A 72,089-nucleotide genomic window follows, 5' to 3' on the forward strand; every position below is an offset into this window, starting at 1 on the left:
CAAGGACACTACGACAGCAAACTGGGACAGAGCGGGATTCGCCAACCTTCCGATCATTGGACGACCCGCTCTACCACCTGAGCTACTGCCGCCCCATAATTAATTTCTTTTTTAATCTCACCTAAAAATTGCTGAGAAATTCCTTTAAATTCTTACATTCTTTAAATTACATTATTGTGGCGGATCAAAAGACTGATGTATAAGAAAAAAAGTGGCTTTATAAAGTAATTGATTTATTTTTTTAACAGACTTGAACAGATACAGTCCTAGCCATTTACATCCACTTGGCAAGAACATTCGCCAGCCTCTCTATCGCTGCTCTCCTCGAGTCTAGTTTGGGGGGGAGCGTTGCTGTGGCAACATCGTTGCTGCTAACGTTAGCTGTGGAGAGAGGAGCTGGAAATGTGGACATTTTTAAACGTAGACTAAAAACTCATCTCTTTGTCTGGCTTTTATGTAGCATCACATTTTATATTTTTATTCTGTTTAACATTTTTTAGAGGTATTTGTTTTATTTATTTGTCTATTTCTTGTAATGTTTTTATTATCGTTATATTTTATTGTTGTGGACTGATTATTTTTAGCCTTAACTCTTAAACTTTTATCATTATTTCATTTTAATTAACTATATTGTATGTCAGTGTGCATTGGTCTCCAAATTTTTTATTTTATTTTTATTTTTATTATGCTTATTTTTCAGTCAAAATGTTAAGCACTTTGTATTTCATGTACTTGGATGAAAGGTGCTATACAAATAAAATTTGATTGATTGATTGATTCTGGCTGCGCTCACGACCGGGTGCTTTGCGTTTATGTGGCTAAACTTGAGCTGCTTTGGTGGTGAGCAAAGTCCTTTCCACAAAGAAAACATATGACTCTACCTTTATCAATGGTGACGTCAGACCGTTTTAGAAATGTAAATCCTCCATTCACTGGACCGAAAACTTTCACATGCTCCTCCATTTTCACTTCTCCACTACTCCCCCCACCTGTCCAGCTACACCGGGAGCCTAGCAACGTAGCTAAACACGCCCGCACACAGTTACAGCCAATCAATGTCCACTTCACGGTTGGACTGACCATTGTTTTCCTCCCAAAACTCAAGCACAAGAAGCCCACCGCACAAACACAGATTTCATAATAAAAGGCAACTGGCAAACAGAAAAAGTAAAGTTAGAGATGAAAAATAGATTAAGCGATTAAAAAAACATAACGCACTAAATATGCCTGTAATTAATGAATCGCAATTAACGCACTAATTTGACACCCCCTAGGCTTACCTTTAATAAATTGTTTCAAATAGTGGTAAAATGTATCTAATTTAGTTGATAAATCCATAATAGGCGTCTGTCTGTATATGTGGCCCTGAGATAGACTGGCGACCCGTCCAGGTGAACCCCTGCCTCTCGCATGTAATGAGCTGGGATAGGCTCCAGCAGACATAGCGTGACCCTGGATAGAACGGGTATAGAAAATGGATGGATGGACCCATAATAGTGAATTCATAAGTATTAATATTGCATGCATGTCTTTGCACCTCTTGATTGAGCCAATGTACTCCACTCCATGCCTCTCGTTTTTGGAGTGTGACACTTTTGGAGGTAAATAAGTGGTTGTGGAAGTTGAAGCTCTGACCTGGGTCTATGTCATTGCCATTGCATATCTGAATAGCTTGCTGAATTAAATATTTTCACATGTGGACAGCTCTGAAAATAGAGACACGGCTATGGTAAGATGGACGTTTTACGTTGACTGTCACTGTAGATGCACTAATACATGCTTTCAATCATTCATATTCCCCCTCAAATGTCCCTTTTAATGTTTGTCAGACAGAAAAAAATATATCTTTAAATTGCCATAAAGCAATAGTTTGTCATAATATGTGTCATTTCATATTTAATCGATATTTTTTTAAAGTGAGGGCTCTGAAACAAGGATGAGTCAATGTGATACACGTCTGTAACGGTGACTCCTCTCTCCTTGTGTCTGTCCTGACTCCTCAGCTCTCTTCTCTGGTGGCAGGGATTAAGAGGCAAGGAATAGACTCAAGGAGAGGAGTCAAGGATGTGCACATCTGGGGAATAGATGAGATGTTTCACTCTTCTTTTTTTGTCTTGTTGAACAGTTTTACATCTTGCATCATGGATATTCCCCATATTGATATGTTTGAGCCAGCTTTTAGTTAGTAAAGCTTAACTTTAGTTTAGTTGAGCATTTGGACCTACCATGGAACAATTTTTAACACAAATAAGGCAATCAAAAGGATCTTAAGTGGGGTTTTCTTTAATGTATTACCTGTGTGGTGGTTATGTTTTCTGTTGCTGCTGGCTGTTGTGCTTTCTGTTTCAGTCTGGGTGGGTCTGAGGAAGTCTGTCAGCATCACACCTGCTTCTCGTTGGTAATCAGGCACGGTTAAAAGCGTGCACCATCCTGGAGGCTGATGCCAGGTTATTACCTCTCTTCGATGGAACACAAAACCTTCTTGGTTGCTCCTGCATGCTCAGCTTTCACCTAACCCAGCTCAGCAGCCCACCTTCGAGCCCTGCCCATCCTGGAACCCCCGGACTCTCCTCTCTGCCCTTCGACCTGGACCCCGAATACACCTTGGTTTCCTGCTGCCTCCCCTCCCCCTCCCCCTCTACCTCAATAAATCCCTTTACGTCCTTCATCTGACAGTCTTGTTTGCTCTTGTGTCCAGCCATCACCAAAGCCTTAACCATCTATCCTAATAACTTAGGGTTGGTAGCACTCCCATACTGTTTCTAAACAGGAAGTTAGAAAACAGCCTAACTGAACACCACACACAGTAAGGGTCTGTGGGGGGGTCCCGGGTGGCCTGGGTGCTGCCGGGGACCGGTGTGGGGTAGCTCTGGACTCTGCCCTAGGGGTCAGATTCCTCCTTTCTGCTTTGTGCCTCCTGGGCAGGGGGGGCTCATGCCATGCACCCCATGAGGTGACAGGCAGGGTTGGGGCTGGTGGCCCCTCCCTCCCAGGCCACGTGCTGTCTGAGTGCTACAAGTGCGCGTGGTGGCCCTGCTGGCCGGCTTGTCAATAGGGGGCGCTAGGGCGCCGCCCCCATTAAAATTACAGGGGAAAAAAATGTAAAATATAGACACAGTACACATAAATTACGTAATAAAAAGTAATTATCACATCTGTGCACTCATAAAATGTGTCTGACTTAATTTTTCAAGCCTTCCCATACTGAGTTTATTCAGAGTTGTTTTTTGTGCAGACTGAAATACATAGGTTTCAATGGCGAGGGGCGCCGGCCAAATGAGTGTGTATTGCATGTTCTTAAACTTTTCTTCCATGTGACTTCATGCTGGTCTCTAATTGGCTACTCAAAGACTCTCCTCCGGGGGCAGCTCTCTGCGCCCGTGGCCAATCAGCGTGTCTTCTGTCATTCTTCATCCAATCTGATTGATTCATGAGCTGTCAATCAAAGTCACACCCCTGACAGTGTAGACGCGGAACTGCATCTGTCACTCGCATACAAACGGAGTCACAGCCATAGACATGTATCCTTATCCGCCCCATGGAGCTGCTGCGATACGTGATACATGACGCCACCATATTGGATGTGGCAAGACTGCGCTGTAAACTAATACAAGTAAATGGACTTATTTTTATAAAGCGCCTTTCTACAAAGAAATGTACGTTTTACGTCTCATTTATTCATTCACACATGCACTAATATACTTGCGAAACAGTTGGGCACCAAATATAATATATTTAATTTTCTGAGATAGCAAAAATATGAACTTTATTGATCCCACATAGGAGTAATTCATGTTATATCAGCTATAGAGAACAATGTAGTGCCAAAAAACTATATATATATCCCCCCTCACAAAAATAAGAAAAAAAGAGAAACATATTTTCTCATCAACAAAACAAATTTTACATTTTTCAAATAACAAAATAACATATTTGAACAATTTTTCAGACAATATCTGTCAATATCTCTATATAATAACTGAAAAAAATCTGAAAATTGGTTCAAATATGTTATTTTGTTACTTGAAAAATTTTAAATATGTTTATGTAAAATATGCTACATGTATATGTAGATGTAGTATATGTAGTGATATGTAATAAAAAATAACAAAAACATTTATGTTCAAGTAGAGTTTATAGTTGTGTAATCCCCACTCGCCAGTGCGCCCCCCCAAAATTTTTTATCACCAGCCGCCACTGAGTACTAACTGTGATTTAGCCTTAAGTTCTGGTTGTGAGTTGTTGGTGAACTCGTCACTGTTTTACGCGTCTCTTTAGCTCTGACTGTTTCAGCTCTTGTACAAATCAGGACGTTACATCCAACATAACCACAAAACATCATGCTCTCATTTGCACACGTCACACCACACTACACATACACCAATGCTTTATCAATAACAAACACATCTATCAAAATCTTCTGTTTATGTCTTGTCTTTCTGTACTTCACAGTCTGTGATTTTAGTCCTCTTTTACCAAATCTGTCTCAGGTCTTAATAGAGTTTGTTCAATAAGACTATCAAGAAGTAGGGCACTTCCACCTTCACTCTCAGATATGCACAAGAAAACTTACATCTGCTGCAAGATCAAATAACACATATATATATATATATATATATATATATATATATATACATATATATATACATATATATATACATATATATATATATATATATATATATATATATATATATATATATATATATATATATATATATATATATAAAGGGTTTCCTTTGCCGACCTTGTTACTACCCACCATATATATGTCGACATTTGCTAGAAAAAGAAAAGAGGTGTTTGTTGTTACTATACTGTTTTTGCATTCTATCAGTCAGTATGTAAAAAGGGAAAGACAAAACTTCAGATGTGCAACTGTCTAACAAACAATTATGTGTGTGGTTCTACCACATCTCTCATGGTGCATAAGCAGATTAAGAAAATGGGTTTTCAGCACCTTTAAGCTCAGCTCCACCTGGAAAAGCTGCAAAATTAACCTTGTGTTTACACATTAGGGCATCAATTATTTAATACTCTGAAGGGATGCATTCTTTACAAGGACTGCTTAAACTACAATACTAAAGCAATTACTTCTGCACAGATAATTAAGAGTAAAAAAAACAAATGCTCTGCCTTGCAGTGTGGTATATTTGTATTTTACACAATTTATGGAACTACATGCAGGAATGCAAATTGAAGAGCCTCCAGCTGCAGCAGCAAAACACCCCAGACCCACACTTCCGAGGGAATGCAATGTTCACTTCTCGGGTATACAAACACAGGTATTTCCACCTCGCTGCCTTCCATCTATCGTATGTGACACAGAGTTATGATGACAATGTTGTCGGGTGTGAACAGCTGACAGACCACAACGCCCAATCAAATGTTCATCTGTACCTCTTGCATACACACAAATCCATGTGCGCTCGTCCCCTTCGTTTCCCTCGTCACCGAGTTGTCTAAACTACAGCAAACTCTGATACACCCTCACCCTCCCCTAATGGTGCCTTCTGTCCTCATCCTCTTTATTTTCATACCTATCCAGGCTTCCAGTTGGTTCCCGGAGATCCTGATGCTGCTTTATGGTGCATAAATCTGTTGAAGTATTAAAATTAAACATATAGATTCTGCTAAGTAATTTCACAGGAGAGTGATTTATCATTGAGCTGTGGACCGAGGAAGATCTTTTAAATTTTCAGTCAAGGTTATTTTGGTGTTTCTCATATACAGTAGATAGTAGCAATTATTCTTCAATGTGTATTATAATTTAAAGGAATATTATAATACTAACCCAATGGTCTTCAAAGTAGCAACATGGGAGTGCAATGCCTTCGATCAATGGTCTTCAACTCCGGTCCTCGTGGGATGTTTCTCTGCTTCAGCACACTGTGATACAAATGACTTTGTCATTATCAGACTTATGCAGACCTTGATGACGTGCAGATGAGGACCATTAATTAGAAATAGGTGTGTTGAAGCTGGGAAACATCTGAAACGTGCAGGACACCGGCCCACGGGGACCGGAATTGAAGACCACTGGCTTAGATCGATATTATAGATGTTTATTTGTTACATGCCCAGGAAGTGGTTGTTGTAAAAGGGATGGCAGATTGTTCAAAATACTATGGTAACAATTAGCCAAAGCAGCTGTTGCTATGGTGAATATATTTCCTGAATCAGAGATGCAGCATACCTAGACCATTCTACTGCTGATCTGGAGAGAAAACACCACGGCACTTTGCTAAACTGATCCAACACTGAGACGCACTACGGTTTAAATATCCGTTGGGAGCGTGACAATAGTAGTTGGCTTTTATTTCATTAAAGGGGAGGGTTTCTTTTTTAATCAATATGTAACAGTTATCTTTTCCTAAACCTATGTTTGCTTGTTTTTTGGACCTATGAATAGTAAGTCTTTATGCAAACGGAATTTATTCTTTCAGCCTGTACAAATGTCTTTTTTTCTTTTTTTGTGTAGATTTGGTGAGGGTTTGTGAGCGTGTGTGTGTGTGTGTGTGTGATAGATGAATACTTTTAATTTTGTTTTATCCTGGTCAGGGTTGTGGCACCCATCCAAGGATAACATTAAAATCAACAGCCATGGTCCATCATACAGTTAGTTTGATATTTTCAAAATTACATGTGTAAAAACTAAAAAAGGAAAATTGGTGTTAGGTAGATTATTTCTTTGTTGTAACAATACTTCTTGGTCATAAATATTATACCGTTGGAAAGCATGTTTATTTACATTTCAAATGGTTACACATTTGTACAAAACGCGCATTTGTGGTATGAGCAGCAGAGCTGTGTACTGTATGTGGGTTGTCCCCATGCAAAATTTGCCAAATCTCCTCTGCCAGTTTTGTCATTGACTCCTGTTTGGCATTTCATGGAAAGGATGATTGAAGTTTGAAGAAACAACACATATTGGCAATTTAACCGTTTATCCATTTAACAAATATGAGCCTCAGTAGCATGTGGAAGAACCATACACAGCCACAACAACCTGGCACCTCCTCCTCATGCTGGTCACCAGCCTGGTCACAAACTGCGGTGGGATGGCATCCCAAATCTGTAGAAGACAGCCTACGCCTAACTTGATTTTTCAGAACACCAGATTGAAATTGTCCTATGGCAGAGGCCCTTTCCAGATCAAATGTGGCATGCTGATTCTTGGAGCAGACATCTACTGACCAGTGCCTATGCTCACAAGTGCTGCCAATCAAGTTCCTGCCAGTAGGGAGGTGGCACCTGTCTGGCATCAACTGGTGGTACCAGAAGCTCAAAACAAGAGTCAATAGCAACATCAAAATAAGCCGTTTGGCATTGGCAGAGAAGATTTGGCAACTTTTCCATGGGCCCACCCCACATACTCAGCTCTGCTGCTCATCCCACAAATGCATGTTCCATCACAAAGGTGGTACCACTTAAAAGAGAAATAAACGGCTTTCCAATGTTATAAGATTCATGGCCAAGAAGCATTGTTAACACGTGTTTACTTTAATTATTTCATGTTTTGAAAGGTGCTATATACACTCTGCAGCCAATTTATTAGGTACACCTGTCCAACTCGTTAATGTAAATTTCAGCAGCAACTCAATGCATTTAGGCATGTAGACAAGTCAAGACGATCTGCTGCAGTTCAAACCAGCATCAGAAATGGGAAGAAACGTGATTTAAGTGACTTTGAACGTGGCATGGTTGTTGATGCCAGACAGGCTGGTCTGAGTATTTCAGAAACTGCTGATCTAATGGGATTTTCACGCACAACCATCTCTAGGGTTTACAGAGAACGGTCCGAAAAAGAGAAAATATCCGGTGAGCGACAGTTCTGGACAACAGAAAATTAGAAAAACGTTGCCTGGTCTGATGGGTCTTGATTTCTGCTGCGACATTCGGATGGTAGGGTCAGAATTTGGCATCAAAAACATGAAAGCATGGATCCATCCAGCCTAGTATCAACGGTTGAGGCTGGGGGTGGTGTCATGGTGTGGGGGATATTTTCCTGGCACACTTTGGGCCCATTAGTACCAACTGAGCATCGTGTCAACGCCACAGCCTTCCTGAGTATTGTTGCTGACCATGTCCTTCCATTTATGACCACAGTGAACCATCTTCTGATGGCTACATCCAGCAGGATAACGTGCCATGTCATAAAGAATCATCTCAGACTGGTTTCTTGAACATGACAATGAGTTCACTACTCAAATGGCCTCCACAGTCACCAGATCTCAACCCATTAGAGCACTTTTGAGAGGTGGTGGAACTACAGTAGAGATTCAGATCATGGATGTGCAGCCGACAAATCTGCAGCAACTGCGTGATGCATTATGTCAATATGGACCAAACTCTCTGAGGAATGTTTCCAGTAACTATTTGAATCTATGCCATGTGGGATTAAGGCTGTTTTGAAGGCAAAAGGGGGTCCAACCCGGTATTAGCAGAGTGTACCTAATAAAGTGACCGGTGTTGTAAATGTAAATAAAATTGAATTGAATTTTTATAAATAAATTGTAATTCTGCTATATGATCATCATCATATGAGGGTTAGCGTCAGACATTGAATCAATAGCAGACGTATATTCGTCTCCAATATTATTATCATTGTTGAGATGATTAGCAATGACTGAGGTTACAGAGATGATAATGATAAAGTCATTGATGATGGAAATAATCCAGGTCAGATGAAGTCCCATTCAGGTCATGTGAGTTTTTTTTTCAAAATTATGTGCCCATTCATGAATAATGATATACATGAGCTTTATGAAATAAATTGTTACTCTTATGATGTTATGGTTTACTTGTGAAGACAGCTTGGTTCCAAAATTCACACATAAGCAGTTTTAGTGGCAGGTTTTTATAGTCAGCCGCAGATGTGGAAAATTTCAATAATATTTCATCAATTAACTTAAGCTGTATACCTTCTCATAATGCTGGTGGCACCGCAAGATAAGTCATGATGCGCTACAACTTCTCCTAAAATGATGGATCCACTGGACTTCAGACACATCATAAAACGCTCCTGAAGGACACATGAAAGAGATTTTGTGAACAGCATATCCTTCTGCAGCATGTTAATAGGCATTTTAAGGCATATTAGTCTTTTTTCATGTTTTAAGTTTTTTATTTAGGATGCCAATATTTATAGGATGAAATTCTTGTGTAGCCAAAGAAAATCGTCTGTGGTTTGATTGATGTTTCCCAGGAGGAAGAAGTTATTTTTTTAAATGAGGTCTCTAAGTGTAGCCTATATACTGGACCATTAAGCATTTTGTATGCCAGGCAGACCCTGCTATATTTCCTTTTTTATGCATTAGGCCTTCTCATAAATTTCCATTGTGAGTTGTGGCTTGCGTGGTTAAAAGATAGGCAAAAGACATCCTTTCCATTTCTGAATCAGTAAAACTGTGCCTGATCTCACGCTCTGCAGAAGAAACCACGCCTACTAGGATTAGGTGAACCTGCCTCCTCATCCTTGTTTGCCCAACAAACTAAGCTACGAAACTCATGAGGAGCCCCACTTTTCAGATGTGCTGAATTTCTTAATTCTACTTTCATGCATCAGACCTCAGATGGACATGGATATTTATGAACAAATCATAAATGGTAAACAATTCAGTTTTCTATAACCGCTGAAATCCACTAAACATTGTGCAGGAAATGAATGAGACTTCCTTTCAAGACACTTAAAGTACTTTCTTCTTTATTTAATAGTTTTACTTTTTTCATTAAATAATAACAATCTGTAAACAAAAGAGTGACTTTTGTCACTTTTGTCATCAGATTAAATAAGAATATGGACTCAGTTACGAAAAAAATATGGACTCACCTTTCTTTTCTTTTCTTTTTTTTCTGGTCCTGCTGGAGGCTCTCCCATTTGCATACCTGCACATAAATCCATAAAAAATAAATGAAAAGATATGGACACCTTGTGAAATGTATTTCTAAAGATAACACCTTCACAAGTCCAAATATGCAAATTAGTCAGCAGTTAAAAGAAAATGTTTGCAGACCTAAATGAGACGTTACACATGTCGGACTGACAGGAAGCACGTCCATAACAAGAGAGCCGTCACTTGAAACAAGAAAAAGAATCACAAACACTCCTTGGAACAGGTAATTCAGTACAAAGTGAGCAAAACATGTTAACTGTTCCCGGTCACCGTGTCAAACGTTTGGTTCAGGCACAAACAAAGTGGTGAAGAATGCAAGGAAATCGATAAAGATGTTGAAGTGTCAGGACACAACAAAACAAATGCAAAACAAATAGGCAGAAACAGGAATCAGTGTTTGTTACAAAAACAGAATAAATCAGCTGAAGGAAATGTGATTTACATAAAGAAGAAGCTATTATAAACCATTAGCCCCTTGTGACAACCCAAGTGTGTGGGGGGTTGTTTGTGTCAGTGTATGGTGTCTTGCTCGCTCTCTTCCCTTTCTGTGCAGGTTAGATTGCCTCATTGGGCTCTGTGCTCAGTGGGCGGGCCTGCGTCCATTAAATACACAAGGTTTCCACCTGTGCGGGCCCTCCCTCTCTGCTTCCCATTCCCTGCTTGACAGCTCACCTGTTGTTGTTTGTTGTAGCTGGCATCCAACACCCACACACACAACCATGCACCTGCACACACTACTGATCTCCCACCTTACAGATATAGGCCGTTGTCTCTATAAACCTTAGGGCCAATCCCAATACACCCCTTACTTTCTACCACTAACCCTCCCTAACTACCACTACCCCTAAAAATTAAGCCACAAATTTTAGGGCCCTTGTAATCTTCCCAGGGCCCTGTCCCAATACACCCACTACCCCTACTTTTCAGCACCACCCCTAAATTTTGCTTGCTACGTCACTGCGTGGTTTACGTTCGGGTACGTAAGCGACTGCGTAGTTACGTTTGCACATACATCACACCATATCAGGAAGCCGAGAGCTAAAAGCTGTTTTAATTTCAGCTGTAGTGCTGTTAATATGCCACTTTATTAAGTTTTAATATTTTTTCAGGCGTAAAAGTAACCGTTAAGATCCCCAACCTGCGCTCAGTTTATCCAAATAACGCCTGTTAAGAAATTTGATCCGATGATTTCGGAGATGATAAGAGCGGCCGGCCCAGGGCGCAGCAGCAGCTCACGGCCGGGTCAACCTGCGCCGTCGTCCCGGGGAGAAACCTGCAGCTCTGTGGAGAATTACCGCTGGCTGAAATAAATCATTTAGGAAAATAAATGTTGGTTTAATAGATGAAATCTAACAGTTGTAGCTACGCCTGTTAAGAAATTTGCTCCGAAAATGTCGGGATCAAAACTGCCTGCCGGCTCGGGAGCGTAACCTACACCTTAGGCTCTGCGTTGGTGTAACGCGGAACCATAAATCAGCCTTTATTCTGGCGAGGTTTGAAAAAGACTTAAAAGAGAAATAAACGGCTTTCCGAAAAGCATTCTGGGAAATTTTTCTGGCCCTCGGTCAGCTAGTGTGCATCTGAAAACCCTCGCTGTGAAGGGCTAGATTCATACTCACTACCCCTAAATAAGCACACTACCACTAGGTGATAAGAGGAATTGGGACACCACTACCCTCACGGGAACACGCAAAATTTAGGGGTAGGGCTGAAAAGTAGGGGTAGTGGGAGTATTGGGACAGGGCCTTAACTGCTTTACAGGTCTAATGTAAACAGAACTAACCCGGGGTGGCGGGTTGTGGGAGGGTTTGTAAATCACATAGCTTGAGTACAAAAGAATCAAAACCCGGCCAAAAACACTCATCACAATGTCCATCCATCATTTTGAAAATGACACCTGTCTGATGGCGTATGAATCTTGCTGATGTAGGGACAATACGTCATTCTACACCCACACACAGCTTATGTTTTGTTTCAAGGATAACGCCTTCCATCTCCCCAACTTGCTTTCAGACATGAGGTGACAAATAACACGCCTTGCGTTTACATTACCAATGCGCATTAAACACGCATTTATCATCCAATCTAAAAACGCTTATTAAGACCTAAACAGGAGAAAATAAGGTTAGAGTCGGCTACAGCGAAAGTCAGGCTACGTCTTTCAGAAGAGTAGGGAAAGGTCTGGTAGTCAGGGAAAAATAAACAAATGGGAATAACCAAACACTCACACAATTTCAAATCCATCCATCCATCCATCCATCCACCCATCCATCTTCTATTCTTTGCAGGGTCACGGCGGTCTGCTGGAGCCTATCCCAGCTTATTACAGGCTAGATGCAGGGGTTCACCCTGGACAGGTCACGTGTCCATTGCAGGGACACATATTATGAGGTTAAATCAACCTTTGGACTTGTTCTGTCATTATGAAACCATCACATGCTTGGCTAACAGAAGACACATCAGCCACTTCCTGATCTATTCAGGTCTTGAACTGTCCTGGTGACAGCTGACCATCATCCTGTGACAGTTGACCACTGTAATGTCAGGACTCAATCATACGTTATCACTTCCACCCATTGTCCACTACCCAATGTCTACTGTCTACTGTTTACTATGCATTGTCCTTATATGACCATTTCCTGTCAAAGTTTCTTAATAAAAGCATCTTCTAGAGGGAGGATCTTGGGGGAAGCTCAGGAGTTCTCAATGAGGGCCACGTGCCCTGCACTCCTCTGCTCTCCCCCCTCCTGCAGGAGTGCGTTAAAAACCCATTCCAAGGTAGTCTTTGTGTCTTTCCTCGTTATGAATTCATGTAATGCAGTTTTAAACCTAACACATATACAGACAGACAACCAGGCACACTCACACTCACACCAGAACTGAACATTTCTTTACAAAAATCAACACGACATAGCACCACCCTGTCACTTTGTGCGTGGTACTGAGGTCTGAAAGTACCGGTATGTTATTCACTGAGCTGTTCAAAACTGAAGGGTTCTGGGACAGTGCAAACCCAAACTTTACCCAGCTGTACATTATGCTGCGTTAACTTGAGCTCAGAAGTGTATGAAGTGGTTGAAATATGTGCTTTTGTAATTTGTCCCTGTGGTATTTCAGAGAAAGCATGTCACCTCAATTTCATTAATACCTCAGGAGACGTTATTAACTTTTTTTTAAAAGGAAAAGATGGGCCTTTTTTAATATGGAGCAAGATGGAATGGTAAATTGTTCTGACATTTGACAAATAAAAAGCTTCATCTTGGAGATCATGTCAGCCTTCAAGCTAAAGAACAAAAGAACCATCTGGCTAATCAGCACAAAGTTCAGGCCATCATTAATGCTCCAATCATTTGCAGATATTTTCATCACATGCTGCCATCCAGCTTATTGCTGCTATTTTTCAGGGTGAGGATTGTTTTTTTCAGCAAGGCAATGCAAAGTTGCCTTTCCAAAAAATTTGGATTGTTAGTAAAAAATAAAAAATCTGGGTCCAAATTAGCAACAAGGAACATCTCAACTCAACTCAACTCGATCTTTAAAACAACCGAGGTTTACCAGAGTGCTGTACAGTTAAAAACAGCTGAAATATAAGGCATATATTACAAAGATAAAATAAATATAATAAGATGAGTACAAAATACAAGCATACAATGAAATAAAAAATAAGAGTAAAATAATAAAAAAATAGAATATATTTGAATTTTTTTTTTGCCAAAATCTACTAAAACTAATCAAAAGCCAGGGAGAAAAGGTATGTTTTTAAAGCTGTTTTAAAAACCTTGAGTGATCGTGCAGATCGGATATGAAACTGCAGGTTATTGCAAAGTTAGGAGCCGCCGCTGCAAAGGCTCTGTCACCTTTGGTCTACAGTCGTGTTTTGGGGGCGACCAGTAGCAGCTGATTGGAGGATCTCAATGACCAGGCAGGGTTGTGGGTATTGAGGAAAAATGTTGCTTAGAAGACTTTGAACTACTACTTTCCGGTAGTATTTTACCGGAAAGTCTTTTGCTTCCTCATCTACAGCCACTGATGTCTGTATTTCCTAAACACTTTTGGGAGACACTGTACATCTTTGCTTTGCCACCGCTCGTGTACTAACAAGAACTGGGAAAAGAGACCATATCACCCCAATATTAGCCTCCTTACACTAGCTCCCTTTAAAAGCCAGAATAGAGTTTAAAGTCCTCCTCCTCCCCTATAAAGTCCTGAATGATCAGGCTCTACCGTACCTCAAATAACTCATAGTTCCCTACTATCCTGCTAAATCTCTTCACAGAATGCAGGACTGCTTGTGATTCCTACAGTCTCCAAGAGCAGAATTGGAGGCAGAGCCTTCAAATTTCAGGCCCCTTACCTCTAGAATAATCTTCCAGTCTTAGTCCGAAAGGCAGACACACTCTCTGCCTTTAAGAGTAGGCTTAAAACCTTCCTTTATGAAAAATCCTATGCTTAGAGTCAGCTAGTTACTGTGTTTTTTTTTAATGTTTTGCTGTTCTTCTGTTTTCTCCGATACTGATGTTTTCTAATGCTTGTGTTTTATTTTATGATGTGTGATATCTGATCACTTTTATCACTGATGCTGATCTTTTTCTGATGCGTAAGGTGCATAACTTAGCAAAGAAAGGCAGCAGTGCAGGTTACTACCAGCCTGTTACCTGCACTGCAGTTGAGAAGCACAGACAAGCACTAGTGTGTCCAACAAACAAAACACACCATCGTTGTGGCCGTGCCGTGTGCGACTGGTTGCAGCAGCCAGAAGTACTGAATTAAACATTGTTAGGATTTCATGAAAATTGTTAAAAGCTCAAAGCATTTCCAACACTGTTGGGCTTTCTCTTTATATTCAAAGTAGCCCAAGTAGCAAGACACAGAGCCACCTCCTGGTGTTACGGGTAGACTAGAAATTAAATACAATATACATACCATTGTTGAGAGGAGACATTGGGGGGGGGGAAATAGTTGGTTTAGCATTCGGGGTCTTATCTGCGTCCTGGGGTGGCACCCCAGGTGAGAGAAATAACAAAGGAGATAGAAGTGACACCTTTTGGGGGTCTTTTCCCGTTCTCTCCACCAATGAAATTCACTTGCAAAGAACACCCCCCTTTAGAGTATAAATTCAACTGGACTCATGAAAACGTTGTGCATTTCTCTCTGACCCACGCGGTCTGAAGAAGTGTACCCCGGCCGGAGACAAATGTATCTCCGGCCGGAAAAACCTTGTGCTTGACATGATTAAAAGTTGTATTAACCTGTGATTCTTTCCACTAGTCTTTCTTGATTCACCAGACAAAAGAACACATATCTTTCAATGGTGACCCCGACGTGATCTGGTTGTTTCCTGACTGTGGAATTCTGGAGAGGAGACCTGGAGGAAGTTTTCATGCAGACAACCAAAACCTGACTAGTCAAAATAAGGTAAGCAGAAACCACTGATGAGTAGGAATTCTGCACATTGGATTTATCAAATTAATATTGGTTGTCTGATTGAATTCTTCCCAAGCTCATAAAGATTAAAAATAGGTTTTGTTTTTTGATATGTCATGCACAACGTTAATTTTTCTGTTTTAGTTAAGTTGTGGGTTGGAGTCCTTCAGGTCAGAGTCCTGTAAACGCTGTATTTTTCTGTTTTAGTCTGTTTTAGTTAAGTTGTGGGTTGGAGTCCGTCAGGTCAGAGTCCTGTAAACGCTGTATTTTTCTGTTTTAGTCTGTTTTAGTTAAGTTGTGGGTTGGAGTCCGTCAGGTCAGAGTCCTGTAAACGCTGTATTTTTCTGTTTTAGTCTGTTTTAGTTAAGTTGTGGGTTGGAGTCCGTCAGGTCAGAGTCCTGTAAACGCTGTATTTTTATTTAAATTTGGGGAAGTCAGAGAAGCACTTAAAAATCCGGGTTTAATTTGGTCAGCTGTTAGTAGTTAGTAAGATAAATAAATAATTGTTTGTTTTTGTGGGTGGTTGTTTATCCGATTTGATTTGATGGTTCAGTGTATGAACTCATTTTATATGAGAACAGAATTCCTGCTCCTGAACAGATCGGATACACTGTTGGAGAGTCGGGTTACCCTCAATGATTAAGCACACGGAGTGACTTCGTGCTGAAACTTCTTATCAGACAGCTCCATCCAGGGAAATGAATCCATTTGCAGCTGGACATACCACGTGTACTAAAATGATCGATGTGTGGTCGAAGTGTGAATCCGGCTCTTTTGAATCGATTCTGTATTCGACTCTGACCAGGTGGTTAGAAAAGGTTCCCAAATCTGATCGTAACAATGCCCGACGAAAAATCTGAGAAACAAATGTTACAAACTAGAGACCCCCACCCTGGCCCTCCCTCCTCCTTTCTCCCGACACCTCAGTTGCCCCCCCCCTAGACCCTCCCTCTCAAGCCCCCCCCCACTATGACCCTTTGTTTTCTCCTCAACAGCCAGAATTCTATACACACCCCCACCACTCTGGGGTGAGACCACATTCGTTTATGCGTGGTGTACCTTTCCGGGGACGGGGAAGACAGACAAACAATACACGATCTGGTCAGAACTTGTGTTTCTGTTGTAGACAGCCGGGGCACTGGCAGAGACAATGTGGAGCTTGCTTTGCTGGTCAACCTCATGGTAGTAGGGTTCCACTGTAGGTTTCTTAGTAGGAGTAGACTATAGTGGAATCAGAATATAAATACACATGTGTGTACACGTGATACCATAGGGAATAATAATATTAATGTCTTAACGTATTGATGAATATAGTGTGTCAAGTCCGTGCACGGCTGGGTAACTTTGTTTATGATTCTGAAGTTCAGATAATTTTGGGACCTCTGGAATGACGTTTGCAGTGGTTAACCACACCGATGAGCAGACAGGAGGTTTTGTTTCTGGAAGTCTAAGCAATTCTGGGCCCATATACAGAGATTAGCAGTTTTCTGCCTTAGTTATTGGATTGCCTTAAACTACCCGTAACAAGCGACTCTCATGTCTTAAAACATTCTACTTGTGTTAAAAGTATTTAAAGTAGTCAGAGATTCGATTACTTCAGATCATAAGTAAAGTTTGAACACATAAGGACACACTTAAATGAAAAGAAATGTCAAATAACAGAATTTTGTTGTCTATTATTGTTTTGCTTGTCATGTATAATGTATACTATCTGTTATTAATTTGCGCTCTCTCCCCCTGCGAGCCCCCCCCCCCCCCCCCCTTTTTTTTTTTTCTTCAGGACTGACAATCAGTCCTCTTTTGTTTTGTTTTGGGAAACGTCACAGTGGGTGGGAGGCGCCCCCACCAACATTGAGAAAGCCAGAGAGGTGACAAACAATGACCCCCAAGCCCCCCCCCCCCCCCTAATTTAAGGGGCCAGAAAGTTCCTCCAGTCAGGGAGGAGAAGCCTCCTTACAGTGTGTCTGGTTATTAAGTTTTGTGATCATAGAACATGATTTAGTATATGTTTTTTTTTTATTTTAGTAAAAAAAAAAAATAAAAAAAAAAAGAGGGTGGAGGATTGATGACCCAGTGAGAAATGCGCTGTGTGCAGTGTGCCAGGTGCTCCCCTTAAAAAACTGCACTGGTTTCTGTGGGACCTTGACTGGAAAGTTACCCCTGGTACAGAAATCAACTTCAGATCCATCTCCTACGCTGCTTCAATGTGCAGCACTGTCCGTCTTCAGGTCAGAGACGACAAAGCTGTGTCGGCCGACGATATGAACTTCATCTGAATGCGAGGTGGGCTCTCGCACAAGACGCTGACGAAGAAAAGACTGATGAATATAACGACCGGGTCTTCTTCTAAAAAAGGTGCAACTGTATCTGCCGAAACTATGCTTGGACACTGGCGAAGGTCTATCTGCTTACAGCTCTGGGAACAGCCTGTGGTGCTGAAAGGCCGAGGTTTTCTGCGGATGCCTGGTGTTGCAATATTGGGGTGATTATGGGTATACTGCACACACTCATTTCCTACTGTTTTGTTTCAATGGGTCATCGGTTTTACACATTTTTTCATAGAGCTGGTTGAATATTATTTTACGATTTTTTATTTTATTTTATGTTTTGGTGGGATTAGTTTGAAAAGATGGTTATCTGTCCAAAGTGTGCCCATGCCTGTTGAAATCGTTGAAAGAAAAAAAAACAAACAAAAAAAAAAAAAATTGGGGGGGATAGTAGACAATGTTAATTTCAGACTGATTAGTGGACTTAGTGCTAGTTTATGGTTTATATATGATCAACCTTGAGTAAATGCTTTAACACACGGAGTGCATGAACCTACACTAAATTCTTTGAATCTATTATTTTCATAAAAAGCAGGTGCATTAATGATATTAGATGTATTACGTCAGAGGAATACAAACTACTTGCATGCCATTTTTTCTAATAACTAACATCTGTTGTTTAAATTTGTTACAAAGGGGCAAGGCTCAACTGAGATTATAGATAGACAGTTATTACTGTACAACCTGTCCGTTCTGTTTTTTGAGACATACAGGGATCATGAAGTGGGTGTGCTCTCGTCTCCAGAAGAACAATGGATTATTTTTTTTTGTTGCCGTAAACCTGGACACCTGGATTTCCCCATTTTTAACTGTGATGTATAACGGATTTGACACATGGTTATACTGATTTATTTGGTTTATTTGTGAAATGCTCATCCATTATGAGATGTACAATTGTTTACAATATGAATATTCAGACTTCCACAGCTTTAAATTTATGATTGTTGTTCAATGTATTTGTATATTAATCTGTATGTATGGTTCTTGATATTTGTGGGTTTTCTCTTTTGTTGCTCTGCTTGTATCTTCACATCTGGTGGTCATGTGTAATATTGCAGGATTAGGACTCTGTTTTGTCTATACAGCTAAGCAGGTTGATCTATTTTATATGAAAAGGGGGGTACAAAAACAACACATATGTTTTTATATCCCAGTGGACATTTTTACATGGTTGATTTGAAAAACATGAATTAATCATGTTTTGAGTGGAAATTGTTAGGATTTCATGAAAATTGTTAAAAGCTCAAAGCATTTCCAACACTGTTGGGCTTTCTCTTTATATTCAAAGTAGCCCAAGTAGCAAGACACAGAGCCACCTCCTGGTGTTACGGGTAGACTAGAAATTAAATACAATATACATACCATTGTTGAGAGGAGACATTGGGGGGGGGAAATAGTTGGTTTAGCATTCGGGGTCTTATCTGCGTCCTGGGGTGGCACCCCAGGTGAGAGAAATAACAAAGGAGATAGAAGTGACACCTTTTGGGGGTCTTTTCCCGTTCTCTCCACCAATGAAATTCACTTGCAAAGAACACCCCCCTTTAGAGTATAAATTCAACTGGACTCATGAAAACGTTGTGCATTTCTCTCTGACCCACGCGGTCTGAAGAAGTGTACCCCGGCCGGAGACAAATGTATCTCCGGCCGGAATAACCTTGTGCTTGACATGATTAAAAGTTGTATTAACCTGTGATTCTTTCCACTAGTCTTTCTTGATTCACCAGACAAAAGAACACATATCTTTCAACATGCTGGATTTGCAGTTGGAGCCTGTTACCTGTTGTATTTGCAAAGCACTGTAGTATGAGATTTAGTGGGGGCACAGTGGCGCAGCTGGTAGTGCAGCCGTCTCACAGCTAGAAGGTCCTGGGTTCAATTGTTGGGGACGTTAAGTTCCCCCATGACTTCAGCGCCCACACCCTGGGTGGGGTTGGCGAAAGGGCCTTTCTGTGTGGAGTTTGCATGTTCTCCCTGTGTTCCCTTGGGTAACTAATGTGAGCTACCCTCACAAAAACATGCAACAGTCCTGGGCTATACGCCCCATCTGGCCAGCCGGGGGCACCAGATGGGGTGGGGAGGATCTGGCCGGAATAACGTGATCCTTCCACGCGTGACGTCCGGCCAGAGAAACCCCACCCCGTCTGAAAAGAAGCGGCCTGCTCACTCCTCAATTTAACCTCATGTTGGGAGGGGCCCGCACTCGGGCCATCTGACCTAATTTACATAACTAGGTCATTTACACAGTTCAATTTGTTAAGTGAGTTATTCATGCCACATATCTTTGGAAAGCTAAGATTCTTGTGATTACAGCCATATAAACCATTTCAGGATATAATCAAAGCAGCTGGTACATATCGACACCACAAACAAACAAACAAAGATTTGTGCAAATGATGCAACTCACCTATTTATCTTCATAGAAATCATATGTTGAAAAATATTCCCACAAAAACGGTCTTGTTACATTCAGGAAGGTTCAGTATATCCAATCCAGTAAAGTATTTAGTCCAAAATACATCATTATAACAGTAAATATCCACAAACAGCCGCTGCATCATTAGAAATAAGCCGCTTGATGTGACACATTTTCAACTTTCATTCATTGTAATTCTGATTCGCAAGTCTTTCCAATACAATTCATATTCTCAAAATGGAGTCTGTGTCGTGTCCTATTGATTGACACCTATTTGGACCAATCAGACCATTCCTCTGGCCGTCCACAGCCATCAACAGCCAATGACCGTCTGTGTTGGAAATAGGCTCATGCCCCCCTTTTTTCATGAAAAAAATGAGCCAATTGCAGCCAATCATGCTGATGACAGGCACATTCTATAGCCAATGAGATCCTGAACACAACGACGTATAACATCACGGGGTCTCTATAAAAACCTGCAGCATGAGCGCTGAGCGCAATCTGAAAACTTTCAGTGAGCAAAACTGAGTGTCTCCAAATGGCCATTTTTGGAAACGCCTAGACATAGTCTGACAAAAACAAGTGTAAAATACTCATTTTCTGTGCTATTTTTATCAATTTTGATGTTGCACTAGATAAGGGTTCAGGCTGTGGTCCCATTGTGCTTTCCAGCTAATAAGCCAAGTATTCACTCATCTGCAGACATGTAATTACAAACAAATTTCAGGCGGAAAGAAAAAACCTTCTATTTCAGTGTGTTCAAAGTTAGATTACTCAATTCTAGTAGCAGTTACAGTGATTCTGACAGTTGGAGAAAAAACTTCAGAGTGTTACCTTTCAAAAGAGACCAGAACCATCCATGTACGTCAAACGGTTCAAGAATAGCTTTCAATTTACTTTGGGTACGCCTTGGATGGGCGTTTTTGGCAACTTTTACAAGTGTGGGAAGAGGTTTTTAAGGAGGAGACTTGAGCTCAGTGCAGGGCCCTCCCGGTGTTGGTAGAGGATGGCAATGCCCAGGACTGACTTAGGTAGGAGCACTGGGTGAAAAAAGTTTTGGCACGCTCACTTTCAGGAATTGGAGCAACTGAATTCCTTTCTGAGAGACCAGATAAGACAGAAGAGGCCTGAAAAAACGTATACTGTATACAGCACGTCCCCAAACTTGGCCAGCTTCAGCAGCTCACACACACAGTTTAACACCCAGAAACATGTACACGTATTGAAAGAGCCGCTTGGCAATAAATGTTAACAGCCTTTCAAAGAGGTGCGTGGCCGCTTTTGACATACACCAAAACATTTAAAGAACCATGTGTACTCACATTTTTGAGCCATGTCCATATATTGCTGCTGGGAAAGGGCCTGGGCTGGGGATTACCGGCTTTCTATCCCGTTGCTTCTGACAAACACTTTCCTGTTTAAATGGCATGGCTACTTGCTTAAGTCTGTTCAACTGCTCATGAATCAGTTTTTTCTATGTTTAACCTCGCTGCCGGTCACCAAACAGATACTCAAGACAGGGCAACACACACACACACACACACACACACACACACACACACACACACACAGACACAGACACAGACACAGACACAGACACACACACACACACACACACACACACACACACACACACACACACACACATTACCCAACAGCCCTAACCACATTATGCAGCCTCGATGATTACCTGTTGAACTGTTTGATTGATGTGTAGCTTAAAATATTGAAATTGGGGCATTTTCCTCTAAAATGTGAGCAAGGTTAACCTCAACCTGGTACTGTGGGGACTGGGGAAGGCCTGGGTGCACCGCTCTGTCTGTATGTTACGACCCTGCACACGTCTACGTGTACTAAACCCATCACCCAAGGTTACCACTAGGGGGCGCAGCAACAACAACTCAAAGAAAACTGAAATTTCAGAAGTCCAGCATGTAAAAGACTGCACAGAAAATAAAGAACGTTTCTGGTTGATGTTGAGATTAAAACAGAAAGGTAACAGCTGCAGTACTCTAGATGGTATTCAAGCCTCTTTAAACAAGCACATCTGATTTTTGCCCAAAACGCTGACTCTAATCATCTCTATTTTTGCAAATTAACACTGCAGCGTTAGTTTGAGAGGACATGCACAACCCACAGGAGTCATAAGATGGCTCTCTGCAATAATAATAATTTATTACCTCAGAACAAGTTCTGGATGAAGTTCTAACCGAGGCGTACGTCAAAAAAAGGTACAGGAAGATTAAGACAAACAGGACTTTGATCTCTTCATATGATTCCTTTTAACACTTTCCTAGCAGGTACTGAATACACAAACCTGTGTTATAAATTATAATTTATATTCCAGGCGCAGATCTGTTAGATGCTGGCATGAGGAACATTGTTAGTTGTCAAATCTTGCAAAGTTATAACTAAGGGAAATAATAATAATAATAACTAGAAAATTTCTGGAAATTTTGATATGGGCATGCCCTACCGCCCATTCGTCCCCTCTTGCTGCTTTGGTTTGGGGCTGTAGTGGTTGTGTTTAGGGTGGTTCTATGTCAGTTTGAGGTGTTTTACGCTTGTATTTCATTCATTCCTGTGCTCCCAATAGTTATTAATGGGGCGCGCTTTTTGGCATCTAGCGTTGCCACGGTAATGCTTTTGACTGAGAATAGTAATGCCCATCGAAGCAAGATGGAGACGCATCTAACGATGTATGCCGTGCATGGGTGCATGTTCCGGTTCAGGCTACGTTAACGGATAGGTTTTTTTTTTCACCATGGTAAAAAACCCCATCCGAATGAATGGGGCCATTTGGCCTGGATTTTGACATAAAATTTCCTTAAATCCCAGCTTCATGAAATTTGAGTATGTTGAAGTCCACAGCGTGCCGAGTCAGGGGACATTTGTACGATGTCTCTACGATAACCTTTTGCCTAGCAACAAGCGTCCAAATTCAAACAGAAATTTTAAAAAAAATGAAAGGTCAATATCGCGAAAACTGTAGTAATTAGCATAATGAGGTTGTAGGGTCCGTTAGTGCCAATCGGGCCGAGTGTTTGAAAGTTTCAATAATCTCTCTACGATAAAGTTCGGCCGAGCAATAAGTGTCCGAATTTTCGCCTTTTTTTTTTTGCTTTTTGGCGTCTAGCGTTGCCACGGTAACACTTTTTACTTAGAAAAGTAATGTCCATCGAGGAACAATGGAGACGCATCCAACAATGTATGCCATGTATGGGTGCATGTTCCGGTTCAGGCTATGTTAACGGATAGGTTATTTTTTCACCATGGTAAAAAACTCCATCCGAATGAATGGGGCCATGTGGCCTGGATTTTGACATAAAATTTCCTTAAATCCCAGCTTCATGAAATTTGAGTATGTTGAAGTCCACAGCGTGCCGAGTCGGGAAACATTTGTACGATGTCTCTACGATAACCTGTTGCCTAGCAACAAGCCTCCAAAGTCAAACGGGAAAAAAAAGAAAATGAAAGGTCAATATCACAAAAACTGTAATACTTGGCATAATAAGGTTGTACGGTCGGTTAGGGACAATCGGGCTGAGTGTTTGAAAGTTTGAACGATGTCTCTACGATAAAGTTCGGCCGAGCAATAAGCGTCTGAATTTTCGCCTTTTTTTTTGCTTTTTGGCAACTAGCGTTGCCACGGTAACCCCTATTACGGAGAAAAGTAATGCCCATCGAGGCACGATGGAGACGCATCCAACGATGTATGGCATGCATGGGTGCACATTCCGGTTCGGGCCGCATTAACGGACGAAAAAAAGTGCGGAATAAGAATAAGAAAAGGGAAACCTTTTCTAGATACTTCGCCTTCATTTTCATGTTTTTCCTCGTTTTTCCGGCCGTGTTTTAGTTTTTGGCGATTTTTTTTCCCCACATCCGAGCGGGGTCATGCTGTACACCCGCTGGTGCGCAGTGGGACTTTTGCGACTTTAGCTTGTTAGCAAAATGCTAGCAACATTTCCCTTTGGGTCATTCTGGACGATTGCAATATGGTCATGCCATTACTTGGCATGCCCATAATAAGAAAAGGGAAACCTTTTCTAGATACTAATATATCGCCTTCATTTTCATGTTTTTCCTCGTTTTTCCGGCCGTGTTTTAGTTTTTGGGGATTTTTTTTTTCCACATCCGAGCGGGGTCATGCTGTACACCCGCTGGTGCGCAGTGGGACTTTTGCGACTTTAGCTTGTTAGCAAAATGCTAGCAACATTGCCCTTTGGGCCATTCTGGACGATTGCAATATGGTCATGCCACTACTTGGCATGCCCATAATAATAATAAGAAAAGGGAAACCTTTCTAGATACTAATTTAACGCCTTCATTTTCAGGTTTTCTCGGCCGTGTTTCATTTTTATGGGATTTTTTTTTTCCACAACAGAGCGGGGTCATGCTTTACACCCGCTGGTGCGCAGTGGGACCTTTGCGAATTTAGCATGTTAGCGAAACGCTAGCAACATTGCCTTTTGGGCCATTCTGGACGATTGCAATATGGTCATGCCACTACTTGGCATGCCCATAATAAGAAAAGGGAAACCTTTTCTAGATACTAATATATCGCCTTCATTTTCATGTTTTTCCTCATTTTTTTGGACGTGTTTTATTTTTTGGGGATTTTTTTTTTCCACATCCGAGCGGGGACATGCTGTACACCCACTGGTGTGACGTGGGCATGTTAGCGAAACGCTAGCAACATTGCCCTTTGGGCCATTCTGGACGATTGCAATATGGTCATGCCATTACTTGGCATGCCCATAACAACATCATAAATCCTGAACTGAATAGTTCAGAGATGACCAACGTCCGGGCGAATGGATGTTTCTTGTGCTTTGGTGCGTTTCATCCAAAGTAATGAAAATTAGTTACCTCAAAACAGAAATGACCCCAAAGATGTGACAAACCTTTATCTCTCCCTTTCATCCGACAAGGATTATTGATTCATGAATTTAAATGATCTATCAGGGTTTGATGTGCCCTTGAAGGTTTTCTCTCTCTCTCTCTCTCTCTCTCTCTCTCTCTCTCTCTCTCTCTCTCTCTCTCTCTCTCTCTCTCTCTCTCTCTCTCTCTCTCTCTCTCTCTCTCTCTCTCTCTCTCTCTCTCTCTCTCTCTCTCATATTTGTTCACGCGTGTTTGCAGCAAGCATGTATGATGCTGGGGTCTTCATGAGGATGTATTGTTTTATGTCTTGCAATATATCTTTCCAGGTGTATTATTTTCTCTTTCTGCCTTTTCTCCATGTGAATCCCACATTTGCTTTAAACAACACTGAGCTGGCGCCTCCGCTGCAGTTCTGCAGTGTTGAGAGACACCAGTGAACAGGATTTATTTTTGTGCAGCCACGAACTAATCTCCTAATAATGAAGTCCATCTACAGCAGTAACAATAAGTACAGCACTTTCACTTTAAATACGCAATCGTGGTTGACACGGACGACATCATATTGCCAGACTAATCCACTGTGCGATGTCGTGGCATCCTAAATCTAATTTACTATTCCATTTGGGGCTCAGATATTGCGGTTGCTGGTACACCTGTTGATTGCTAACACTGCTCTCCTCGTGGACCCGTCTGGCCCTGCACACATACACACACCTCTGATGCCCGATCTTTCCCTAAAATGGTATCTCCCACACAGTTTCCATAGCAACCGTCTAGTTTTAGTGATCTGTTGTTTTTCCACAGACAGAGACTGGCTAATTTTTTTAAATGAGGGTCTTTGATGATAAAGAAAGCTAGGTTACGAGATTTGCATAATGAATGGATGCCACGCTAGATCAGTCACCACCTAGAGCTGATGATTGCTTTTTGATGAATTTCTTTCCTCCGTGTCCTTCGGTACCTTGGCTGCAGAGGTCTATTGTGTTCAAAAAGAGCAACACGTGCATTCATCTATTTAGGTCAGCTCCTGTCTATGATTAAAACGCTACATTTGAACAAATAACAAATTTAACCAATGAGCAAAAATCGTATGGAGCCCTGCGTCAGGGTCAACAGAGAACAGCCTCAAAAGTTTCTGTTTCATCATGAAGGTGAAGTTGGGTGGACATTTTTACACCTCTGGGTAAGCGTCATGCCAGCCTTCTCTCGCGCCTTGAAGTCACCTTTTTTAATCATACACCCCTATGAACCTCAAAGATGGTATTTGAGTGCCGAGTGGACATATGTACATTCATATATCTGTATGTGTGTGTCTGGATGACGTCAAGGGAAAGGGAGAATTTAATCACATCCTGACAGATGTATGTGGTATTGATCTTTGCCTGGTTTGTGAGCAATGCTACAGGCCCTCTGGAAGGAACATAAACTCCTTTATCAAAGCAACTTCCCTTTGGGTTTTAGTACCACGCTAATACACAGCATCTAATCTGTGGTTGTTGGATATACCGTATGTGTGGATGTTTCTGGGAGAATAAAAGGTGAGCTTTTTGTAGCACTGACTGGAAATGTATGCTAACCCAGCTCCAAAAAAGTCAGGTCATGAAAAAACTAAAACAAAAGAAAAATGTGCCAAATGTTTTTTTCATTCGACAGCCCAGTTCAGCATCTGGTCATCTTTTTTGTAATAGATGCGATATACAGTTTAGCATTGTCTTGCAAAATCTCAGCATAGACTATAGTCTGGAGGGTCCATAGGTGCAAATACCTGATGTCACATAGGGCTTTTTTTTGTGAAGGAGTTCAATCTGCGTGTTCTTAGATGAGGCAAGTGATTTTCACACGTGATTTTTTTAATTTTTTTTATTAGAGTAACGTCTTTTTTTGTGCACTGCTCCCTGAAGGCCCAAATATTCCAGTTTCTCCCTTATCCAGTGCACAGAGATTTCCAAAAATTCTTAGAATCTGTTTATGATTTTATGTATAGATGAGACTTGAAGTCACAATTTTAGATTAAGGAAAAGTATTCAGTATTCGGAAAAGTAGTTCCCACAATTTGTGGATGCAGTTTTTCACCGACCTCTGCCCACTTTTTACTTCTAAAAGCCTCTCCTCCAGGTGCTTTTTAGTACCAGTTATTTTTACAGCCTTTTGTCGCCTGTGTCCAAACTTTTCTGTATGCGGTCAAATTTAGAATTACCTAATATTTTTCACAAATTCCTAAAATGTCTTACTTTAAATGTTTAATATTTTTTCTGTATTCTCTTGCATGAAATTTGGTTTTATGCAGTGTATACGTCATTGCATTCTGGTTTCATTTACATCTTTCAACTTTTTCTTTTCTTTTTTCAGGTAACAAAATATTGCAGACAAAGTTAAGATGCATTGACAGGACATCAAATAGTCAGTGAGGTGAATGTTGACACGATAAAAGGTTTTTTCTTTGCTCCATTCAGAAGGCTGAAATCACATGAGCTCTAATGAGAAGTGGCTCCACTGCTATCAGAGCCCTTTCAGTGGCGCCATCTCTTCTGCCTGAGTTTTCTCCAGCTCCCCACACCTCAATACATACTCTCTCACACACACACACACACACACACACACACACACACACACACACACACACACACACACACACACACACACACACACACACACACACACACACACACACACACACACACACACACACACACGTTTCTATGTAACTCTCTAATAGTAATTGCCTCAGCAGGCAGGAGGGCCAAATGGATTCAAGAAAAGGGACTGTATTTACTGCCTTGGCTAATATCCTCGTTAACACTAATCTGTTGGGAGTGTGGAACCCATAACAAAAGGTGGAGTCTGTTCAAGACAGAGAAAAAGAGAGGAGGCATAGGTAAAGGGTGAAGGGGAGTTTGGGGAAAGAGTCCAAAAGAAACCTGATAGACTGAGTGAACAGTGGACTCATTTGAACGCTTGATAGCTTCCATGATGGACTGTGACTGCTCTATTAACTGCCTCCACCTACCCACTTTCCCCCGCAAGCTGGTTTTACTGCATGGTCTCCTGCAATGTATGCAGCACACTCACATGCCCACACACACAGACACACACACACACTAGATCCAAATCACCACACACATTCCCAACAAGTATGCTCATTAACAACTCAATGAAGTTGATAAGCTTCCATGTGTGATGTGTTTCGTCATTAGACACACAGAGGCCAGTGGATCATTACTCTAAGTATGTTCCCTGTCAAGCTTGAACCCGAAGCAACAGCGGTCCACAGGTGGTGCAGCACCATGTGAAGTTCAGAATCCACTCCTGCGCGGTTCAAAAACAGTGGCTCCTGAGGTTAGTTGTATAATAAGAAACTAAAGTACAAGATTTGTCTGAAAAACGTTTTGATTTTAGGCTTTAAGCATGCTGGGTCCTTAGGTGGACCCATACCTGCAGGAGGTGCCAGAAGGGTCATCTGCTGTGTAGACTGGGCAGCTTGAGGCAGAGACTCTGGTGGCCGATCCCTAGCTGCTGAATGTGTCTCTTGGGACACAGAATATCAAATCAGTGCACAGGCACACCGAGCAGCTGTGAGCGAGTTAGGTGGGGGGACTGCAATGAAAATACTCACAGTCACTGGTTCTAAATAAGCCCGTTGGTTTGAATTAGTTGGGAAGAGACGACAGGAATGTTGTTTTCAAATGAAAATTTAAGGAATAGGTCAATGTAGCTGCTTTTGAAACTGCATGCTTTACTATAGTGTTTACTACTTTAACCAACCTGTAGGACTTAGTATACTGTATGGGGACAACTGTATAAGCCGCTTTCAAGAAGTAACTATAATTTCAGGGAGCCTTTATAGTCTGCAACTAAACCTGTATTCCTGCTCATTATATTCCAGTTATTTTCAACCACTGTGCTGCAACATTCAAGTGTGCTCATGGGTAATGATCTAATTTCAGTACAAACATTTTATTTAGCTTTTGCAACTAATTTGTCACAGTTGCAGGCCTGTGCCGAAAGCATAGTGACAAGATGCATACAGTGCAAGATTGGGCAGTGACAAAATGTGTATTTTTGGATGTCCGTGATTAGGATTTTTTTTTTTTCTTTTTTTTTTAACGTGTCATGCCTCATAAAAAGATTGTAAAACACTGTTGTATTCTATTATGAAACATGCCGCTACAGCAGAAGCAGGTCAGAGTGGTCACATGACCTGTTTCCATTGGGCCGTAGCATAGTTATTTGTTCATTGGGATACATTGTAACAATAACTCCTGTAGTATTTACCGTATACTACATTGTAAGAGCAGTACATAGTATCCGGTTTTGAAAGCAGCCCATGTCTCCACATCTGCCGATCTCCAAATCGCTAACAATAAAGGTTGTTTCAGGTCATGTTTTTGCCACGAGAAAGCTGCTGCACTGTTTGTTTTATGGACTTTTTAGCCTCGCAACAGACACTGTTACTGCCAATGGATTCAACTTCTTAAAGATGTTTAGTACATACCAACTTGCTGGTTCTGACTATAAAGAGCCAGAGGATGAGGACACATTCACAGAGATTACCGGCGCGCTCTCAAATCAACGCCCTGATGACCACTCTTTCTCACACCTCACCACAGATGTGCCTCACATACTGCCAGTAACTTTTACAGCTACAACGCCAAAGGAAGCTTTAAGCCCCATTTGCTGAGGTCCTGAATTATGAACATAAAGACCCATTCCTAACGACTATTTTTACGACACGTTAACGAGAATTTCACAGGTTATACTTACTCTATGAGAACAGACTTGGCTGCGCTTTCAAAGACATGTGTGCAGGTAGAAAGGCTTCAATGCATAATTTAAATGTGATGCAGCAGAACAAATTATAAGAAGACATTTAACAAATTACTTTTGGGATGGAACAAAAAGGAAAGTAACCTTACTTAAGGAATATTACTTTTGTCAAAAGTATCAGTATGGGGTTCATTTTGTAAAGTGGCTCACGCTGAAAATAAGTTACATTTTGTCACATTTAGATCCAAACAGTATTTTCAAGATGTATTCACATTTGTGTGTGTGTAAAAAGATTTGTGTGTCCGTATTCACATTTGTGTGTGTGTAAAAAGATTTGTGTGTCCGTATTCACATTTGTGTGTTTGTAAAAAGATTTGTGTGTCTGTATTCATATTTATGTGTGCGCAAAAATCAGCCGGGAGCTCTCGATTGGATGTCTTTGTACACTTGGATTTTGACACACTTGTGCCGCGGCAAATCTGTAAAAACTATCCGTGTGTAAAACGATTTGTGCGTATCTTTTCCGTTGCCCTGAGCTCGGACTCACAGGCTCACGCCAGGCTACTATAGCAATTCAGCCTTCACACCACTAGTTGGCGCCTTGCACTCAGTCAGTACGTTTACCTGCAGCAGTTCAATCGGGTTTCTGATCATATTAGACATTGTTTGGACTTTTAAACTGCATGCAAACACCTGAACCCCATCTACTTCGGACCTATGTCGGATATTTAGTAATCGGGTTGCATATGGAGTAAGATAACTTCCAAAAAGATGTGTCCATGTTATAACTATTCGTATTCGTAATGATAAACATTTGTATGTAAATAAAAAAGTTGTACCCCAAATTCTGCTGTCACGCACATGAGTCTGATAAATTATTAGGGTTAGGATTTTTTTTATGTGAGTATGAATCTAAAAGCTGTGAGTGCAAAGTCTTGTGAATACAACTCTAATTTCTACGACTACAAGTCTTCACTGTGACCACAAATTCAAGTTTATGGGTACGAGTCGAAAAACGCCGCATCGGGTGTTCTTGCCCGCTGCTGCGATACGTCAACGCCGCCGCCATATTGGATGTGGCAAGACTGCGCTGTAAACTAATAGGCTACAAGTAAATTGACTTATTTTCATAAAGCGCCTTTCTACAAAGAAATTTAGCTTTTACGTCTCATTTATTCATTCACACACACACACTAATATACTTGGGAGAAATAGTTAGGCACCAAATATAATATATTTAATGTATATAGGCTATGCAGCACGGACAGGTCTGTAGTTGTGAAATGATAGTTTTATAGTTGGAAGTAATGATTATAAACTGATTATAAACTGATACACTGACATTTTTTCCATCAGAGAGGAAGTTGGTTAATATTTTGTCACAGATGATTAAGTTGTGTGTTATTTTGCAACATAATGTGTAATGAAGGAAAAAAACAGTCAGGATATGACCTGTAACATGAAGAGGATATGAGGACATAAGTTTGGCTGTTCACGCTGTCGGCCAAACAACGGCCTAGAAGCTAAGCTAAGAGCAACCTGCTAAGTCTTTGTTCACGCAGGTGGAAGGTTAAAGGTAAAGGTTTATATATTTTAAATGTGAAAGGCCTGATTGTATGTTAAATTGGGATGTTTATATGTAATTCTGTACAGATGTAGGTTAAAAATAGTTCATTTGGACTTTATGGTAATTTTTTCCTGCACACTTGTGTAGGCTGTTTTTTTCGAGGGAAGATTTCACCGGCATAGTGGAGCTGTCCCTTCTGTGATCCAAAGATCATCCCGCTGCTTGAGGGTGCCTTCATCCTATCAGGACGCGGACTTGTGGATGCTGCACTGTTCCCAGGGACAGTAAGGACAAAATCAGAAGAAGCTATCTAAGGAGTTTAATATTTTATTTTGATACTTTTTCCACTGAGATCTCAGGTATTTTTTGTTCTTGGGCCCAAAGTAACCAAAGACTAAAAAACTTTTAAAAAAAAGTGACGTCATAAGCAAACTTTCTGTTGGAAATGAATAAGAAAAAGAGACAATTAGAATAGTGTGTTTGAATAAATTTGTGTCTTATCACATCTTCTTATAAAGAAGTGGTTGAGTGTGTTTTATGTGGGCTGGAGTTCTTGAATTGCTACTTCCAATCTCCCTTCCTGAACCTGTAAGAATTTAGAGCTGAGTGAACCTGTGATTAGCTGTTGGTGTTTTATATTTTTGAATATTGTAGATTAGATATAAAACGCCAAGGTCAAGAGTATAGAGTCCCTACTAAAGGGGACTACAAGACACAGGTTACATTTAGTTTCACCGCAACTTTTCCTTTTGGGCCATTATTCTGTGCAGTCCCAGGAAACTTTTTGAAACAGTGGCAGAAGAATTATTTACCATTTTAAAAAGCTGAAAAATCCATATTGGTGATATGCAGGTCATGTCAGTGGAGGTACAAACTGTCTTCCTAGGGACCTGGGCTTGTTAAGCTGTGTGCCCAATTTCCTTTTTAAATTGTTATTCATTTTAAACTTCTTTTTCACTTGCTGTTTGGGTCAGGAAAATAAAATATCTGGTGACACATTAAAAGCTAACTGGTTAGGTTTGGAGAAGCATAATGGCTTAAAATGCAGTCTATTATAAGGCGAGCTGACTGTCACCAGGTGACGACTCTCCAGAAGACACAAATCCTGTGTATGCACAAAGGGAAACTAGCAGGATTTAATTACTTTGAATGTCATAGTAGGTACTCAGGAAAAAGAATACACCATCTATGTCCATCTGTATTTATAAAAGGATTTTCATTCCCATCTTTGTCACTGGTCATTTACTTTTGAGATGTGTAATTCCACTTCAGCCCATCTTAAGCTGCAATAAATTCCCTCATTTCTCACGACTCGATGATAAATGGCATAAACCACAATGCTCGTATTGCTCCAAACAGCGAAGAAACTGCATGGATCGGAGTTTATAATTGCCTGATGCTCTGCAGTATTCATTTGATTTGAACTAAAAGTCTTACCGTGAATCAGTGTAGAAGTCAAATTCGGTGAAGATGAGAGTACTCGCTGTCAACTAGATTGGCTGTTATCAGCCATTTCTCAAACACAGTCAAACATTTTGTTTGTCTTTGTCTCTCCTGACTGATCACATCTTTCATGTCAAAGCAAAAAGCAATTTCTCTTTCGGCTATGAATCATCTCTGCAGATCTGTGTCACAATTTCGAGTGATGAATCGAAGCCTTGGACAAAGAAAAAAAAAAGTGTCATACATTATCCACCACTAAATTTCTATGAAGTTCTTAAACTCTCGTAACAGCTCAAACTTTATCTTGGGTTGTTCTTTCACTGGTAAAATACAAGAGAAAACGGTATTACCAGGACCAGATCCTCAGTGTGAGTTGCCATGTTTTTGTGTTTGCTGTTGTATTTCTGTGTGTCAGACGTGTAATAACCAGGGGGTTGTGAACTATTAACTCTGGTTGTATTTTATGGTTGCAGCATGGGTCAGATTTTATACTGTTCTACACTTTAGATTGGATGTGATAAATCCCAAGGACAAGACTGCAATTTGATTGTTGGCTTGTAAAATTGTCCGTGCCATGCTATTTCACCACTGATCAGAGGGGATTCATGAGGGGTGTTTTTGTTGTTTGTTTTTTTTTGACGATGGAAGGTCAGGTAGAGGGTGATAATGCAAGTTCCACACAGAGGTTAATAATTAGATGAGTGCTATATCATTTTTCCATTTAGCTTTTTTTCCCCTGGTAGAATACATATTTAATTCATACACTTGACATTACAGAATATACTGTCACTCTTCGTCACTCTTGGCCCATTGAATTCCCTCTGGATGTGGTCATCGGCCACGAGGCACATAAACATGTGGACCTCCTCATTGCACCACGGAGTAGGTTCAGTTGTAAAGTACACATTATATCATATGCATTTTTAGCCCGACTCAGCTCAGTTACAACCCCGGCCAAGTAGGTACAAAAAGAGGTACTAACCGGTACTATCACCAAGTGGAAAACCCTTAAAACAGAAGTACTAGTGGAAAAGCTCCATATGTGGTTAATCCGAGGCACTGGACCGACCAAATGTGTCTCAGTATTGATCATCTGGCATGTTTATTGCCCATGTTTATCTGCCCCGATGGTGACCAAAATAAGCAAAACAAGAAAACAAACCACAATTTAGTAGTAGCTTTAAGGACTTCAAAAAATACTTCCATAAAGATGGAGAACAAGGCAAGTTACATCCATTATTAAGCCATTTCATGTTGCATTTTAACTGGCTAGTTAATAGAGGAAGTTTCAGGATTTCTGATACTGTTAAATAGATCTGATAGTTTTTGTTTGCATGACCTTTGAGACAATTATTGCTCCTCATGCTGTATAATGTAGTGTTCAACAGCCCAAAATGGTGCTGTGCATAGCAGGCCATTCATCCACCCATGTCCTACTAATTATCCAGAGTTGAATTTGTAGGGGAAAAGGCCTAAGCAAGTAAGCCCAGACTTCCCTCATCCCGGACACTTCCTCCAGTTCATCTGGGGGGATCCCAAAGCTTTCCCAGGCCAGTTAAGAGATGCCAGCATGTCCTGGGTCTCCTCCCAGTGGGATGTACCTGGACAACCTCATCCAGAGGGAGGCCAGAAGACAAATGCCCAAGCCACTAAGCCTGGTTCCTCAGCAAAATACAAATATGTAATGCCTTGGGAATTTGTTTTCAAAATCTATTATTTTATTTTGCGCTATTTGTAATGGACTTCGCCAACTTTCTGGTCTGTTGGAGAAAGCAGCAGATCATTCCTTTCTCCTTGTGAGTTACGTTGAAGTAAAGCTTAATTTGCTTCTGATCTTATCCTTTTAGAAGATCCACTGACAGCAAGTCTTGACATATTACTTTTTTTTTTTTTTCTTATCAGCACATTTACACTAGTGAGCCAATAAATATGGATTCAAATGTCACTCTGCTATAGATTCCATTTTCTCTTGTATTTATCATATATTTACTTGTTATTTTTATCTTGTGCTGGGGAGCATTCAATTTCATGTTCTGTCACTGATTTCTATTTAATGAGCTTTATTGATTTACCTTCATCAAATCTTAATTAGTCACCATGAAACTGACTGTCTCTGCATGTGTTCGTCACAGTTCCTCCCCTGGAACGAGGATGCAGCTTGCACACATTTTGGTCGACTGAGCAAATGGATAAAGAATATTTACATATACCCTGTAACACATCCTGTATTAGACATTTGTGCTAGGCTTTCTCCGGCCTCAGTACTGCCGAGGGGTTTAAAGCATAAGTAAATCCAAGTTTGTGCACATGCATGCATACAAGCATTCAGGCATGGCAGGGAGCATGTTGTCTTTCAAAGGCCTGTCTCGCAGCCTGTATACTGTGAAGATGAAAAGCAGGTAAACCCCAATCGTTTCCTAGCTGTCAACAGTCTTTCCCTTGACGCTTCACTGGGGTGAGCGGCAGCTGCAAAATGTACATTGGGTACAATCTCTCGTATTCTTTATGCTCTATGACCTGAAAGAGAACCACAAAGCAGTGCCAAGTGCCAGGGCTCTGAACCAAAATTAATCTGCCAGTATGAAAGACTGGATTATCACTGGAGTTCATTGTGCAGGATACAATATGAGGGACGGCTGGAAGGTTGGAGAACGAAATGGAAGCAGATGGAAGTTGGCTTGGAGAAAGATGGAATGTTCTAGTGCTTCTGTATTCGAAATGCAAGTCCAGCAAGGGGGTTGGGTGGTGAGGAGTGATTGTAAAACTGGCATCAAGACTTGACAAAAACCTGCGGAGTCAGTCTTTGCTTCTAGTCTCCAAAAGAGAAACTTGCAGATCGAACTCTGTCTTTTGAAAAAAAACACAACTAAGAAAGGACTCATGTTTTAAATTCAATTGTATTAAGTTCTAAAAGAAGAAATTTAGAAGAGACACTGGCTCAGAAAGATACATTTAGTGATTGTTTCACCTTATCATTTCGAGTTTTAGTGTCCTCATAGTGTTGTACATGCTCATATGGGAGAAATCAGTGGTTAAAGATCTGGGGCCTCATTTATAAAAGAGTGCGCAGGATTCATACTAAAAGTGCACGTAAAGCCAAAAGCCGAAAATGGCGGGCACAAAAAAAAATCCGGATTTATAAAACCCTGTGCACGCACACTTGCACGCAATGTTCGCTTTACAAATCACAGTCCAGCTGGAAGGTTGCGCAGCTGAATTCGGCTTATATCCCGCCCTCTACACGCCCACTTTTTACCATAAATGGGCAATGCAAAGTAGTATTTGCATATGAATGAGCCTGCTGAGCATGCGCAGCGGCTTCCTGCAGATTGTCTGGGCGTCAGGATGAATGAGATGCATGATGAGATGTGTTGAGCCACCGTGCCACTAAATTTCACAGAGACTGGGAACGAGATGTTGTGGATGAGGTGGAGGCCAGGAAAACTATATTATTTGGTGGTCACAGTAAAAGTTTAAATAGTATATAAATAGTATTAAATAAAGCGAGTGAAAATAAAACGCTGTGAGGCGCAAGGGCGCAAGATCCACTGGGAACAGGGGGCGCATGCCCCCCCCCACTTTTCAAACTCATGTTTTTGTCCCCCCCACTTTTTACAGTTTAAGAACTAACGGTAGGCTCAGCCTGTAATTACAAATCATCAGGACACCCTGTGCGAAGACGGGACGGGAGCCCCGCTCCCCTTCCTCCCCTTCCCTCTCCCCTCAGTGCTGCTCAAGGCTGATTTATGGTTCCCTGTTAAATCGGCGCAGAGCCTACGGCGTAGGTTACGCGGCCATGCGCACCGTACAGTGCGCGTCGCCGCGTAACCTACGGTGTAGGCTCTGCGTCGATTTAACGTGGAACCATAATTTAGGCATAATTAGGCTTAACTAGTGTGTGCGTGTGTGACAGTAGTGCATGGGAAAATTGTGAAATACAGAATAAACTGCGTAACTTTTAATTCCCAATTACGTAACAACTCCGTATTTTATCAAGGGACGGGTGGCAAGCCCACTCACCGCGGCTGCAGCTCCAGCAGCAGCTGAGCGTCCTGACTGACGCTGTGCTTCAAACACAGAGGGACACGATCAGCGCTATTATATTATAAGTCTGATATGTGATGACATTAAAAGTATGACATGAATCTGGCTTAATTTCACCACCTCACCGCCTGCGTCGCCAGTTCCCCATATCTTAAGTAGGCTATGTTCCTACAGGAGGGTCAGGGTTGGCGTAGGGATACGCAGATTTTTCGGTTAGTTTTTTCTTTTTAAATCCCAACCTTTGCGTAGAAGGTGGCTTGCACATCTTTCAAGCCCTGTTTTGTGCGCAAGTAAGCTTTATGAATGAGGCCTCTGAACTCTCCCCAGGATGAGGTAATCAGTGGATACCGTCCTCTAACAGGAGCTCCAAAAACCCACAGTTCACAATGTGACAAATACAAACAAAATTTTAAAAAGTAATTGAAACAAAATGTATAAAGGATTTAAGAAAGCGTGAAACGGTAATATTTCAGTTGATCATCATTTGTGCTATTTGAAACTGGAATTCTGAAACTTAGCAGGTGCAGATGCATCTTCCAGCCAGCCATTTCTCGCCGTGTTAACCTCATTAAACCGCAGAGACCTCCATCACTTGTGTCTCTTTCATCTTGGACCCACAGGGTTGAGGGCCACCTCAGCTCTTTCTGCAGGACCTCAGGTTTCCTACTCTGTTCAGCATGTGGTTTTCACGGGGTAGCCACACCAAATTTCTTTTATGGCAACATCAAAGGACACCTGCCTGAGACGCTTCAGTCGAAACCTCACTTCTGACTGATAACCAAGCGTAAACAAGTTCAGCGCCTGCAGCGATACAGAAGCTTCCAGCTGACCTCATGAGCAACAACGTGACAGCAGGTAATCACTTGGTGCTAAATCTGCACTGACACACAACAGACTGACGAAGGTTTCTTCTGACCTATATCAACACAATTCTGTACGGGTTTGATAAACAACAACCCTCCCCAGCATGTTTAATAATTGAAATACCAGAACAGGATAGCACAGCAGGGAACCTCTTTATTTAAAGCCTGTCATCATCCAAAAGTCCTAAATATCTGGCTCCAAAAGCAAATCAATCTCCACTGACTCCCATGTTAAAATTTTAAGTTTACAGCCAAAAAAGTGATTTTAATTTTGTCTGCACAGCTAGATTTCACTTCCTTGACAAATGTACAGGAGAGGTATTTTTCATGTTACTTATCATCTAAAGCCAAATATGCATGAATGATTGGGGATGTGGTTTCATGGGTGACCAATGCCTTGCAGCCTATGTTTTCAAACTAGCTGTCAGAACGTTCAGTGCATAAACGAAGTATTCACCTTTATAATATTATATGGGTTGCTGTGCTGTTACCTGTGCTTACACAGCTTGGTGACTCTATGTTGGTCCATAGCTTAGCTCAGCAGGCAGCAGAGCTTCACTTCTGGCTGAAAGCTGCCAGCTGGCCAGTAGTAGCCGGAGGCATGGACAGCCACTTGGATAGCCTCTCACTCGTTAGCCTCGAGCTTGGGCAGAAGCCAGCCAAACGTGTCACCAACCAGATTAGCCTGGACTCTTCCAGGCTGGCTAACCAGATCCCTAGCCAGTGGTTGGCTGGCTACCTTCACCTGAACCTTCACCAGTATCAGAGCTCAGCCAGGCCCGAGCCCTGATTGAATGTCACATGAGCCCCCGGCCCGGCCCTTGACTGAGGACACAGCAGAGGGTTGACCCTCAGCTAGCCTAGCCCGAGGACGGTCCCTGTGGACCTCAGGTGGAGCTCCAGTAGTTCTCTTTTCAGTTTAAGGTGGAATAACATCTGAAACAAGGATGGATGGACACAATCAGAATAAATGTAAAGTTGTATGTTTGTAAAGCTTGTTTTTTGATATAACAGTATTTTATTATAGGGTAGCAGTTGTTAATTTACTTTTATATGATGAATGGCCACACTTCCAACTTTTTCATCCTCCTAAAATTAGTTTGTTTTTCAATTATTTACATAATGATTCAAACTTATTTCATATATACACCAATAACTCCAGCACAGTAACTGCCAGTGGAGTACTATAATACATTATTGTTGTTGATTATTAAATTCATGTTCAAAATTGTGTGTTGTGTAGGTTTGTGATAGCCAGGGGGAACATCAAATATTCAACCACATTACGACCTCCTTCCATCTTCTTCCCCCTGAGTTCAGTGCTGCCTCTTGGTCAGTCTTGGCCCACTGTGAATTATGACAGCATCATCCTACAGAACCTTCCTGTCATGTGCACACACTCCACTGCACAGGGCATTGTCCTCCTGTTCCCCGTCCATTTCTCCTCCCTTCACACCTATTCTGGGCCAAGGATCCAACTCCACCTCCTCAATGGCCCTCTCTGCACTGCGACACTGCACACTATACTTTCCCTGCTGCCCGCCTGCTAATCGGGATTGGTGGGGAGGAACAAATCGCTTTGAGACGTGGCCTTCCCCCGAAGCCCACAGAACTAGGCCAAGGTCACTTGCGTCACTCTTAACGCTGCTGCTGCTGCCCACGGCTATCAGCATCGGAGAGAGAGATGCAGGGATGCAGGAGTTAAAGAAACCAGAGACAAGACGGATGCTGAGAAGGGTTTTACTGCCATACAAGGTCTAATGAATTGAAAAGAACACAAGTCAATAGCGAAACTGCAGCTCATTTTATTTTTAAAATTAGCAATTAGAAGGAGAGCACAGGAATATTCTCAAGTTATGAAATGCCTATTTACCCCTTTTGATGAAATATTCAGGTATGCCCCATGCTTGAGTGTGAGCTTATAGGTAGCCTATTTTCTGCACTCTCCTTGATCAACACTCATCAATAATTCACTCATGGCCCATTAGTTTTGCGAGAAATGCCAGAGAGCAACTTAGACTCGTCAGGAGTTAATTTCTTATTTATTATGTGCAGAAACATATGGCATATGAACGGCTCTTGTTGGGAGTGTTTAGAGAGGCTTCACTGAGCAGAATAGAAAGCTGAGCGGAATCAAAAACAGCTTGCAGTTAACCTTGAGGTAATATTTATATTAATTCCTGTCCAGTTCCCAATCTGATGGGTGAACGTGAGCAGTGGAGGAACCTCAACTCCCTCCTGCCCGCTCGTGCTTTTTACACATTTGCGTGATGGACTTTCTCAGATTACAGTCAGGAGTTGTCACAAAATAAAAACGGTTCTGTAGTCCAGTTCCTCTCAGAGCTGACAATGTGTTTTATGAAATTGAGAAATGGATACTGAAGTGAGGGTCTCACACATTGTTTTGATCAACAAGGCTGTTTTTTTTTTCTTTTACAGCCCATTGCCTTTGCAGTAATTTTCACTCTCAAGCATTCCCATCTCCAACCTCCAGCATCATTTCAGACAGTGTTTTCAGAAATCACAGCCGTTTTCCCAGCCAGCATTCACACATATGTCATTACATGTCAGGAGGGTCTAGAGATTTTGCTGCATCGCTTGGCAGAAAGCAATTGTGAGCTTCAATCTACGATGAAGTCCCGGAAGCCGACACACAACTGGAAAGGAGAGGGTTTGTGGGTAAAGACGCCTCCGATGCCATTCGACTGTGTCCTTGGTTATAGAGTGGAATCTTTTTTTTCCTTTTAAATACATGTTCGGGCTACAAATGTGTGTCTTATGCCAGCCTTTTTCCCTCCTTTTTCCTCAAGGTCCTCTCAAGGCCTGAGCATCCTCCTCTCCGTCCTCGGTTAAATCAAAGCAAACTCTGACTCTCACAGCTGTTTCAAAGCTTCCAGCTCCTGTAATCTCCCTCTAGCTGCACACAAAAGATTGTTATACAGAGTTTTGATTAGGTGTCTAGAACGAGCGTATTTTACTGCTTGAAAGAAGCACATTGTGATATAATTAAGTTGTGCTGGTTAGTTGCCAAGGCAGTGAAAGCCCATGTCACAGTATTTCAGAGTTTTAAAGGAAAATTACAGCTTTATGCAACTTGTGCTATATTTTATTTCATTTTGTCCTTTATGATAACAGTGTCCCTCCATGAAACTGAAGGACAAGGTATAGAAGGTATCAGTCTTAAGGAGATGAAAGGAACCCAACAGTTTCACAAAATAAAATTCCTTTTTTAACTTGACACGATGCAGTAAAAGTAGTGGTATCCCCAGTGTATGTGATAGTCTTTGGATCCTTTAACAAACATGACTTTACGTAATAATGAAAAAAAAAAAAAAAAAAAAAAAAACATAAGAAACCATCAGAGTGTTAAATTGGTTATGAAAGGTAATAATTTGTGTGGCTAAGTTATTTTATTGTTCAACAAGGAGCACAGACTTTTTCAAACTGCTTCACCTACACTATTAAATTTATGAAGCACGTTGCAGCTTAATTACTGTTTTTAGTACATGATAGCCTTATGGTAAAGCCGAGCGTAGCTTTGGATCTGCCACGAAGCACCTGTGTGGGCGATCGGGCCTGAATAGATAAAACTGTAGGAGCTGTTTTAGCATATCGGTGGGGGAAAAAAGACTTTCCAGTACTGCATCTATTGTAATAAAAATATCCTGATTTAAACTCAAACAGCTAATATTTGATTAAATGTTAAATCCACCAAGAGGTCCCCCCGCATCCGTTTCCACGGCTTTGGATTAATCTAGAGATTCTCTGCAACGTCAGCAGTGAACATGATTACATATTTCACTACACTTTCAATTTCTGTAGAATACTATGTCAAGTAAAACACACCTTTTTTGGGAGGTAATTCAGTGCTTCATGTTTTTGTTTGAATACAAAGGCATCTAACTTTCTGTGCGTGTTAACTTTGATTTGTTTTTTAATGCGCAGTTATAACAATGTAACAATGTTACAGATCAATTACTTATTTTATTGTCCCTTAGCTTTGACCAGGAATAAACAGCATTTTTTTAAATCTCGCCAAGGGGTTTTGGCATATGCATGTTACCGAAGTAAAGTTCAAAATGAATGCAAATAGTGGAGGTGACAAATCAGTGATATCCAAAGATGAAAAAAAACAACTACAATCTATGGACTGAGAGACTTCAACCACATAATCGTTTTGCACTCCCCAAACGAGTATTTCTGTTTTGACTAAATTTCTTATTTTATCAGCTTTTCATGAGCAGCAACAGTGGAAGAAACGAAAACAGTAAGATCAGCAGCTGCTGATGATGGAGGCTGATGTGTCATGGCTGCACAAGGGAGACACTGAGACTTTGTCACTACATGTCTGAAGACTGAGAGGGAATAAGAGTTGTGTGATAACATGATCAAAAAGAAACAAAAATCACTAAGTATCCTAAAATGTCCTAAAGGTGACATGACATGATTCAGAGGTTTATGGTGAGCATGCGCAATGTGTAAAACAAGCCTCACTACACCATGAGAGCAGCATCACGCGGTGATACGAATCAATCCAACCCACAAATTGTGTGACCGACATTTCCATGCTTGGGTTTTGTGACTGTGCTCATGCTGTTCCTGCGAGTGGTGATCTCTGTGTTCACTAATAAGCCTCTGCTTCCACTGAGGTGAGCACTGCTGTGACCTTCAAGACATCCTTCAGGCAGACTTTTGACAACCTCAAGGAAAGCAGTGAGACATGAGACGAAAATGAGATTAATTAAAAAAAGGAAAACAGAGAGGAAGAGGCTGTTGGTATCTTAAGTGATTCCAGGCAGACACATGTACGGTACACATGTAGCATTCAATTACTGTGTGGGTGAGGTGTGTTTATGTGGTACATGAGACTTATAGAAGCTGTATACACAAACTGCCAAACATTCACTGAGACGGTAATCTGCACCAGACGTGTAGTTATATTTCCAAATCCTACTAGCATTATTGCACATCTTGTGAGAAATCTTATATCAGGCTTTATTATAGTGATAATGGAGTGTTTTTGTACTTTAAATTGTCTGCAAAATGTCTAGCTATTAAAAGAAGATGCATTGTTGGTTTCAACATTACAGTTTGTTGATTTGGTTCTCGCTTGACTCCCAGCTGGACGATGTACTGTTAGTGTAGACACTCAAAGTGTTTACATGATGTTAAGGGAAAACAAAAAATTACAGCATTAGTCTGACTAAAACCGTAATCTTAAATTGCATGTTAACATCTCAGTGCAGCTGAACTAAACCAAACTTCTCATAGACAGGCTAAAGCTGGGCATACACTGTGCGATATTTTAAATCGTTTGAGACTGCCCCATCTCACACTGCACGACTAGATCGCGGAGTTCAAAAGTTCAGAGCCCACAATTTATGGTCTCACACTGTACGAGCCGATGCTCGGATGCGACCCATCTGCTCACACTATACGATCATAATCCTCCCGTCGGACCTCTGTGTACTGGAACTCGAGGCCGGTTTTGGGGCAGGGGTGGACTGTTCCCACCCAAACGTGTGTCCTGCCCACCCGATCAAAGGTTATGGGGATCCTTTATTTTTTTATAATTTTATTTTTTTATATATATAAAAAAAATAATAGTTTTTGACGTGACATCAGAGATTGCGCATGCTCTCTGCGAAAGAATGAGGCAAATCTGGTCGCAGCACTGCTTCAACTGTGCGATACCTACACGAGGAGCGACCAGAATTTCAAACACGCTTGATTTTCATGCGACCTCACGATTTGTGATCGGGAGCTCGTCTTGAGGTGTTAATCTCTCGTCGTTACCCCACGTACACTGCACAACGCACGAGCAACAATTGGGTCGAAATCGGGCCCGATCAAAAAAAAGTTGCACGACTGGAAAATCGGCTCAAATCGAGCCGATAATCGCACAGTGTATGCCCGGCTTTAAGCTTTAAGTGCAATATCCACATGTAGATATTGTCGTTGAGTTTATTCAGCATTAAACATTTGTCTAGACTCTAGACTGAAACTGGTCTCCAAACTCTGCACGTAATCCACAGTTCCAGCCCAAGTATTTGACTTGGACGTAGCTGATACAGAGAGAGAGAAAACTGAGGTGTACAGAACATTAAAAAAGATATGCAAAGGTCCGTGTTCATCACTATCTAAACAAAAGAGTGATTGGTTGTTATGGCATGTGTCACAATAGGTCAACCAGAAAAATCCAATGCTTATAAACTGAAAGCTACTATCACCACCTATTGAGGCACTAAAACAGTTTAGTAATTCAGTTTCAATCTGACATTGTTTACTAGGTACATCGATTCCTTTCACATGGATGTATATTAGGATAAAGAAGTCCAATTAAATGGCCTAGTCGAGCTGTAGCTTGAATAAACTGCACATGCAAATATGCTGATTGATATTGATTACAGATCTTTTGAGGCCTGAGGGTGGTCTTTAACAGTCTCCCCATCTACTATTATCCTGGCCATAACTTTGTTTTCCTGATCCACCCCCCCCCCCCTAGATTTTATTTTTATTTTTTATTTTTTTTGGCACCACTTGGTTCATATTAGGTATAAAGCATTGTATAATATGTTGTGCTGAGATTTTCACACTCATAGTTAACAAAAATTGCAAGTGAATCTCCAAATGTATTTTGGGTAAAATCGTTCATCATCAACAGCCGTCTATCAACGTCATACGTCATCATCGATCACTTGTCAACAGAGCACAGTAATCCTACAACCTAAACATGAGCGGGAGTTATAAACACAAAAGTGGAGCAATAAAACGCAAAGAAAAATAAAAAAGGGAGCAAGAAAAAGCCAAATTGCCCAAGCTAGACGCATATTTTGTTCGCCTTAATCCTCCTCCTGTGGGAGATGAAGCTGACGTTGTTTAGCAGCGTTTCATCCCCGGCCCCCAGGCGAGTTCGTGGAGCACAAGGCTTCAAGTAGTGGCGAGTAGGCCACAATACTTCAAATTGAATTTGAAATTGTATGTGAATTTATGGGCCGCCGTGCCAATTTTACTACACTACTGTCATTAGTGGAAGTGGATGTCAGATGGTGATTTCAGAGTGATCTGGAGGCTCTCCGTGGTGCTGAACTCCTACAAATGCGTTGAATTTGTGTCTGAAATGTATTTGTTTTATTAGGCTATGTTTTTGTTGTTTTTGTGGTTTGTTGGACTATGTTGTTGTGTAAAGTTAATCCGACCTGTTACAGTACAGTATAAACGTGGTTATGTCTCAGCCAATCAGAGAGCTGGTTGTTAGTATGTAGGGACCCGGATGTGTTGTCTTTGGTTACTGTTGCTAAGGACGTTGAAGTAAACGGTTAACAGCAAGTCACTCTATCTCGTTATTTTAAGATAGTTAAGCTTAGAGTAACATAACATGGTGTCAGAATGAAACTAAAACCACCCTGAAAAGGGATGAGCCTCCAAAAGTGAAGTGGTCCGGACGAACAGGAGATGATGTTAGTGCTATTTAACTGGCTCCAGGCTGCAAAGGGCCCGGTCATAAGCCCCGCCCCCCGGCCCGGCTCTGATATGTTCCGGTACTGCCTCAACTTGAGGTGTTTTCTTTTAAATTCATTACATTATTGTGGCAGATCAAAAGATTGATATATAACAACAAAAAAAGCGGATTTATAAAGTTCTTTTTTAATTTTTTTATCGAACAGATGCACTCCTAGCCATTTACATCCACTTGGCAAGATCATTCGCCAGCCTCTCTGTCGCAGACGTGCGCATGCGCGGCTGCTCTCCTCGAGTCTAGTTTGGGGAAGAGCGTTGCTGTGGCAACATATTTGCTGCTAACGTTAGCTACGGCTGCGCTCGTGACCGGGTACTTTGCGTTTATGAGGCTAAACTTGAGCTGCTTCGGTGGTGAGCAAAGTCCTTTCCACAAAGACATATGACTCTACCTGTATCAATGGTGCCGTCGGGGCATTTTAGAAATGTAAATCCTCCATTCACTGGACCAACAACTTTCACATGCTCCTCCATTTTCACTTCTCTTCTCCACTACTCCCCCCCCACCTGTCCAGCTACCCTGGGAGCCTAGCAACGTAGCTAACCACGCCCAAACACAGTTACAGCCAATCAATGTCCACTTCAAGGTGGGACTCACCATTGTTTTCCACCCCTAACAACTCAGGCACAAACACAGATTTCATAATAAAGGCAACTCGCAAACAGAAAAAGTAAAGTTAGAGATTAAAAAACAGATTAAGCGATTAAAAAACATAACGCACTAAATATGCCTATAATTCATTAATCACAATTAACGCATTAATTTGACACCCCTAGATTATAAACTTGTGGAAAGAGGAAAAAAAAGATATGACGACCTGGAAGACTGCGATGAAGCAGAATCTGACCATATACCACAAAGAAACAGTCACCAAATACACAAACACATCAGTAATGTCAATCCGTGGCGTGTGACTGAGATTTTTTGTGAAACGCACATCCGTTCCTGTGAGATCTACCGTTTTCCTGCTGACTCCGCTCTTGACGTTGCACCTCATGTGGTCAGCTTTGGTCTCATCACAGGCTTCCAGGTCTTCATACAGCCGCAACAAAAACCACCAACTGTTTTTTTCCTTCTCAAACTAGTAACTAATCCCTTTCGCTGTAAAATGTCCTCTAAATTCCTGATTTTCTGAAAGCCATGTTGATTGCTGATCTCCTTTTCAACTCTTCTTCTCTTTAATTTTAGAGGTGAAACTGGAAATCTGCAAACCCTCTGAACCACCACCTCAGGATCTTTTCAGTTCTTGGGTTCGACAGTATTACAGTAAAATCAAACACAGTTAACAGTTTCTTGAAGTGCATTTATACCGATGCGTTTTGCAGACCAAAGTACATTTTCACACCAAGTCATTTGATACGAGAGTTTGTGTATTGCTAAGATGTGCTTTCAAAGAACAACTTAAATCAAGATTAATAGGATTTGATCAGCCACAATTCCACTCGTCAACACCCAGATATTTGTCATAATACAGCCCCAGTGCGGTGCAACTGATAGACGCAAAAACGGTTTCAATGCAAGGGTTCAGGCTATATTGACAACTCAGCACTTACTGCAGCACCACATGCCAGGCTGCTTGGCCCTTTTGTTCCTGGTAATCAATGAACATGCAGTAATATCGATACAAATAAAAGAGAGATTAGGAATACAAAATAGAGAAGGTGAGGGAAATGCACCCCTGCTTGCTCATTTCCATATTGTAGTCAAGATTGCTGTGTCAACTGAAAACGGCCAGCAATGTTGTAGGATGCTAAGTATCAAGATATGAATAATGTTTTGGGTGGTGTATGGAGCTTTGTGGCTCTCAGCAGTGCAGCGTTCAAGTTAAGAACTGTAATGATCACTGACATACAGTATCTATACTGATATAACGCCAAATGTAGTTTATGGCTAATATCAAACAGTTTTGTAATTCAGTTTCAGCACAACAGCTATGTTGAAATTTGACAGAAATAAGAACGCTCTCTCCAGGAGGAAGCTTGGTAATTGGGTGCCAAAGTACCACAGTGGTCCCAGTGTCGACAAGACAAAGTAGCTCATCATTAAATACTGGGAGAGAAAAGGAGTGGAGGAACATTCCCATCACTGAGACCGATGCACGCCATGAAGGCGGGGAACAGCTTAAACAGCTGCAGCTGCAGGGTGGGATTCAACTGCAGCCCTTCTTGCTATTTTCAAACAGTATAGCTCTCAAATGGGTTGGCGAATGACTCGGTAGATCACAGGTCTTGTTCATTGCTCTGTCTTTTTAATCTAATCACAAATATTTGTAAAACAGTATTCTGATGTGACCTGATGCATATAATATAATTACTGAGCTGCAGAAAGATGCAAGACTTTCCTGGTGGTGTTCAAAACATACATGAAAATAACTGCATTTTATCATCAAGTTTATGCATGGACAATTTTTTTCCCTGAGGGAATATCGGTCAGGAATCTCGGCTCATGATTCTTCCCATTTTGACATGAACTTTTAGATGAGCAAGTCCGTGAGCAAGACCACAGATATGAGAGCTTTAGAGTTAATTAGTGGCAGACATCATGCGTCCTTTCCTCCACCCACTTGTGGATAAGGAGGCACATTAATTGGGTCACTGAAGGACTTTGTGCTGGCCGGGTGTCACAGGCTTCATATCTATCAAAGATCAAACTCACAAATAAGAGCTAGTTTTCAGCGCCAGACACCGCACGGGTGAAAGCTGTTTCATTGCAGGTCACAACGTAATTCATCAACTGTCAGCCCTCCAGTTAGCATTCAAAAAGTAAGATAAGCGACGGCTGTTTTAAAAAACCTGTATAATTCATAACAAGACGAGTAAACATTCACATATGCGCACGGGCCTGCTGGATGTACGTTAATGCGCTCCGCCCTTGTCACGATCAGATGACGGCTGCATTAATATTCCCTTTGATTTCCATGCACATGCGCATTAAAGTACTGCCATTAACATCATTACTGCTACAGAAATATATCAACAAGTCATGTTGAATTAGCATGAATGTACCCGCTGACAGGGCATGCGCTCCCCTCTGCTCATCTGAAATGCCAGCATGCTGCTTTCTGCTCAACCAGGCAGGAGGCCTAATCCGGCTGCCCACTCATGACCCTCAAACACTGGCTGTTGTCACGGAAATGGATCTGCCTTTCTAGAGCACTTACATCTTTTTTTATTTTTTGTTGTTGTTGTTTCTTCTTTTTCCCAAATTGGATTAATTAGACTAATAGGACGTTGTCTTATCCTCTGTGCCAAGCTTTTTATCTCTCAATATTTGCTCTCGCCTTCTCTGCCTCCCTCTGTCTTTTTGTCTTTGGATAATAGTTGTCCTTGATCTACCCTTTTTCCATCTGTCAAACTTTTATCCAAACAATCAAACTTTTTCAGTCCATCGTTTCCCTTGAATTCACTCTGATCCAGTGCAATTCACAGAGGCTTAATGTACAGAAAACTTTACCAAGCGCACACAAACGAGACAGACTTTTGCAGGAGCCAAGAGGAATCTCGTTATCATGGTTAATGCGTTGTGTTTCATCGCGGCATTTTCTCGCCCTTAGCTTGCCTGTGAGAACCAGTTGTTGGTCTTCTACAGGTAAACACAACAATTGACATCCCTCAATTTTAAATGTAATTTCTTTATAGTAAGAGCAATGTTCAATTAAAATCTAAAAGTTTTTTTTTAAGGATTCTTATGTAATATATTGATAAAATGTACTTTACTGTACTAAGATTTTTTAAAGCATTATTCAACCTGCCTTTTTTACATCTATCTATCTATCTATCTATCTATCTATCTATCTATCTATCTATCTATCTATCTATCTATCTATCTATCTATCTATCTATCTATCTATCTATCTATCTATCTATCTATCTATCTATCTATCTATCTATCTATCTATCTATCTATCTATCTGCTTACAAGTCGCGTGGTCGGGTGTCTATTGCTTTGTAGGGTGTTGTGGGCATTGGATTTACCAGAGGAATTATTAAATGAGTTAATTCACGAGGCTTTTGAGAAAGACAAATTCAGTGTCTGAATATGTTTGAGGAGCCAGACTTGGGTCTTTTAACAGACAAACAACCTGAACCATGAAATCAATAGCAGATAAGAGTGGTTAAAAAGATAAATATAAATATGTGGCTTTAACTGCCTGTTATGATTCCTAACTTCTGAGTGAGTTGAATTCAAAAAAGCCTAGAACGCATAAGAGTTCACAAACTAGTGCAAGAATATTGTAATGATCAATGTAATCATGCCGAGCACCCAAATCACATAAAATGAGGCAGGGACTAGTAGCATGAGGAAAAAGTGGCAATACTTTATTAACCACAACTCATTAAAGCAGCCAGTGCTATTTATTTTAGTCTAGAGCAGTGTTTCTCAGTTTCAGTCCTCGGGCCCCCTGTCCTGCATGTTTTAGATGTTGCCTTGCATTAACACAGCCGATTGTAATTAATGGTCCTTATTAGCTTATCATCAAGATCTGTACAACTCTGTTGATGACACAACTAGTTGTATCACGGTCGGCTGAGACAGGGTAACATCTAAAACATGCTGGACAGGGGGTTTGGGGAGTGGAATTGAGAAACACTGGTCTAGAGGAAACAGTCCAGGTCAGATTGTTGATTTAGGTCTGCATATCCGACCTACTTCCATTAGTGCAGTGTTTCCCAACCCTGGTTCTCCGGGCACACTGACCTGCATTCTTTAGTTGTTTCCCTGCTTCAATGCACCCCGATACAAATGTCTGTTCCATTAACAGAGTTGTGCAAACCTTGAAGACAAGCTGGTGACGACTGTTAGTTTGAATCAGGTGTGTTGATGGAATGAGACATCTAAAACATGCAGGAAAGTTAGCACCGAAGAACAGGGTTGGGAAACACTGGTTTAGTACACTGTTAAGATAAGAGGAGAAGCCCCAAGGCAAAACCACACCGCAAGCTTAAACACTGCAAGGTAAATCCCCCCCCCCCCCCCCCCCCCCCCGATAACTGATATTTAAAGCCCCTTACAAACTATACACATTCACACCAATGCTCATACACACAAAACTGCTAGAGTCAAGAAGTTAAAAGTCAATTCCCCTCCTCCCCTGCTGACCTGGTAAACCACTACAACAACTGTCTCTCCTCCTCCCTCACTGCCCTGGCTCCACTGAATGCCCTGGCTCCACTGAAAACCCGCTCAGTTTCATTTACCCACTCCGCCCCCTGGTTCACCCCCGACCTCCACCAGCTCAAAACCACAGGCCGTCGACTGGAGCGACTCTACAAAAAGACCGGACTCACTGTGCACAACCAAATGTACTCCGACCACCTCCACCACTACAAAAATGCACTTAATACTGCCAAATCATCATACTACTCCAACCTCATTAACTCTGCCACAGGAAACAATAGAGTCCTTTTCTCAACTGTCAACCACTTACTTCAGCCTCCAAAAACCCTCCCTCCAGACATCTCCACTGACCAGTGCACCGCCTTCCTGGACTTCTTCAGCTCCAAAATAAACATCATTCACCATCAACTGGCCTCAACACGCACTCCCACAAATGACCCACCCTGGATAACTACCACCAACCAACCTCTCTCCAGCTCTCTCACCAATTTCACTCCGGTATCAGAACACACCATCTCAGAACTCATTCGTAAAGCCAAAACCACCACCTGTCAGCTTGATCCCCTCCCCACCCTGCTTGTCAAAGCATGTCTGCCATCCATTTCCCCCATGATTACTGAAATAATTAACGCTTCCCTCACCACTGGAACTGTTCCCCCAATCCTCAAACTAGCTGCCATCACACCCACCCTAAAAAAACCCGGTGCAGACCCATCAGACCTCAATCATTACAGGCCCATCTCCAACCTTCCCTTCATCTCCAAAACTCTGGAAAGGGTGGTTGCAGCACAATTACAGTCCCACCTCAATTCAAATAACCTCCACGAACCCTTCCAATCCGGTTTCCGCCCCAATCACAGCACTGAAACAGCCCTGGTTAAAATCACCAACGACCTCCTCCGTGCAGCTGACTCCGGCCTACTCACCATCCTCATCCTCCTGGACCTCAGCGCAGCTTTCGACACCATTTCTCACCCAATACTCCTGGACCGCCTGGCTGGCATTGGGATCCCTGGTGTTGCACTCTCCTGGCTTTCATCATACCTCACTGACCGTCAACAGTTTGTCCAACTACGGAACCATAAATCTGGGTGCACGGGTGTCACAATGGGTGTCCCCCAGGGGTCAGTATTGGGTCCACTTCTCTTCACCATCTACCTCCTACCCCTAGGTTCAATTCTCCGTCACCATAGGGTCCATTTTCACACTTACGCCGATGACACTCAGATATATATCTCCTCCAACCCCACCGCTGCCATTCCTCCCACTTCCCTCACCACCTGCCTACACGACATCAATACCTGGATGAGCAATAACTTTTTAAAACTCAACGGCAATAAAACTGAGGCTCTTCTCATCGGCTCCAAATCCACCCTCACCAAGTCACAACCCTCTCCCGCCCTTCCCATCATCATCGACGGCTTTCCGGTACCCTTTTCCCCCCACGTCAAGAGCCTCGGCGTCATTTTGGACAGCACACTTTCATTTGCACCTCACATTTACAACATCACCCGGACTGCATTCTTTCACCTCCGCAACATCTCCAGACTCCGTCCAGCACTGTCCCAATCCAGCACAGAAATCCTGGTCCACTCATTCATCACATCCCGTATTGATTACTGCAACGCCCTCCTCACTGGCCTCCCAACCAAACTCACCGACAAACTGCAACTCATACAGAACTCGGCCGCCCGGATCATCACCCGCACCAAGTCATCTGATCACATCACCCCCGTCCTCATCCAACTCCACTGGCTCCCAGTCCAATACCGTATCATTTACAAAAACCTCCTCCTCACCCACAAAGCCCTTCACAACCTAGCCCCCACTTACCTCTGTGACCTATTGCAAGATTACACCCCCTCCCGCACCCTCCGCTCAACCTCTGCTGGACTCCTTTACACTCCCACCTCACACCTTAGCACCATGGGTGCCCGAGCTTTCAGCTGCTCGGCACCCAGACTCTGGAACTCCCTCCCCCCACACATAAAACAAATAGACTCCATCACCACATTCAAAACACAACTCAAAACCCACCTGTTCAAACTTGCCCATTCACTATAACCGGACATCACGCACTACTTCCCACCAGTTTGTTTGTCTACTGTTATATTATTAGGGCCCGAGCACCTTCAGTGCGAAGGCCCTATTGTATCTGTAGGAATTTTTTTTCTTTTTCTTTTTCTTTTTCTTCTGACGAAAGGAGGGCCTTTTTGCCCCCCTAAACGTGCCCAAAAAGTCACCAAATTTTGCATGCAAGTCAGGCCTGGCGAAAAATTTGATATTTAATGGTTTACATTAATGGGCGTGGCAAAATGGCTCAACAGCACCCCCCGGAAAACTTTGTGACTCAAGCCCCGCAATACGGTTTGACGTACATGCACGAAAATCGCTACACACCTGTATCAGTACACAACTTAAAGATAAGTCTCTTGGCGACATGGCCGAAACCGAACAGGAAGTCAGCCATTTTGAAAGAATCGTGTCACTTTGGCGCAATTTATGCCATTCCTTCAGCAGTTAATACGGCCCGAACCGTAACGTGCCCCCAAGTGTGTTATACATCAAAATGTTCGTCTCCATCCTGCGACAACACGCATTACTTTTCTCTTTCAAAAGCGTTACCGTGGCGACGCTAGACGCCAAAAAGCGCGCCCACCCTTCATCTGGTTGGTTCAGACCGAAAAAACTTTGCGCCTCAAGCCCCAGAATACGGTGTGACGTACATGAACGAAAATCGGTACACACCTGTATCATGTCGCAACTTAAAGAAAAGTCTCTTGGCGGCATGGCCGAAACCGAACAGGAAGTCGGCCTTTTTAAACATTCTGAATTAATCGCGTAATTTTGGAGCAATATGAGCCATTCCTTCGAGAATTAATACGGCCCGAACCGTAACGTGCACCCAGGTGTGTTATACATCAAAATGTGCGTCTCTATCCTGCGACTACGCGCATTACTTTTCTCTTTCAAAAGTGTTAACGTGGCGACGCTAGACGGCAAAAAGCGCACCCCCCCTTCATCTGATTGGTCCATATTTGATAGTTCCCCAAAAGTCACCAAATTTTGCATGCAAGCCAGGCCTGGCGATAAATTTGATATTTTATGGTTTACATTAATGGGCGTGGCAAAATGGCTCAACAGCGCCCCCCGGAAAACTTTGTGCCTCAAGCCCCACAATACGGTTTGACGTACATGCATGAAAATCGGTACACACCTGCATCATGTTGCAACTTAAAGAAAAGTTTCTTGGCGCCATGGCCGAAACCGAACAGGAAGTCAGCCATTTTTAATTTATTGTGTAATTTTGGCGCAATTTATGCCATTCCTTCGGCAATTAATACAGCCCGAACCGTAACGTGCCCCCAAGTGTGTTATACATCAAAATGTTCGTCTCCATCCTGCGACAACACGCATTACTTTTCTCTTTCAAAAGCGTTACCGTGGCGACGCTAGACGCCAAAAAGCGCGCCCACCCTTCATCTGGTTGGTTCAGACCGAAAAAACTTTGCGCCTCAAGCCCCAGAATACGGTGTGACGTACATGAACGAAAATCGGTACACACCTGTATCATGTCGCAACTTAAAGAAAAGTCTCTTGGCGGCATGGCCGAAACCGAACAGGAAGTCGGCCTTTTTAAACATTCTGAATTAATCGCGTAATTTTGGAGCAATATGAGCCATTCCTTCGAGAATTAATACGGCCCGAACCGTAACGTGCACCCAGGTGTGTTATACATCAAAATGTGCGTCTCTATCCTGCGACTACGCGCATTACTTTTCTCTTTCAAAAGTGTTAACGTGGCGACGCTAGACGGCAAAAAGCGCACCCCCCCTTCATCTGATTGGTCCATATTTGATAGTTCCCCAAAAGTCACCAAATTTTGCATGCAAGCCAGGCCTGGCGATAAATTTGATATTTTATGGTTTACATTAATGGGCGTGGCAAAATGGCTCAACAGCGCCCCCCGGAAAACTTTGTGCCTCAAGCCCCACAATACGGTTTGACGTACATGCATGAAAATCGGTACACACCTGCATCATGTTGCAACTTAAAGAAAAGTTTCTTGGCGCCATGGCCGAAACCGAACAGGAAGTCAGCCATTTTTAATTTATTGTGTAATTTTGGCGCAATTTATGCCATTCCTTCGGCAATTAATACAGCCCGAACCGTAACGTGAACCCAGGTGTGTCATACCTCAAAATGTGCGTCTTCATCTTGCGACTACGCGCATTACTTTTCTCTTTCAAAAGTGCTACCGTGGCGACGCTAGACGCGAAAAAGCGGGCGTCCCCTTCATCTGATTGGTCCATATTTGATAGTTCTCCAAAAGTCACCAAATTTTACATGCAAGCCAGGCTTGGCGATAAATTTGATATTTCATGGTTTGCATTAATGGGCGTGGCCTAACGGCTCAACAGCGCCCCCTAGAATACTTTTCTCTGCCATAACTTTTGAATGGTTTGACATAAAGAGTCGTGGGTGGTGTCATGGGACTCCGTATAGAGTCCTTTACCATAATTGGTGAAAATTAGCCCCGCCTCTTCTTCTGATTGGTTGTCCCTTTTTTCTGCTATAACTTTTGAATGGTTTGACATAGGAAGTCGTGGGTGGTATCGTTTCTGATATGCTTATGGGGGGCGGTGGCCGTGAGTGCGAGGGCCCGTTCATCGCTGCTTGCAGCTTTAATTAGGGCCCGAGCACTTGCAGTGCGAAGGCCCTATTGTATTTGCAGGAATTTTTATTATTATTATTTTTCTTCTGACAAAGTGATGGCCTTTTTGCCCCCCTTAACATGCCCAAAAAGTCACCAAATTTTGCACCCAAGTCAGGCCTGGCGAAAAATTTGATATTTAATGGTTTGCATTAATGGGCGTGGTAAAATGGCTCAACAGCGCCCCCTTGAAAACTTTGTGCCTCAAGCCCCACGATACGGTTTGACGTACATGCACGAAAATCGGTACACACCTGTATCAGTAAACAACTTAAAGAAAAGTCTCTTGGCGACATGGCCGAAACCGAACAGGAAGTCGGCCATTTTGAATTAATCGTGTCACTTTGGCGCAATTTATGCCATTCCTTCGGCAGTTAATTCAGCCCGAACCGTAACGTGCACCCAGGTGTGTTATACATCAAAATGTGCGTCTCCATCCTGCGACTACACGCATTACTTTTCTCTTTCAAAAGTGTTACCGTGGCGACGCTAGACGGCAACAAGCGCACCGCCCCTTCATCTGATTGGTCCATATTTGATAGTTCCCCAAAAGGCACCAAATTTTGCATGCAAGCCAGGCCTGGCGATAAATTTGATATTTCATGGTTTGCATTTATGGGCGTGGCAAAATGGCTCAACAGCGCCCCCCGGAAAACTTTGTGCCTCAAGCCCCACAATACGGTTTGACGTACATGCACGAAAATCGCTACACACCTGTATCATGGCACAACTTAAAGAAAAGCTTCTTGGAGCCATGGCCGAAACCGAACAGGATGTCGGCCATTTTGAATAAATTGTGTCATTTTGGCAAAATTTATGCCATTCCTTCGGCAGTTAATTCAGCCCGAACCGTAACGTGCACCCAGGTGTGTTATACATCAAAATGTGCGTCTACATCCTGCGACACCACGCATTACTTTTCTCTTTCAAAAATGTTACCGTGGCGACGCTAGACGGCAAAAGGCGCGCCCCCTCTTCATGTGATTGGTCCATATTTGATAGTTCTCCAAAAGTCACCAAATTTTGCATGCAAGCCAGGCCTGGCGATAAATTTGATATTTCATGGTTTGCATTAATGGGCGTGGCAAACGGTTCAACAGCGCCCCCTAGAATACTTTTCTCTGCCATAACTTTTGAATGGTTTGACATAGAGAGTTGTGGGTGGTGTCATGGGACTCTGTAATGAGTCCTTAAGCTTCGTTTGCCTTAATTAGCCCCGCCCCTTCTTCTGATTGGTTGTCCCGATTTTCTGCTATAACTTTAGAATGGTTTGACATAGAGAGTCGTGGGTGGTGTCATCAGATTCTTTATGGAGTCCTTGACCTTCATTGGCCTGAATTAGCCCCGCCCCTTCTTCTGATTGGTTGTCCCTTTTTTCTGCTATAACTTTTGAATGGTTTGACATAGGAAGTCATGGGTGGTATCATGGGACTCTGTAATGAGTTCTTAAGCTTCGTTGGCCTTAATTAGCCCCGCCCCTTCTTCTGATTGGTTGTCCCGATTTTCTGCTATAACTTTGGAATGATTTGACATAGAGAGTCGTGGGTGGTGTCATAAGATTCTGTATGGAGTCCTTGACCTTCATTGGCCTGAATTAGCCCCACCCCTTCTTCTGATTGGTTGTCCCTATTTTCTGCTATAACTTTTTAAGGGTTTGACATAGAGAGTCGTGGGGGCTGTCATTTCTGATATGCTTATGGGGGGCGGTGGACGTGAGTGCGAGGGCCCGTTCATCGCTGCTTGCAGCTTTAATTAGGGCCCGAGCACCTTCAGTGCGAAGGCCCTATTGTATTTGCAGGAATTTTTATTATTATTATTATTAGGGCCCGAGCACTTGCAGTGCGAAGGCCCTATTGTATTTGCAGGAATTTTTATTATTATTAGGGCCCGAGCACTTGCAGTGCGAAGGCCCTATTGTATTTGCAGGAATTTTTATTAGGGCCCGAGCACTTGCAGTGCGAAGGCCCTATTGTATTTGCAGGAATTTTTATTATTATTAGGGCCCGAGCACTTGCAGTGCGAAGGCCCTATTGTATTTGCAGGAATTTTTATTATTATTATTAGGGCCCGAGCACTTGCAGTGCGAAGGCCCTATTGTATTTGCAGGAATTTTTATTATTATTAGGGCCCGAGCACCTTCAGTGCGAAGGCCCTATTGTATCTGTAGGAATTATTCTTCTTCTTCTTATTGTTCTGACAAAAGGAGGGCCTTTTTGCCCCCCTAAACGTGCCCAAAAAGTCACCAAATTTTGCACCCAAAGCAGGCCTGGTGAAAAATTTGATATTTAATGGTTTGCATTATTAGGCGTGGCAAAATGGCTCAACAGCGCCCCCTTGAAAACTTTGTGCCTCAAGCCCCACGATACGGTTTGACGTACATGCACGAAAATCGGTACACACCTGTATCATGGCGCAACTTAAAGAAAAGTCTCTTGGGGTCATGCCCGAAACCGAACAGGATGTCGGCCATTTTGAATTAATCGTGTCATTTTGGCGAAATTTATGCCATTCCTTCGGCAGTTAATACGGCCCGAACCGTAACGTGCCCCCAAGTGTGTTATACATCAAAATGTGCGTCTCCATCCTCCGACACCACGCATTACTTTTCTCTTTCAAAAGCGTTACCGTGGCGACGCTAGACGCCAAAAAGCGCGCCCACCCTTCATCTGGTTGGTTCAGACAGAAAAAACTTTGCGCCTCAAGCCCCATAATACGGTTTGACGTACATGAACGAAAATCGGTACACACCTGTATCATGTCGCAACTTAAAGAAAAGTCTCTTGGCGCCGTGGCCGAAACCGAACAGGAAGTTGGCCATTTTGAACATTCTGAATTAATCGCGTAATTTTGGAGCAATATATGCCATTCCTTCGAGACTTAATACGGCCCGAACCGTATCGTGAACCCAGATGTGTTATACATCAAAATGTGCGTCTCCATCCTGCGACTACACGCATTACTTTTCTCTTTCAAAAGTGTTACCATGGCGACGCTAGACGCCAACAAGCACACCCCCCCTTCATCTGATTGGTCCATATTTGATAGTTCCCCAAAAGGCACCAAATTTGGCACGCAATCCAGGCCTGGCGATAAATTTAATATTTCATGGTTTGCATTAATGGGCGTGGCAAAATGGCTCAACAGCGCCCCCCGGAAATCTTTGTGCCTCAAGCCCCACAATATGGTTTGATGTACATGCACGAAAATCGCTACACACCTGTATCATGGCACAACTTAAAGAAAAGTCTCTTGGAGCATGGCCAAAACCGAACAGGAAGTCGGCCATTTTGAAATCTGATTGGTCCATATTTGATAGTTCTCCAAAAGTCACCAAATTTTACATGCAAGCCAGGCTTGGCGATACATTTGATATTTCATGGTTTGCATTAATGGGCGTGGCCTAACGGCTCAACAGCGCCCCCTAGAATACTTTTCTCTGCCATAACTTTTGAATGGTTTGACATAGGAAGTCGTGGGTGGTGTCATGGGACTCTGTAATGAGTCCTTGAGCTTCGTTGGCCTTAATTAGCCCCGCCCCTTCTTCTGATTGGTTGTCCCGATTTTCTGCTATAACTTTTGAATGGTTTGACATAGAGAGTTGTGGGTGGTGTCATTTCTGATATGCTTATGGGGGGCGGTGGCGGTGAGTGCGAGGGCCCGTTCATCGCTGCTTGCAGCTTTAATTAGGGCCCGAGCACCTTCAGTGCGAAGGCCCTATTGTATCTGTAGGAATTATTTGTATTTTTTTTATTATTATTATTATTCTTATTATTTTTCTGACGAAAGGAGGGCCTTTTTGCCCCCCTAAACGTGCCCAAAAAGTCACCAAATTTTGCACCCAAGCCAGGCCTGGCGAAAAATTTGATATTTCATGGTTTGCATTAATGGGCGTGGCAAAATGGCTGAACAGCGCCCCCCGGAAAACTTTGTGCCTCAAGCCCCACGATACGGTTTGACGTACATGCACGAAAATCGCTACACATGTGTAGCATGGCACAACTTAAAGAAAAGTCTCTTGGAGCCATGGCCCAAACCCAACAGGAAGTCGGCCATTTTGAATTAATTGTGTAATTTTGGCGAAATTTATGCCATTCCTTCGGCAGTTAATACGGCCCGAACCGTAACGAGCACCCAGGTGTGTTATACATCAAAATGTGCGTCTCCATCCTCCGACACCACGCATTACTTTTCTCTCTCAAAAGCGTTACCGTGGCGACGCTAGACGCCAAAAAGCGCGCCCACCCTTCATCTGATTGGTTCAGACAGAAAAAACTTTGCGCCTCAAGCCCCATAATACGGTTTGACGTACATGAACGAAAGTCGGTACACACCTGTATCATGTTGCAACTTACAGAAAAGTCTCTTGGCACCATGGCCGAAACCGAACAGGAAGTCGTCCATTTTGAACATTCTGAATGAATCACGTAATTTTGGAGCAATATATGCCATTCCTTCGAGAATTAATACGGCCCGAACCGTATCATGAACCCAGATGTGTTATACATCAAAATGTGCGTCTCTATCCTGCGACTACGCGCATTACTTTTCTCTTTCAAAAGTGTTACCGTGGCGACGCTAGACGCCAACAAGCGTGCCCCCCCTTCATCTGATTGGTCCATATTTGATAGTTCCCCAAAAGGCACCAAATTTGGCATGCAAACCAGGCCTGGCGATAAATTTGATATTTCATGGTTTGCATTAATGGGCGTGGCAAAATGGCTCAACAGCGCCCCCCGGAAAACTTTGTGCCTCAAGCCCCACGATACGGTTTGACGTACATGCACGAAAATCGCTACACACGTGTAGCATGGCACAACTTAAAGAAAAGTCTCTTGGAGCCATGGCCGAAACCGAACAGGAAGTCGGCCATTTTGAATTAATTGTGTAATTTTGGCTAAATTTATGCCATTCCTTCGGCAATTAATACGGCCCGAACCGTAACGTGCACCCAGGTGTGTTATACATCAAAATGTGCGTCTCCATCCTGCGACACCACGCATTACTTTTCTCTTTCAAAAGTGTTACCGTGGCGACGCTAGACGCCAAAAGGCGCGCCCCCCCTTCATCTGATTGGTCCATATTTGATAGTCACCAAATTTTGCATGCAAGCCAGGCCTGGCGATACATTTGATATTTCATGGTTTGCATTAATGGGCGTGGCCTAACGGCTCAACAGCGCCCCCTAGAATACTATTCTCTGCCATAACTTTTGAATGGTTTGACATAGGAAGTCGTGGGTGGTGTCATGGGACTCTGTAATGAGTTCTTAAGCTTCGTTGGCCTTAATTAGCCCCGCCCCTTCTTCTGATTGGTTGTCCCGATTTTCTGCTATAACTTTGGAATGGTTTGACATAGAGAGTCGTGGGTGGTGTCATCAGATTCTTTATGGAGTCCTTGACCTTCATTTGGCCAGAATTAGCCCCGCCTCTTCTTCTGATTGGTTGTCCCTTTTTTCTGCTATAACTTTTGAATGGTTTGACATAGAGAGTCGTGGGTGGTGTCATCAGATTCTGTATGGAGTCCTTGAGCTTCGTTGGCCTTAATTAGCCCCGCCCCTTCTTCTTATTGGTTGTCCCGATTTTCTACTATAACTTTTGAATGGTTTGACATAGGAAGTCGTGGGTGGTGTCGTTTCTGATATGCTTAGGGGGGGCGGTGGCCGTGAGTGCGAGGGCCCGTTCATTGCTGCTTGCAGCTTTAATTATTATTATTATTTTTCTTCTGACAAAGTGATGGCCCTTTTGCCCCCCTTAACATGCCCAAAAAGTCACCAAATTTTGCACCCAAGTCAGGCCTGGCGAAAAATTTGATATTTAATTGTTTGCATTAATGGGCGTGGTAAAATGGCTCAACAGCGCCCCCTTGAAAACTTTGTGCCTCAAGCCCCACGATACGGTTTGACTTACATGCACGAAAATCGGTACACACCTGTATCATGGGACAACTTAAACAAAAGTCTCTTGGCGACATGGCCGAAACCGAACAGGAAGTCGGCCATTTTGAATTAATCGTGTCATTTTGGCGAAATTTATGCCATTCCTTCGAAAGTTAATTCAGCCCGAACCGTAACGTGCCCCCAGGTGTGTTATACATCAAAATGTGCGTCTCCCTCCTGCGACCACACGCATTACTTTTCTCTTTCAAAAGCGTTACCGTGGCGACGCTAGACGCCAAAAAGCGCGCCCACCCTTCATCTCGTTGCTTCAGACAGAAAAAACTTTGAGCCTCAAGCCCCATAATACGGTTTGACGTACCTGAACGAAAATCGGTACATTCCTGTATCATGTCGCAACTAAAAGAAAAGTCTCTTGGCGCCATGGCCGAAACCGAACAGGAAGTCGGCCATTTTGAACATTCTGAATTAATTGCGTAATTTTGGAGCAATATATGCCATTCCTTCGAGAATTAATTCAGCCCGAACCGTATTGTGAACCCAGATGTGTTATACATCAAAATGTGCGTCTCCATCCTGCGACTACACGCATTACTTTTCTCTTTGAAAAGTGTTACCGTGGCGACGCTAGACGCCAACAAGCGCACCCCCCCTTCATCTGATTGGTCCATATTTGATAGTTCCCCAAAAGGCACCAAATTTGGCATGCAAGCCAGGCCTGGCGATAAATTTGATATTTCATGGTTTGCATTAATGGGCGTGGCAAAATGGCTCAACAGCGCCCCCCGGAAAACTTTGTGCCTCAAGCCCCACAATACGGTTTGACGTACATGCACGAAAATCGCTACACACCTGTATCATGGCACAACTTAAAGAAAAGTCTCTTGGAGCCATGGCCGAAACCGAACAGGATGTCGGCCATTTTGAATAAATTGTGTCATTTTGGCGAAATTTATGCCATTCCTTCGGCAGTTAATTCAGCCCGAACCGTAACGTGCACCCAGGTGTGTTATACATCAAAATGTGCGTCTACATCCTGCGACACCACGCATTACTTTTCTCTTTCAAAAGTGTTACCGTGGCGACGCTAGACGCCAAAAGGCGCGCCCCCCCTTCATGTGATTGGTCCATATTTGATAGTTCTCCAAAAGTCACCAAATTTTGCATGCAAGCCAGACTTGGTGATAACTTTATATTTCATGGTTTGCATTAATGGGCGTGGCCTAACGGCTCAACAGCGCCCCCTAGAATACTTTTATCTGCCATAACTTTTGAATGGTTTGACATAGGAAGTCGTGGTTGGTGTCATGGGACTCTGTAATGAGTTCTTAAGCTTCGTTGGGCTTAATTAGCCCCGCCCCTTCTTCTGATTGGTTGTCCCGATTTTCTGCTATAACTTTGGAATGGTTTGACATAGGAAGTCGTAGGTGGTGTCAAGGGACTCTGCAATGAGTCCTTGAGCTTCTTTGGCCTGAATTAGCCCCGCCCCTTCTTCTGATTGGTTGTCCCTTTTTTATAATAAAATCGCCACGAGCCGCCAGTCGCTCTCGCGCTGACTCCCGCTTCCTGATTCAAACGTCTGCCGGCCCCGCCCCCCGACCAATCGGTGGCGAGTAGGGTGATGACGGCCCCGCGCCCCGACCAATCGGTGGCGAGTAGGGTGATGACGGCCCCGCCCCCCGACCAATCAGTGGCGAGTAGGGTGATGACGGCCCCGCCCCCCGACCAATCGGTGGCGAGTAGGGTGATGACGGCCCCGCCCCCCGACCAATCAGCTCCCTGTAATGTGGTGACGTCAGAAATATTCCCCGCTCAGCCCGGTTACAACCTTGGCAGAATGGTTACAGAAAAAGTAATAATTAAAATAGTAGGGTTTTACTAATATTTATAACTTACAAATATTTAAAAAAATTAGAAAAAACAGCTCCAGACTTACATTACTAAATATCGATATGTTGGTCTCTCATAAGTCAGTAGGTCAAATAGAAATGACAAGCTGAGTCTTAGCTCAGCCAGAGTGTTCCCGTCTTTGGAGTCAGAGATCAGAGTTCGATTCCCGCAGTATCCACACTTTTTTGTCAGCAATTTTTTTTTTTCTACATCAATATGTGCGTCCCTGTCCTGCAACGACGCACATTACTTTTCTCATTTAAAAGCGTTACCGCGGCAACGCTAGACACCAAAAAGTGCGCCCACCCTTCATCTGATTGGTTCAGAGGGAAAAAACTTTGAGCCTCAAGCCCCATAATACGGTTTGACGTACATGAACGAAAATCGGTACACACCTGTATCATGTCGCAACTTAAAGAAAAGTCTCTTGGCGCCATGGCCGAAATTGAACAGGAAGTCGGCCATTTTGAATTAATTGTGTAATTTTGGCGCAATTAATGCCATTCCTTCGGCAATTAATACGGCCCGAACCGTAACGTGCATCCAGGTGACTTATACCTTAAAATGTGCGTCTCCATCTTGCGACTACGCGCATTACTTTTCTCTTTCAAAAGTGTTACCGTGGCGATGCTAGACGCCAAAAAGCGTGCCCCCTTAATCTGATTGGTCCATATTTGATAGTTCTCCAAAAGTCACCAAATTTTGCACGCAAGCCAGGCCTGGTGATAAATTTGATATTTCATGGTTTGCATTAATGGGCGTGGCAAAATGGCTCAACAACACCCCCCGGAAAACTTTTCTCTGCCATAACTTTTGAATGGTTTGACATAAAGAGTCATGGGTGGTGTCATGGGACTCGGTATTGAGTCCTTGACCATAATTGGTGAAAATTAGCCCCGCCCCTTCTTTTGATTGGTTGTCCCTATTTCCTGCTATAACTTTTGAATGGTTTGACATGGAGAGTCGTGGGTGGTGTCATCAGACTCTGTATGGAGTCCTTGACCTTCATTGGCCTGAATTAGCCCCGCCCCTTCTTCTGATTGGTTGTCCCTTTTTTCTGCTATAACTTTTCAATGGTTTGACATAGGAAGTCGTGGGTGGTGTCATTTCTGATACTTATGGGGGGCGGTGGCCGTGAGTGCGAGGGCCCGTTCATCGCTGCTTGCAGCTTTAATTATTATTATTATTATTATTTTCCTGACAAAGTGAAGGCCTTTTTGCCCCCCTTAACATGCCCAAAAAGTCACCAAATTTTGCACCCTAGTCAGGCCTGGCGAAAAATTTGATATTTAATGGTTTGCATTAATGGGCGTGGCAAAATGGCTCAACAGCGCCCCCTTGAAAACTTTGTGCCTCAAGCCCCACGATACGGTTTGACGTACATGACCGAAAATCGGTACACACCTGTATCATGGCGCAACTGAAAGAAAAGTCTCTTGGCGTCATGCCCGAAACCGAACAGGAAGTCGGCCATTTTGAATTAGTCGTGTCATTTTGGCTAAATTTATGCCATTCCTTCGAAAGTTAATTCAGCCCGAACCGTAACGTGCCCCCAAGTGTGTTATACATCAAAATGTGCGTCTCCATCCTGCGACAACACGCATTACTTTTCTCTTTCAAAAGCGTTACCGTGGCGGCGCTAGACGCCAAAAAGCGCGCCCACCCTTCATCTGATTGGTTCAGACAGAAAAAACTTTGTGCCTCAAGCCCCATAATACGGTTTGACGTACATGAACGAAAATCAGTACACTCCTGTATCATGTCGCAACTAAAAGAAAAGTCTCTTGGCGCCATGGCCGAAACCGACCAAGACGTCGGCCATTTTGAACATTCTGAATTAATTGCGTAATTTTGGAGCAATATATGCCATTCCTTCGAGAGTTAATTCAGCCCGAACGGTATCGTGAACCCAGATGTGTTATACATCAAAATGTGCGTCTCCATCCTGCGACTACACGCATTACTTTTCTCTTTCGAAAGTGTTACCGTGGCGACGCTAGACGCCAACAAGCGCACCCCCCCTTCATCTGATTGGTCCATATTTGATAGTTCCCCAAAAGGCACCAAATTTGGCATGCAAGCCAGGCCTGGCGATAAATTTGATATTTCATGGTTTGCATTAATGGGCGTGGCAAAATGGCTCAACAGCGCCCCCCGGAAAACTTTGTGCCTCAAGCCCCACAATACGGTTTGACGTACATGCACGAAAATCGATACACACCTGTATCATGTCGCAACTTAAAGAAAAGTCTCTTGGAGCCATGGCCGAAACCGAACAGGAAGTCAGCCATTTTGAATTAATTGTGTAATTTTGGCGCAATTTATGCCATTCCTTCGGCAGTTAATTCAGCCCGAACCGTAACGTGCACCCAGGTGTGTTATACACCAAAATGTGCGTCTCCATCGTGCGACACCACGCATTACTTTTCTCTTTCAAAAGTGTTACCGTGGCGACGCTAGACGCGAAAAAGCGCACCCACCCTTCATCTGATTGGTCCATATTTGATAGTTCTCCAAAAGTCACCAAAATTTGCATGCAAGCCAGGCCTGGCGATAAATGTGATATTTCATGGTTTGCATTAATGGGCGTGGCCTAACGGCTCAACAGCGCCCCCTAGAATACTTTTCTCTGCCATAACTTTTGAATGGTTTCACATAGAGAGTCGTGGGTGGTGTCATGGGACTCTTTAATGAGTCCTTAAGCTTCGTTGGCCTTAATTAGCCCCGCCCCTTCTTCTGATTGGTTGTCCCGATTTTCTGCTATAACTTTGGAATGTTTTGACATAGAGAGTCGTGGGTGGTGTCATCAGATTCTTTATGGAGTCCTTGACCTTCCTTGGCCTGAATTAGCCCCGCCCCTTCTTCTGATTGGTTGTCCTTTTTTTATAATAAAATTGCCGCGAGCCGCCAGTCGCTCTCGCGCTGACTCCCGCTTCCTGATTCAAACGTCTGCCGGCCCCGCCCCCTGACCAATCAGTGGCGAGTAGGGTGATGGCGGCCCCGCCCCCCGACCAATCAGTGGCGAGTAGGGTGATGACGGCCCCGCCCCCCGACCAATCAGTGGCGAGTAGGGTGATGACGGCCCCGCCCCCCGACCAATCAGCTCCCTGTAATGTGGTGACTTCAGAAATATTCCCGGCTCAGCCCGGTTACAACCTTGGCAGAATGGTTACAGAAAAAGTAATAATTTAAATAGTAGGGTTTTACTAATATTTATAACTTACAAATATTTAAAAAATTAGGAAAAAAAAGTTCCAGAATTTTATCGCTATGTTGGTCTGTCCTAAGCCAGTAGGTCAAATAAAAGGAATAGCTGAGATTTAGCTCAGCCAGATTATTGCGGTCTTTGCTGCCAGAGGTTGAGAGTTCAAGCCTGGCTTGATATGCCAAAGTTTTTGTCAGCAATTTTTGTGTTTTTTTTACATCAAAATGTTCGTCTCTGTCCTGTGACGACGCACATTACTTTTCTCTTTCCCCTTCTTCTGATTGGTTGTCCCGATTTTCTGCCATAACTTTTGAATTTGAGTGGAGTTTGCGCGCGCAGCTCCTGCGGGGGGAGGGGCTGATGTTCAGCGCGGCCGCCATCTTGGTCGAGGCGCCGCATTGACTGCCTGAGAACGTCGGGCGTGGCCGCCATCTTGGATCGGTATCGCTTTAACTCTAGAGCGTTCACTTCTATTGTGGAAGGAGGTGTCTGCATAAGTAAAATAACTATAACTCACTTGATTTTCAACCGATTTTCACGCGGTTTGCTTTGTTACAAACGGCAGACATGTAGCTATGATACAGGATGCTTGATGTGCGTTAAATATGCAAGCTTTCATGCTAAAATACGTTCTGCAGGTAGTCACACTTCAGGTATACACACACACACACACATATATATATACAGTGGTGGACAGTAACGGAGTAAATTTACTTGAGTACTGTACTTAAGTACATATCCAGAGGATTTGTACTTTACTTGAGTATTAGATTTCTTTGGTACTTATTACTCTTACTTGAATACATTTCCAAAACAAATATTTTTACTTTTACTCGAGTATATTGCTAGGAAGGCTGAAAAGTACTCGTTACTTTCAGGTCTGCTCTTTTTTCTTCTTCCCTAAAATCCTATTGGACACAAGCTGTTTTTGTCAAAGGAGGAGACCTATCACAGTGCACGCTCTCAGACAGACATTGGGAGACAGCCAAGACAGACATGGGGAGACAGTTTGTTACGCTCTATATTGCTATATTGTACTGGTACATGTCCTTCATGTAAAGTTAAGTGACTTCAACATTGAGTTATTGAAAGCAGAGATGTAGTTTTTTGTGAAGCAGTGGTCTTTGAGGGGGATCCAGACTTAGTTGGATGGTGCAGGTTCATTTGGTTTCAGTTCATGATTGTTAATAAACTCTGCATCATGTGCTGTCCTCTTATGATCCCATTCATTTGATTGGTTTTTGGTGTTTCTGCAGGTTTTATATAACATTGTGGTTCTAAAAGCAGCACATCAGTGCAGCTGGTTTCAAAGAGTTAATTCTCAGAAACAAGAGTTAAAAGATCCTTTAATTAATTTAGAAAAAATATAGTAATTTACTGATGTGGAAAATAAGAAATTTACTCTTACTCTTACTTTTACTTAAAGTAAATTTAAAAGCATTTACTTTTGGATACTTAAGTACCTTTAAAAGCAAGTACTTTTCTACTCTTACTCGAGTAATATTTTGACTGAGCTACTTTTACTTGTAACGGAGTAAATTTTGACCAGTAGTATTTGTACTCTTACTCAAGTACTGGGCTCGAGTACTCTGTCCACCTCTGTATATATATATATATATATATATATATATATATATATATATATATATATATATATATATACACACACACACACACACACACAGAGACACACACACACACACACACACACACAATATACACAATACAAAGTACAGTATAGCATATGAATGTATAAATATATTTGAATAACAGACATAACAAGCTTAAAAACAAAAAACATAACGGATGACAGCATACAATTGTCATAATGGAGAAAAAAAAGAAACATTTGGAAGGAGTGTGTGTGTGAGGAATTGTATATTAGTGTTATAAATTGAAATTATATAATAATGCAATCGCTATGATATATAATTTTACAATATAATACAGTCAAAAATATATGAAATGAAGCAACATACAATGCAATAATACAATATGCTATATTACTGGGTACGCTAATATGAAATAACAACATGTAATATAATATGGTATAATAGATTAATATAATATCATACATTCTGGACCATGAGATACAGCTGTACTGTATGATCGTCGTTCATTTGAGTGATCTGATTTTTTTTTTCATGGTTTGCATTAATGGGCGTGTCCTCACGGCTCAACAGCGCCCCTTAGAATACTTTTTTCTGCCATAACTTTTGAAAGGTTTGACATAGAGAGTCGTGGGTGGTGTCATGGGACTCGGCATTGAGTCCTTGACCATAATTGGTGACAATTAGCCCAGTCCCTTTTTCTGATTGGTTGTCCCTATTTTCTGCTATAACTTTTGAATGTTTTGACATAGAGAGTCGTGGGTGGTGTCATGGGACTCTGTAATGAGTCCTTGATCTTCTTTGCCCTGAATTAGCCCCGCCCCTTCTTCTGACTGGTCGTCCCTTTTTTCTGCTATAACTTTTGAATGGTTTGACATAGGAAGTTGTGGGTGGTGTCATGGGACTCTGTAATGAGTCCTCAAGCTTCGTTGGCCTTAATTAGCCCCGCCCCTTCTTCTGATTGGTTGTCCCGATTTTCTGCTATAACTTTGGAATGGTTTGACATAGAGAGTCGTGGGTGGTGTCATCAGATTCTGTATGGAGTCCTTGACCTTCATTGGCCTGAATTAGCCCCGCCCCTTCTTCTGATTGGTTGTCCCTTTTTTCTGCTATAACTTTTGAATGGTTTGACATAGGAAGTCGTGGGTGGTGTCGTTTCTGATATGCTTATGGGGGGCGGTGGCCGTGAGTGCGAGGGCCCGTTCATTGCTGCTTGCAGCTTTAATTAGGGCCCGAGCACTTGCAGTGCGAAGGCCCTATTGTATTTGCAGGAATTTTTATTATTATTATTAGGGCCCGAGCACTTGCAGTGCGAAGGCCCTATTGTATTTGCAGGAATTTTTATTATTATTATTATTATTATTATTTTCCTGACAAAGTGAAGGCCTTTTTGCCCCCCTTAACATGCCCAAAAAGTCACCAAATTTTGCATGCAAGCCAGGCCTGGCGAAAAATTTGATATTTAATGGTTTGCATTAATGGGCGTGGCAAAATGGCTCAACAGCGCCCCCTTGAAAACTTTGTGCCTCAAGCCCCACGATACGGTTTGACGTACATGCACGAAAGTCGGTACACACCGGTATCATGGGACAACTTAAAGAAAAGTCTCTTGGCGTCATGCCCGAAACCGAACAGGAAGTCGGCCATTTTGAATTAGTCGCGTCATTTTGGCGAAATTTATGCCATTCCTTCGAAAGTTAATTCAGCCCGAACCGTAACGTGCACCCAGGTGTGTTATACATCAAAATGTGCGTCTCCCTCCTGCGACCACCCGCATTACTTTTCTCTTTCAAAAGCGTTACCGTGGCGACGCTAGACGCCAAAAAGCGCGCCCACCCTTCATCTGGTTGGTTCAGACAGAAAAAACTTTGCGCCTCAAGCCCCATAATACGGTTTGACGTACATGAACGAAAGTTGGCACACTCCTGTATCATGTCGCAACTAAAAGAAAAGTCTCTTGGCGCCATGGCCGAAACCGAACAGGAAGTCGGCCATTATGAACATTCTGAATTAATTGCGTAATTTTGGAGCAATATATGCCATTCCTTCGAGAGTTAATTCAGCTCGAACCGTATCGTGAACCCAGATGTGTTATACATCAAAATGTGCGTCTCCATCCTGCGACTACACGCATTACTTTTCTCTTTCCAAAGTGTTACCGTGGCGATGCTAGACGCCAACAAGCGCACCCCCCCTTCATCTGATTGGTCCATATTTGATAGTTCCCCAAAAGGCACCAAATTTTGCACCCAAGCCAGGCCTGGTGAAAAATTTGGTATTTAATGGTTTGCATTAATGGGCGTGGAAAAATGGCTCAACAGCGCCCCCTTGAAAACTTTGTGCCTCAAGCCCCACAATACGGTTTGACGTACATGCACGAAAATCGCTACACACCTGTATCATGGCACAACTTAAAGAAAAGTCTCTTGGCGCCATGGCCGAAACCGAACAGGAAGTCGGCCATTTTGAACATTCTGAATTAATTGCGTAATTTTGGAGCAATATATGCCATTCCTTCGAGAGTTAATTCAGCCCGAACCGTATCGTGAACCCAGATGTGTTATACATCAAAATGTGCGTCTCCATCCTGCGACTACACGCATTACTTTTCTCTTACGAAAGTGTTACCGTGGCGATGCTAGACGCCAACAAGCGCACCCCCCCTTCATCTGATTGGTCCATATTTGATAGTTCCCCAAAAGGCACCAAATTTGGCATGCAAGCCAGGCCTGGCGATAAATTTGATATTTCATGGTTTGCATTAATGGGCGTGGCAAAATGGCTCAACAGCGCCCCCCGGAAAACTTTGTGCCTCAAGCCCCACAATACGGTTTGACGTACATGCACGAAAATCGGTACACACCTGTATCATGTCGCAACTTAAAGAAAAGTCTCTTGGAGCCATGGCCGAAACCGAACAGGAAGTCAGCCATTTTGAATTAATTGTGTAATTTTGGCACAATTTATGCCATTCCTTCGGCAGTTAATTCAGCCCGAACCGTAACGTGCACCCAGGTGTGTTATACACCAAAATGTGCGTCTCCATCGTGCGACACCACGCATTACTTTTCTCTTTCAAAAGTGTTACCGTGGCGACGCTAGACGCGAAAAAGCGCACCCACCCTTCATCTGATTGGTCCATATTTGATAGTTCTCCAAAAGTCACCAAAATTTGCATGCAAGCCAGGCCTGGCGATAAATGTGATATTTCATGGTTTGCATTAATGGGCGTGGCCTAACGGCTCAACAGCTCCCCCTAGAATACTTTTCTCTGCCATAACTTTTGAATGGTTTCACATAGAGAGTCGTGGGTGGTGTCATGGGACTCTGTAATGAGTCCTTAAGCTTCGTTGGCCTTAATTAGCCCCGCCCCTTCTTCTGATTGGTTGTCCCGATTTTCTGCTATAACTTTTGAATGGTTTGACATAGAGAGTCGTGGGTGGTGTCATCAGATTCTTTATGGAGTCCTTGAACTTCATTGGCCTGAATTAGCCCCGCCCCTTCTTCTGATTGGTTGTCCTTTTTTTATAATAAAATTGCCGCGAGCCGCCAGTCGCTCTCGCGCTGACTCCCGCTTCCTGATTCAAACGTCTGCCGGCCCCGCCCCCTGACCAATCAGTGGCGAGTAGGGTGATGGCGGCCCCGCCACCCGACCAATCAGTGGCGAGTAGGGTGATGACGGCCCCGCCCCCCGACCAATCAGTGGCGAGTAGGGTGATGACGGCCCCGCCCCCCGACCAATCAGCTCCCTGTAATGTGGTGACTTCAGAAATATTCCCGGCTCAGCCCGGTTACAACCTTGGCAGAATGGTTACAGAAAAAGTAATAATTTAAATAGTAGGGTTTTACTAATATTTATAACTTACAAATATTTAAAAAATTAGGAAAAAAAAGTTCCATACATTTTATCGCTATGTTGGTCTGTCCTAAGCCAGTAGGTCAAATAAGAGGAATAGCTGAGACTTAGATCAGCCAGATTATTGTGGTCTTTGCTGCCAGAGGTCGAGAGTTCAAGCCTGGCTTGATATGCCAAAATTTTTGTCAGCAATTTTTGTGTTTTTTTTACATCAAAATGTTCGTCTCTGTCCTGTGACGACGCACATTACTTTTCTCTTTCCCCTTCTTCTGATTGGTTGTCCCGATTTTCTGCCATAACTTTTGAATTTGAGTGGAGTTTGCGCGCGCAGCTCCCGCGGGGGGAGGGGCTGATGTTCAGCGCGGCCGCCATCTTGGTCGAGGCGCCGCATTGACTGCCTGAGAACGTCGGGCGTGGCCGCCATCTTGGATCGGTATCGCTTTAACTCTAGAGCGTTCACTTCTATTGTGGAAGGAGGTGTCTGCATAAGTAAAATAACTATAACTCACTTGATTTTCAACCGATTTTCACGCGGTTTGCTTTGTTACAAACGGCAGACATGTAGCTATGATACAGGATGCTTGATGTACGTTAAATATGCAAGCTTTCATGCTAAAATACGTTCTGCAGGTAGTCACACTTCAGGTATACACACACAC

The sequence above is a fragment of the Cololabis saira genome, chromosome 18, assembly GCF_033807715.1.
Source record: "Cololabis saira isolate AMF1-May2022 chromosome 18, fColSai1.1, whole genome shotgun sequence".
NCBI lineage: Eukaryota > Metazoa > Chordata > Actinopteri > Beloniformes > Belonidae > Cololabis > Cololabis saira.